General features: G+C 36.6%; 2 protein-coding genes and 1 long non-coding RNA gene across 6 annotated transcripts; 1 reads left to right on the top strand and 2 right to left on the bottom strand.

Annotated features, from left to right (window-relative positions):
- Positions 1-31,953: 31,953 nt before the first annotated feature.
- Positions 31,954-33,241, top strand: LOC127085976 (uncharacterized). Its single transcript, XR_007789361.1, has 3 exons — positions 31,954-32,076; positions 32,316-32,394; positions 32,711-33,241. It is a non-coding gene; the product is annotated as an uncharacterized LOC127085976 (long non-coding RNA).
- Positions 33,242-33,870: 629 nt separating this feature from the next.
- LOC127085975 (uncharacterized) lies at positions 33,871-37,925 on the bottom strand. The gene is made up of 4 exons (XM_051026581.1): positions 37,674-37,925; positions 36,263-36,356; positions 36,055-36,159; positions 33,871-34,374 (listed from the first exon to the last, which is right to left on the bottom strand). Exons 1-4 carry the CDS (start codon positions 37,814-37,816, stop codon positions 34,105-34,107), a joined length of 612 nt encoding a protein of 203 aa, XP_050882538.1. The 5' UTR covers positions 37,817-37,925; the 3' UTR covers positions 33,871-34,104.
- Positions 37,926-41,296: 3,371 nt separating this feature from the next.
- On the bottom strand, positions 41,297-45,014 carry LOC127085974 (pentatricopeptide repeat-containing protein At3g24000, mitochondrial). 4 transcript variants are annotated; one of them, XM_051026577.1, is made up of 4 exons: positions 44,303-45,014; positions 42,515-43,705; positions 42,303-42,377; positions 41,297-41,789 (listed from the first exon to the last, which is right to left on the bottom strand). In XM_051026577.1, exons 1-2 carry the CDS (start codon positions 44,797-44,799, stop codon positions 42,685-42,687), a joined length of 1,518 nt encoding a protein of 505 aa, XP_050882534.1. In that variant the 5' UTR covers positions 44,800-45,014; the 3' UTR covers positions 41,297-41,789; positions 42,303-42,377; positions 42,515-42,684. The 4 variants fall into 4 exon arrangements, with proteins under 4 accessions (XP_050882534.1, XP_050882533.1, XP_050882537.1 ...); XM_051026576.1 differs by having other exon boundaries at positions 42,303-42,374; XM_051026580.1 differs by having other exon boundaries at positions 42,633-43,705.
- Positions 45,015-72,089: the final 27,075 nt, after the last annotated feature.

Below are 72,089 nucleotides of genomic sequence, written 5' to 3'. Positions count from 1 at the left end.
TGGAAACAAACACAGGTGGGAAAGAGAGGAACGGACTCGCTAGGATATCGCATCCTATGCCTACGTATCTCATCTGGAATGAGAATCAGAGCTACCGTAGTTCGGCTCACGCACGCCGAAACAAAACACACGCACATACGCTGAGACGTCAAAACAAACACACGAACAGGCAAACATGGAAACCGAATGCCAATCGCTGGACTTACATCAGACTCCGAACCAAACACCAATAGGATACGGAATGCCAATCGCTGGTCTTACATCCATATCCTAACACACAAGAAGGAAATCAAACAAACAGGTTACTAAGGAGTCTGGCACTCGAGCCTAGTAACTGTCAAGCAAACACACACAAAAAGAAAAAGGGTGCCCGGAGAGATCTCGCACGATCTCCTGCCTACGTACCTCATCTGGTATGAGGATCAGGGCAACGTAGTTCCCCTAAACAGGGGAGAAACTTTCTCCTAACCAGAGACTGGGAAATGACCAACTAGAAGGGAGACTGACTCGAGCCTAATAGTTATCATGTATTCCACAATGGTCCTAGGTTGAGTTTTCTATCTAACTTGCACAGGCAGCAAGCTAATCCTAAACGGGCAAAGCAAAGCATGCAAGCATAATCAAAACAAAGCAAACATACACAATTAGCACACACTATATACAAACAAAGTGGGCTCACACAAGGGTTAGGCTGTGAAACACAAGCCAACTGTATCAGGTGATGTTAGCTCTTAACCCTAACATTGAGAGTTAGGGTGAAGCAGATGAAATAGGAAGTGAGGGGTGTGCCTCACAGCTCTTATCCCTGGCCAGGGAGAGCTTCAGACAAAGGAAGTGTGGGTTCAGAAAGTGGGAACCCTTCTACACTTATGACCGACTCAACATGGATCTTGGGTTAATATCCACAATACATCAACACCAGTTGTGTGAGCAAAGGGATGACTCAACTGAATAGCAGGAGATGGATTGCACATCTCTTTTATCTGCCAATTGCCTTATCAAAGGTCTTTTTCTGCTTGGCACAAAGATAAACATTCACAAGCATTGCCTCTTAAGGAGGGCTTCAGACAGGTGCCTGACCAAATAACAGGCCAGGTCTTCCAGACTACATGAAGTCAGTGAGTTATACCTCAATTGGTTAAGCAACCAAGCAACAGCAAAAGCAAGTTCAAAAGAACTATAGCAACTAATGTACCTGAAAACAATCTAACTCAGTCAGTTTACAATTCAAAAAGTCAAACAGACAATTAATAGTCAACAGTTAACTGTACAAACAGCAAACAGACAAGCAAGCTATGCATCAAGGCAAAGCTCAAGCTCAACTCAAATGACTTAGAAGCCACCTACAAAACAAACTCAAGATTAGTTCAACATTGACCAATTAGTCAACTCAAGCAAGTGAATCATTTCCCTCATAGCCATATGCTTCTTTGTCCTGAAAACACAACTCAAACATAAGCAAACCCCTAGGACAAGGCCTAGGGTCAAAGAGGGAGAAATAATTCAAAACAGAACATGAAAATTGACAATAATCAATTTCAATCAAATTAAAACATCATCCAAAAGGTCCCATGTTCATATCATGCACCAAAATTATTTCACAATCCAAATATGGTAAAGCATGCAAGTTCAAAACTCATTGGACCAAACAGAATGAATCAATCCAAACTAACTCAAAAATAATTCAATAAATCTCCAGAAAAATCATGGCTAAACAGCACACATCACATGATCATCATACCAAAATTCAAGTCATTTGGACAAGTGGAAGCAAGGCAATTAAATTCTATATGGCAAGGTAATCACAAACAAGCTCAATTAGGGCACAATTTCATGCATCAACTTCACACAAGCCTAAAACAGAATCTACACATGATAAATGTCTCAAACCAAATCCAAGATAAACTTCAAAGTGTCTAGAACACTTGTGCAAAATTTCAGGTTCATATGATAAACATCCAGAATTTCATAAATCATCTAAATCCATGACTCTCAAAAAGTCCAAACATGACAAGCCAGCAAGGAAAATCCCAAACAAATAGGAAATGGATCCAAACATTCTACAAAAATTCATGACCAAACCTAATATCCAGAAGTATCATCATGAAAAAATTCAGATCGTTTGGCATTCAATTGGCATGGTAAATAAATTCCTCATATCAAGCAAGCAAAGGTGTGACACACATTGTCACACCTCCATTAATCATCTCATAACTCATCAACCAGAAATGAGAAAAATACAAATTCTATACCAAAATGTCCATTAAGGTGTCTATTTTAAGCATGCAAAATTTCAAGAGTGTTGGATAAAATCTCATCATTTCACAATCAAAATGGCAAGGCATGTCAAGAAAACACATGTACACACAATCCCTAGACAAAATAAAAATCCAACAGTGCAAAATTTCTGGAAAAATCATCAAAAAATAGAAGACATCATGAGGAACAAAGTGCAAAAAATCCCAGGCCAATTGGATCATTAATCATGGAGTTATGAATTTTTGAAGTTTGGAAAACAACATTAAAATAAAATGGACAATGCATATGGAAATTGGAGGGAAAGATTAAATGGATTTAAGTTTGAAAATATGCTGCAGGTGATACGCGTATGGCACACAGTGATACGCGTATGGAGCGCCTGGTGCCCAGTGATACGCGTATGGCGCACAGTGATACGCGTATGGCCAGTGGTGGTTTCCAACATCTTCTTCGCGAAGACGGCGGAGCTACAATGCATGCGTTCAGAAAATTTCCAGAATTTTGCCAAAAAATTATATCAACAGAAAGCTCTTCCAATGGAGATTACAGATCAATTAAGATCTAATCCTAATTCATCAAGATCAAAGAGAAACGAGCAAAAACATTTTGACATGTCAAACTTTAATCAAGCATAACTCATTCATTTCTCATCCATTTCACACGAATTTTATATCAGATTAATCAGCGTGAAAAGCTCTACCTAAACATGGCAATGGATTGAAGAATTAAGAGATTCGAGTTTTTACCTCTTGAAGAGCAGAACAATAAAACCAGCGATTCAAGCTCCTAAAGTGTCCAGATCCACTCCTATATTGATGACTTGAAGCTTTATGACGAAATTGGAGCTCGTAATGGCTTAGATCTTGATTAATTTTCCACTTCCATCTTCATGAATTTGCTTGGAGTGTGCTTGATTTTTGCTCGAATTCAATGATCCAATGCTTGATTCTTCATCCACTACACTCAATAAACCAGAATATGGAAGAAAAATGCTATGCTATGTGGAGAATTTTCAAGTTTTGATTGAGAGAAAATTTTGGAGGGAGAAAGTTTCAAGATCCAAAAATGGTGAAAAAGTGATTAACCTCCTCAATTCTGTTATGATTAGAGTATATATATGCTCTACTAATCACTCTCTAATCACACTTAAGCCAAATGCTAATGAAATTAACCAATTTGAGGTGCAAATGCAAAATTTGGATTTTCACCCTATGCATGAAAATGCATGGTGAATAGTGCACGAATTTCCACTTAATTTCCCTCAAAAATCTCTTTTGGAGCCAATGGAAATGGTGTAATGTTCAAATAATGCACAAATTTCAAATTCCATATTTTCCCTCCAAAAATGCAAGAATTTGCAAATGATTATGTGATGACAACTTGTGCAATGCAATGCATGCTTTGGAAACTAGAGGTTAAAATAAGAATTTTAGCAAAAAGAACCACTTGATTTGGAGCTATGAATCAAAAGTTATGCTCATTTGAAATCCCATGTATATTTGGCAATGATTTGATCATATCTCTTCAACCACAAATTAGAAATTGATGTTCTTGGATATTTTGGAAAGGTGAGAGCAAGATCTTCAACTTTCATGTTCAACAAAATTTCATTTGAAGCATTTTTGGTGATGTAATCTTAAGGAGAAGACCTTTCCATTTTTGGCAAATTTGAATTACAAGTCACTTTCTATTTTTGGAAAGTTTTCATCTGACTTTATTTTCTTCATTGTTGATGTTTGAAATGTCAAATGAAACTTGTTTGGACATGAATGAAGTCTATCCAACCCTCTCCCACCTCCAAATCCATCAGTTGACTTGTGGTTGACTTTTGTTGACTGATAGATGAATTGGCCATGCACAACTGAACTTGAGCCTCAATCTCCTGACGAACTGGCTCCAAGATGAAACCCTAGCTTGCATAAGCTCCTTAAAACCATATGATGATCCCCACCTCAATGAAGACCTCATCTCCTTGACAAGCCCTGATTGGCACAATTCAACTGATTAGGGTTGACCAGAGGTCAAAACCCTAATCCCAAGGAATCTGATCAAGCATAATGAAGCTCTTGGTGATGACAAGACCATGATGATGATGATGTACCATTTCAACCAAGATGATGATCAACCCCCTTGAGGAACCAAGAAACCCTAATTTGAAGCACAAACCCTCAGATGATTAGTGATCAATCCATGAAACCCTCAGGCTTGAATATCTTAACCTCTTTATCTTCTGAGCAAGACTTAGGAGGATGACTTGTTCAATGTAGCCACATGATATGCAAAGATGCAATGACTAATGTCCTAAAAAATGATATGCAATATGCTAAGCTAGTCCCAAGAGAGGAGGGCAAATTTTGAGGTGTTACACCGGCCGCCGGAGAGCCGCCTCATTAACGCCGCGAATAGCCCGATCGCTCCGATGTGCTCAAGTGCCGCCTACAAGCCGCCACTAGCGCCTATACGCCCACGCCCCCGGTCCCGGTCCCGGAGCCGGTGGCAACACCGACGAGGGTCCATTGGTTGTGTCAAGTGGCATAATGCTTGGGACCACCACATGTCCATGTGGCACCTTATTCTCTTTGTTCCTTTGGTGACTTAAAGTTCCAAAGCATTTATAAATGCTTTAAAGGATGTCTCCACTTTCTATGTGGGACTTAAAGCAAAGCATTAAATATTATTTAACTCTTTTGTCATTTTGGAACTAATATTGCAAAACAATTTCCAACACTTGAATTATGAAAATATTCTTAACACACCATCTTAGTTCAAGTGCTTCAAGTCTTATATGCCCACGTTCATCTTCAACCTCTTGAACACATCATTTGTGACTCCTTTAGTCAAAAAATCAGTCACTTTGTCTTCACTTCTACAATATCGCAATCTTAACTTTCCTTCACTAATAAGTTATCTAAAGTAGTAAAACCTCATCTTAATGTATTTGCTCCTCCCATGTGTAATTTAGTTCTTAGCAAGATTAATCACATAAATGTTATCAACCAAGAGTATAACAGCCTCACCCTCATTGCTGCCCAACTCCTTCAATAGATTCATAAGCCACACGACTTGGCACACACATAACGAAGCGACAATGTACTCAGCCTCACAAGATGAGAGTGCGACTACCGGTTTCTTCTTTGAACACCATGAGATTGGTGTTCCACCGAACATAAAGATGTATCCAACTGTATACTTTTCGCTCATCTTTATCTTTGCACCAATTGGAATCGATAAAATCAAGCAAATTGCACTTTCTGCTTGTATCCACTACGTGAAAGAGAATTTCGCTGCCAATAGATCCTTTGACATATCTTAGGATCCTCTTGACTGCTGCCAAGTGAGACACCTTCGGTCTCTCCATGAATCTACTCACAACACCGACACTAAACGTCAAGTCCGACCATGTATTGCACAAATAATGCAAGGATTTAATCAACCTCCTATATTGAGTTCGATAAACATATTGCTCATCCTCATTCTTCGACAACTATAGCCTCGATTTAGCCGGAGTAATGGCAGTATTACAATGCTCCATTTCAAACTTCTTCAATATATCAAATGCATACCTTCTTTGGTGCATGAGCAGTCTCCTTTTGGGCTTGTGGAACTCAGTGCCAAGAAAGTATGTCATGAGGTCAATGCCAGTAATCTCAAATTCTTTCATAAGTTCATTCTTGAACATAGAAATGCACTTTATGTTGTTTCCCATTATCAACAAGTCGTCTACATATAAACAAAGGATAATCACTAATCACTTGTATCCATCTTCACATACATGCCATGCTCGGATACACATTTCGTGAAGCCAACCTCCTTTAGGAAACTATCAATTATCTTTTCCAAGCTCTTGGAGCTTGCTTCAAACCGTACAACACTTTCTTCAACTTGTAGAACTTTAGTTCTTGGTTTCTCGCAACAAAACCAGGGGTTGTTCTACATACACATCTTCTTCAAGTGGTCCGTTCAAAAATTTAGGTTTGAGTCCATTTGGTAGAAGAGCCCATTGTTGTTATTCGCAATACCAACAACTAGCCTAATGGTCTCATTCCTAGAAACTGGTGCAAATACCTCTTCAAAGTATATACCTTCTCTTTGCACGAATCCCTTTGCAACTAATCGAGTCTTATGCTTGATTATTTCACCCTTGAGATTTACCTTCACTTTGAGCACCCATATCACACCAATTGACTTATTTTTGTCCGGTAAATCAACCAACTCCCAAGTATTATTCTTCTCAATAGATTCCAGCTCCTCCTTCATAGCACAAATCCATTTTGGATCACTTAAAGTCTCTTCCATTTTAACGGGTTCGGATCCATCCATAAGTGCAAAATGGACGAAATCACCATCATCATTGACTCTGTTGTCTCGGAATAACTCATAATCTTGGATTCTTTGAGGCAAAACTTTTTTGCCTTGTTGATCTTCTCACATTCTCTTCAATTAGGACTTTGGCAATGGGCGTTTCTGCACTTTCCGTATCTGCTGAATCTGAATTTTCAAAGTTGTAATTCGTTACAACTTTTACGTAACCGATTACAGGTTGTTGGGGTGACTTCATCTCATCAAAAAAGACATCTCAACTAATCACAAGCCTCTTGTTTGTTGCATCAAACAACTTGTAACCACAGGTAGAGTGATACCCTAGAAGTATCGACATTTCTCCCTTATCATCCAACTTCTTTCTAAGCTGCCCCGAAACATGTTGATATGCTATGGAACCCAAAACTCTCAAATTGTTCATATTCGGTTTGAATCCTGAAAATGATTCCTCTGGTGTTACTTTGTTAAGCTTCTTTGTTGGACACCTATTTAACAAATAGGTAGATGTGGATACTGCTTCTTCTCATAACCCTTTTGGCAAGTTCACGATTGATGGATTCTTCCTTTCGCAAACATCGTTTTGTTGTGGTGTATAAGGTGGTACTACCTCATGTACTATCCCCTCTTGATCACAAAACCTCTCAAAGTATTTTGAGACATATTCGCCTCCACCATTTGTTTTGAGCACTTAGAGCTTGTGATCGCTTTGCCTCTTAACCATGGACTTGAACTTCTTAAACACTTAAAATACCTCATCTTTTCTCTTGATTAGATATTTCCATTTCTTTCTTTTACAAGTCTTTGAGATCTCAGGAGTTGAAATGCCCAAGACGTAGTGTCATATCCACTCTTCTCGACTTGCCACTATAGCAAGACAACTATGCTCAATAACCTTCAGTTCAACCTTGAAAGTTCTATTGGAAGCCATATGAGCTTTAAGGACCAAAACCCTGTTTGCATCCATAATGTGCATCCCCTTATTTTCCATGTGAATCTTGTAACCCTTCTCATGATAAAAAATTCACTTATCTCATCGGTCGCTAGAGTGGTGTTATCCGCGAACTTCACTTTGTTCTTGATGGCACAATTGATTGTAACAAACCAATCCTTAACCTTCCCATCATATGAGTATAACACCCCGATCCCAAATACCATTTTTTGATGCACTAGACTTCTTCTCTCATAGTTACCACATAACATTTTCTTTTGCATGTAACCTGTTACAACTTTCACATAACCGATTACTACCTATTTTTGCAGCATTCCAAGAATTAGTTGGATTCATTCTTTTTTATTTACGTTAATTTTAATTGACAAATGTATGACATTGATTTTTATTTTTTTCAGAAGCGTGGTTCGCAAAAGCTTATTAACCACAGGCGGAAGATTACTGACTTGCCTCAGCCGAATTAGGATTGGTTTCAGGTAGTTTTGTTCTTATCTAGTCTGAAGGACTTGTGCATGACCGATTATACTATGGTCAACCACAATTGTATGTGGAAAACGAAGCAAGTCACATGCAGCGTCACACTACTGACGATAATAATTATTGGTCTTTTAAAGTTTCTTTGTCATGCACTTCAGAGTGTATCTTGATCGTTTGGTTGCCGAGGACGTGCACTTCAACAACTATGTTGATCACCGTGAGATGTGGCCATTTAACGAGATAATGTTATACTCTGGATGGTTATCCTGCAGATCATGTCTCACTGCTCCTTAACTGCCCAAGCACGTCATGCGATAGTTTGGATACGCTCAGACCATTCCCAGACACCTTGTTGTCTCTGCTCCTCCTGCTTTGACACGTAAATAGATAGATGACATATTTGATGATTATGAGAGTCATATGGTATTGGATGAGGCACAAAAGTATCATAGTCATGAGCAAATAGAGCTACGTCAAAGGGTATATCAAATGGTTCTTTAGGGTGTCACATTCGTACATGGTGCATACTGCTCTAGGAGATCCATTGAGGCCAACTCATCAGGAGATACTAGAGGAGAAACATGCATAGTTAGATCATGTTGAGGATGTATTGTCTAGATGTCATTGCATTGTGGAGATTGTGTTGACAGACATTGACAGAAGTATCTTTTCTGATGGGTCTGATGTGAGGTAGGTCCTAGATACCATCATGCTGGAGGCACATGGGGCATTGATGTATCGGAGATAGTGCCGGAGGACGGTGGGAAAAGGTGTCAGAACTCGTGGTAAAAATAGTGGATGATCAAAGTGTGCATGCATATGCTATTAAGTGTATGGAGGAAAGAGATCAACAAGGGAGAATATAGAAGGAGGAAAAAAATAGTGGTGTACCATAAATATCATATCCTACAATATTCAAGGGAGTAACAATCCTATCAAGAGGAAGAGCCTTAACCAATGAATTAGGAAGGGATGATTTGATGTTTTCCTTTTGCAATAGACGAAATTACAGAGGGTTGATGATGAATTGGTTTTTTTCTTTTAGCGGCAACAAAGAAGTGGAATGTACATACAAAGTTGCTCATGGTAGATCAGGTGGTTTGCTAACAATGTGGAAGTCATGCTTGTTTGTTCTTAGATTCAACTTTATTGGTGAGGATTTTATGGGGATTCATGTTGTTTGACAGGGTATTGATTTTTCATAGTAAATGTTTACTCGTCCTATCTCATTCAAAATAAGAGGAAATTCTAGAAAGAGTTGTGTGATATTAAGTCCAAGTTTCATAGAAGTGAATGGTGTGTTGCTAGAAACTTCAATGCTATTAAGAATGAGGTTGAGAGAAAAGGGAAAGTTATCCAAGTAAATAGAGGGGAGCTATTAGAATTGGTGAATCACCCTATCTTTGGCAATAAATTCACTAGGTGTAAACTAAATAGAAGTGCAATGAGTCGACTTGACAAATTTCTACACTCAGAAAGTTTGATTATAAAATGGAGGGTTAAGGGTCGATTAGTATGTAGGAAGCATATAGTTGTTTGACCATTGTCCAGTTTGGATTAGCGGAAATGTTATAATTTGGGGTCCCAAGCCTTTCAGATTCTTCAATTTCTAGTTTGAACAACAAGACTTTTTACAATTTGTTAAGCATATATGGGATTCTACTAAGATAAAAGGAAATGCAGTTTTGTGATCAAGGAAAAATTAAAAAAATTCAAAGAATAAATTGAGAAATTGGAATATAGAAGATTTTGAAATTCTAAATTTGGAGGAGGATGAAGCATTTAAGAAGCTCAATGCTTTGGATTCCTTGGTGGCAGAATGTCCAGTTGTAGGTAGTGTGAATGTGGTGGTATACTGGTGGGGGAGATCCAAGGATGAAGGATACATGGATCCCTATATTTTTTAAGCTTAAAAGAAGAATATCATTGTGAAAAGTGCATATGATGAATGCAGTGCTAACAAGTACTCCAATCTACTATTCTTCATTCTTTTAAGCTCCTAAAGCAATCATTCAAGAAATTGTGAATATTCAATGCACTTTTTCGTGGGGTGGCTAGGATGAGAATAAGAAGATCGACTAGTCCATTTGGTCCAATGTGTGTAAGGAAAAGAAAGAAGTAGGATTAGGTGTAAAACATTGTGAAAAAATTAACTTAGATATATTAAGCAAGTGGAAGTGGAGAATGTTGTATGAACAAAACTCTATTTGGTCTGGATTAATTTCTTGTAGGTATAGGGACGTTCAAGCAAAAGTCCTTGACATTGCAACACCAGTTAATGGCAAAATAGACTCCCTGTGATAGAAGGACTTGAGAGCAATTGTCATGGTTGCTGGGGAAGATTAAAATAGGTTTGCAAACTCCATATCAGGAAAATTAGGGAATGGTAGAAACATAAAATTTTGGAAGTACAAGTGGTTGGTTTCAATTCCTTTAGGTCAATAGTTTCCAAACCTCCACTCAGGCTCATAATCGTCTGATTCCAAAATCATTGAGATAGGGATGTGGATTAACAACTCTTGATCCTGGGACTTTGGTGTGCATGTGTCTGACCTGTCTGATGAAGAACATGGTAAGTTGAAGGAGTTGTTGGTGATTTTGTAGGATGTGCAACCTTTAATTGATGTCAAGGTTGAGTTTGTTTTGTGAAGGACCAACAAGGAATTTTCTATCAAAAGCAATTATGCAAGATATAATAATCGGCTGAATGATGTAGGCCTTAGAGCTTTGGATTCTTTATGGAAGAGAAAGGTCCGAAGTAAAATGTATATTTTTTGCCTGGAGACTTTTGATCAATTGATTACCAACCAAAATGAAACATGCAAGGAGATATGTCATTCAAGAAAGCTACAACTCGACATTTTTTTTCGTTTCAATGCATAATAAACCTTAACTCATTTGTATCTTAACTATTTTGTGAGAATTCAAGTTTGGAGGAAGGTTTTTGATTGACTTTTCTTAGAGGAGTTAGATAAATCAAGCTCAATTATTGAGCGCTCAAAGTAATGGCGGGCTCAATTTAATAGGAGTTATCATGAGAATATCCATTGTTTCTTTTGGCTTGGAGTTTGTTAGATAGTTTGGTTGGGAACAATACTTTATTTAACAGATGTATCTTTGAGGACATTTTGGGTATGGTTAAAGTTGTAATATGGGAATAGTTTGTTTCTCTTTACAAAGTACAAAGCACCATCTTTTTTGTAGATTCACTACTACAAATAGACCTTTCGTAACACCCATTTTACAACGGTCTTCCTGTTAACCGTGGTAATAATTTTTTTGGGGCATTTTTTTTGGTATTTACTAAAAGACATTTCACAACGGTCATAGGTAACAACCGTGGCGAAAAATGACGGATGGTCATGCGTTCGAATCCTAGCACCTACAATTTTTTTATTTTTTTATTTTTAAGCCATTTTTCACCACAGTTGGAACTTCCAACCGTGGTGAAAAGTGGCGTATGGTCATGAGTTTGAATCCTAGCACCTACGGTTTTGTTTTTATTTATTTATTAAAAGACATACAACAACGGTTGTTTAAAGTAACCGTTGTGATAAGTTGAGACATACAACAACAGTTGTTTAAAGTACCTGTTGTGATAGGTTGGAACCTACAATTTTGTTTTTATTTATTTTTAAGTCAATTTTCACCACGGTTGGAACTTCTGATCGTGGTTAAAAGTCACTTAGGGTCATGGGGAAATATAAGTGTGTTTATTGAGTTTCTTCACCGTTCTTAAACAAATATTTGTTGTCCATTTAATGAGTATCAACGCTCAAGACACTATCATTAGTGATCCGCATGAAACTTAAAACTTAGATGAACTTCCAACTTAGACGAATTTCATCTTCTACCTCCAAACATCTTCTTTCAATTACGACACTTTATTTCTCCACTAAACCAAACTCGAAAACATCATTTCTTCCATAAACAAAACTCAAAAACATGATTTATTATTAACAAATTTCAGAACTCCATCACCTCTTTTCCAACTTGAACGAGACAAGGAAACATGGATTCAAGTTAGTAATGATAGTTGTTGTTGTTCTTGTTGTTCTTTTTGTTCTTGTTGTTGTTCTTCTTCTTCTTCTTCTTCTTCTTCTTGTTATTCTTGTTGTTCTTGTTGTTATTCTTATTGTTGTTCTTCTTGTTTTTGTTATTGTTGTTGTTGTTGTTGTTGTTCTTTTTCTTCTTCTTCTTCTTGTAGTTCTTGTTCTTGTTTTGTTCTTGTCGTTGTTGTTGTTGTTCTCCTGCTGCATTTTTTTATTTTATTAAAAGACATATAACATCGATTGTTTACAGTAACCGTTTTGATATGTTGAGGCATGCATACAACAACGATTGTTTAAAGTAATAGTTGTGGTAGGTAGCGTGTCACTTGACTTATAATCATGACCGCACGACCGTGGTGAAAATCATCATACATACAATCAAATCTTACCTCACAACGGTTGGTCCAGTGTGATGGTATCCATTTTTCAACCATTATAATAGGTATTTTCCGTAGTAGGTATTTTCCGGATTTATTCATAGACCTTATCTTTAGCTTTTGCTTGGCGACTTCATGTCTTATGTTTGTTTTATATATTGGGTTGAGTACCAAGATTATGGTCTACTTTAATACATTTCATGGCTTATAAAAAAATGTAGGCATGGGGGAGATTGGTAAACCAACCCATGAAAAAAAAAGCTTTACCATAATTTAGAAGTAAAGGAGAAATTTGATTTGAAAGGGTGGACATATATATCAAACAATTGTGATATTGTTCAAGTACTAATACCCTTTTTGAATCGGTTATTTCAAAAACAAATGACATTTTTTTTGAAAGGGTGGGCATATATATCAAAAAATTGTGATATTATTCAAGTCACTAAATTAGAACATGGTAAACAATTTTCCATGAAACTTGCTCAAGTTTGATGCTAATTAAATTAGAACATGGTAAACCACCATCAAGCTGAATGATTCTATTTGAATTTTGACTAAGCCCATCACCAAAATTATGTCCTGATATTACTAAATAGTTTCAATAAATAACCTTATGCAACAGAAACAAAATAGTTATTTAAAACTAATAAATTAGTGCAATACATGCATACTTCATCATAACTAGTGCGAATAATCTATGCCATTGGATAAATATCAGAAGGCTCACATTGTTGACATATCTAAACAAAAGGGTTAAACCAGTGTTTTCTTGAAATTGAAAATATTGTAAATTAGTTTGGACAAAACAATTTATGTTACTTGTATTTATCATTCGCAAACATATGCATTGCATTGCTCAAGTAATAATTAGATTTATAGTCAACAATTGTGTTGTCTATACAGAGTTGGCTACTTAGTTAGTTAGTTTGCTCTAGTGAATTTTCGGTTAGGGCTCCAAGATGCACTGGTTGCTCACGTAATGTGTATATATGTTATTTAATTTTAAAAAAAATTATCTTTTTAAAATTTATTTGGATTTTATTTTATTTTAAAAAAATTAAGTTATTTTTTAAAAAAATTATTTAAAAAAAAATTATATTATTTAAAAATGTTTGTTTTTTCATTTATATTTTGTGAGTGACGAATTTTCTCACACACTGACAACATTTCCCACGTCTATTTCCCTTCTTCTTCCTCCAAGGAATTCACCCCTACATAACCATAATAACCTCTAGGATAAACTCCGATTTGGACGCTACTGAGAGTGACGATTGTTGGTTATTCGTGTGTTGTTTATGGTTGGATAACGATTCTTTGCGTGAAGTAACCTTCTTCCAAGTTGAAATCTTTGGACTTTTTTTGTTTCCTATTTGTTTTGCTCTGTTTGAATTGCTTATGGAAGAACCCTGCAGATGAATGCATTGCCTTATGGAAATATTGAAATGAGATATCATTGTGGTGAACGAATTGGTAGATATGTATGAGAAAGTTAGTGTTAGACGGAGGAGACTTATTTAGAGAGGGGTGAATAGATACCAAGTTAAAAAAATTGCAAAAATTGTTTTAAAAAATTTAACGGCTAGCGGAAGTGGCCCGGATCGAATCGTCTAAATCAAACTGCTATCGAAAAGCTCGGATGTGCGTATCTATAATCAAGTTATGATAATGAGAACAAACTGACCAAAATATTTTTAAGCACAATCACCTGAATGTTACACTAATAGTAACGTTTATTTCCAGTGACAACATACACAAAAACGCAATTGAGACAAATTATCGAACATGTTGTGTGCAAACACTTTCGTTTAGAATTTTGTATGCTTTTATTGATTTGCAAATCCTACCACAATCCAATAGATTATGATCAGCTCAACAAAATAATTTTCAAAAGTTTAACTAAACATATTGATCGCACAATCGATGAGTTCAATAATTTGCAAATGAAAAGTAAAAGAGATAGAGATAGAGAGAGAGATAAAGTACATAAGGATTTGTTTAGCCAATTTCTCAACCGGTCTCGCTATGGGTATATTTTACCTCAATTAAAACTCGAATTGAGATAATCAAATTTAACCTTACTTTGCAAAATCCATTTACAAGAGAAATGTAGCAATACTGAAGGTGAGAAAAACAAGAAAGGGGGGTTTGAATTGTTTTGGAAAATAAGCGCTTTTTCAAAATAAAGACCACACAAGGAATTTATACTGGTTCGCTTATAACACAAAGCTACTCCAGTCCACCCGGCCAAGGTGATTTCGCCTTCAACAAGGACTTAATCCACTAATCTTGAAAGATTGTTTACAACCAACGTCTAAGAGAAAGATCTCTTAGTCCTCTCAAGTATACAGACTGCACAGAGTCACTTGAGGAAATAAAACAATAGATAAAAGACTATGTAATCTAGAGTGCTTCTAAGATAAGCAAATATTACAACAGTAAGAACAAAAGAGTGTTTCACGTTCTAAGCAAAAGCTTTGTGAAATATTGAGAGAGAGAGAGAGAGAGAATGTTTCTGTGTATGCTTGCGCGCCTCTCAATGTTGATTGTTGTCCTTTATATACGGGTGAAAGGACGTTGAAATTGATGGCAGATAATTAGTCTTGAATAGGAATTAATGCCATAACTTCTGTTGTTTCTTGCCAAAACAACTTTGTCTCCTTGAATAACTTCTTTCCAAATATAGTTCCTTTCCATTTGAATTTGAAGTTAACGTTACTCTTTCTGTATTAGGAAATCCATTATCAAAGTCTGCGTGACTCTGGGAATCTTGGAATCTTGTTGTGTTGATTCGGAGCTTCTGATGTTTATCTTAAGGAGTTCTGATGATGTTTTCAGATGACGCTGAGAGCTTCTGGGATGATATACCGTTGTTCAGAGTTAGAACTTCTAGAGTGCACTTCTTCTTCAGATGCTTCTGATATTCTGCTGTTTTGCTCAGAGTTAGAGCTTCTTGAGCGTGTTTCTACTTCAGATGCTTCTGATCTTCTGATAATTTGTGTCTGATATGATTATGTATCTGATGACGTCATCAGATCTCTTCCTTCTTTCCTTAGAACCCTGCACACTTAGAAACATTTCGTTAGGGTGCCATTTTTGGTTTCATCCTTTGTTATCATCAAAATCATGGAATCTGTTGTAGAACAATTTTTGTTCTTACAATCTCCCCCTTTTTGATGATGACAAAACAAACTTAAATAGCAGATGAAACAAAGAAATATCAGATCAGGAGCTCCCCCTGAGATGAGCTAGGGAGTTCAGAAGTTCTTACCAGAGCTTCCAAGCAATGAAGTTTCGATACTTCCTGCGATTTCTTAAGTCCAATGTTAGATGAATTTATTTAAGAAATAGTATGTTGCAGAGTGCTTAAGGTATTAGGCAATATTTCATCAGAGCTATATTTGATTTCTCCCCCTTTTTGTCAGAATCAAAAAGACTTAAACAAAATAATCAAAAAAAGATATTATATTCAGATAGAAGAGCAACAAAGACAATGGCAAGAAAAACAAATAAACATCAGAAACAAGGAAAGCAAGGCAACAAGCAAAAGATCCTAAGTGCCTAAGGGTTGGGAGGAGGAGGCATCCTCTGAAGCAGTTGAGCCAGCATGTTCTGAATGTTGTCGTTGACGGTATCCTGTTTGTCCATTCTGGCTCTGAGTTCCTTCTGGTCTTTCTGAAGTTCTTCAAGTGTCTTGAGAACCATGGGAATGACAGAAGAGGACTCCCCCTGAGTCAGCGCACTATTTTCTTCAGCAGCTCTGGCTTCAGCTTCTGCAGCTGCCTTTGCTTTAGCTTCAGCAGCAGCAGCATCAGCTAGAGCTTTAGCCTCAGCTTCCTTGGCCCTTTGGATTTCTGTTTGTCTAGCTCTTTCTTCTTCTTGTCTTCTTGCTTCTTCTTCAGCTTCTCTAGCAAGTCTTTCCTGTAGTCTTGCCTCAGCATCTCTGATGAAGTCGTTTCTGACTTGCTCAGAGATGTGCTTCAGTTTGAAGGCTTCAGAAGTCATCCAGTCAATGACTTTGTTCCAGTGTGTCCTTACAGAGTCAGGATCATCACTGATGCCAGAGTTAATGGTCAGAGACTTGACCTTTTGTACTGAAGCCCCTGCGAACAACATTATGGCTTCCTCAAGGGTAGGCAGGGACTGTTCAGGTTCAGGTTCAGATGTTTGGGGTGGAGAGTTTGGAGGGCTTAAGTTTAGTGTTTGAGGCTCAGGTTCAGGTTCAGTTTCAGGTTCAGCGGAAGTGTTTGGAGGGATAGTTTCAGAGGTATGAGGGTCAGAGGGTTGAAGTTCAGATGGAATGAGGGTTGGTTGTTATGTGGATGGTGAGGTTACTTCAGGTGGAGGTTGTGTTGGTTGTTGAGTGTTTTGGTTTAGAGAATAGAGGTGGGCTAGAGTGGGAGAAGCGGGGTCAGAAGGTTCTGGGTCAGAGGAGAGGATAAGGTAGGGGTGATTCTGGGTTTGAAGATGAAGAGGTGGTTTGATTGAGTTCTTCAGCTTCGGATAGAGGTAGTGATGTATGGGCAAGATTAAATTTAGGTCGAGGTTGTGAGGTTCTGGTTGTAGAAGGTGGGGTTTCAGAGGATGTGTATAGAGGTGTTGGGAGAGGATTAGAGGAAGCCACAGGAGGTTCATAGGGAATAGAGGGAGCAGACTTACCAGTAGTTACTTGCAGAGGCGTTGGAGATCTTGTTTCAGAAGTTTCTCCTAGCCTTGCTTTCTTTGCCTTTGAAGACTTCTTTTCAGAGGGACCTCTTTTGAACTTGACGAAGTCTTCTTCTGAATCTAGACAATCGTCCAGTCTGAAGTCAGAGATGTCAACTCCTTCATCCTTCAGACGCTGCATATAGTGAAGGATTGCTTCTCTGGGTTCATTCTTGTAGAACCTTGCAAGACCATGTGGCAGCTTCCTCTGATCTTTCAAGGCGTCCCAGGAGGTGTCCAGCGTGGGTTTGAATTGAATCTTCTTCAGAATTCCCATGCTCTTCAGATTTCTGGAGTTCAGAGGCCTTCCAGTATCTATCGCCAGATCTTCCATAAGCTTGTTCTTCTCCAGATGATCTACAAGCCCATTTTCGATGAAAACATCAGACAGAAGTCTTCCCAGAGGGATGTAGGTTCTGGGTTTCATGTTGTTTCTGGTCTCCCGTACAGAGTCTATGAGATACCTGAAGAGTAGTGCTGGGAGGCAGAGCTTCAAACCCTTGTGAATGCAATACAGAATACACTTCTGATCTGTATTGATGTAGTCAGAGGAGTTTGATGCTGGGCGGTGATGAATGGTTCCCAGAATGATCTTGAGCCATACTCTAAGGTTCTGATGAAGTTCTTTGTTCTTTGATGGATTGCCTTCAGTGTTGAGTTTGAAGATGGTGGGATTGATTACCTGAGCAATGTACTTTGATCTGGGGTTGATGTCGTAGCTCCTTCTTCCTCCAGTTTTCTCCATGTTCAGTAAAGAAGCAATTGACTTTTCAATAATCACTATCTTGACCCCCAACACGTAGGAGACGATGAAATGGTCATCAGCGTCAGCAAATCTCCAGAATTCTTTGATGAGGTTTGGGTAAACAGGGCCATAGAGCCTTTGAAAGTAGTTTTCCCAACCTTGTTGACGAAGTTCTTCAGTAAGATCTACTTCGTTTCTCTTAATGTTGTTGAAGTCTACCAGTGATTCACATAAAACTTCCAGTCCCTCAAAGGGATTTGCCAGGTTGATATGAGGCTCACGATCAAGAACTTGGGGTACCTTGTACACTGGAGTAATGGATACGCCTGTAACTGTTGGAGTGGGAATGCTTGTGCTTTGGGCTGTGGTGCTTGATTCCATTTGTTGAGAAAAGTTGAAAACTTGTTGTTGTTGAGCATCCATTGTTGATGAAGATGAGTTGAAGATGAACTTCTTGCAGAAATGCTTCAGAGAATAGGTTTGAGAGTGAGTGAGAGTGAAAAGTGTGTGAAGTGTGAGAGGAGTGTTTAAATACCCTAAACAAAAACACATGCAAAACGACACACAAAACAGCGTTAGCACAAAAACCAAGTTAGCACGCTTGGGGGAAAAATGATTATGGCTCATTAATGAATGTCTAATCCCAACAGTATGCACACTGCTCGAGGAGATCTCAAACGTCTGGCCTTTGAATTTCTTCTGGACAGCTGTCTAGAAGTTCCAAGGTTAGACGCTAAGTGCTCCACGTGGTTTGATGTATCTAATCTTCAGGAATACCAAAGGATTGGTTCCTGGAGATTTCTAACTCAGATATCTTCTTAACTTGGTAGAAGTATCAGAGTCAGAGACAGAAGCTCATTTGTTTATGTCAGAGTCTCATTTTACATCTTCAGAGGCACAATTTATTCAGGGCAATTTTGAATGTTCAGATTTTCTAAGATAAAAAGAAATCTATCTTCAGCTAAAGGCTTAGTAAATATATCTGCCCATTGATGATCTGTATCAATGAACTTCAATGTTACTATCCCTTTCTGAACATAGTCTCTAATAAAATGATGTTTTATTTCAATGTGCTTAGCTCTGGAGTGTAGAATGGGATTCTTACTTAGACAAATGGCAGCAGTGTTATCACAGAAGATAGGAATGTTACTCTCGAAGATTTGCAGATCTTCTAACTGATTCTTCATCCAGAGCATCTGAGTTGTGCATAGTGATGCTGAGATGTATTCTGCTTCTGCAGTAGATAGAGCGATAGTTGACTGTCTCTTGCTGGCCCAGGATATCAGATTGTTTCCTAGGAGCTGGCAATTTCCATATGTGCTTTTTCGTTCTAGTTTATCTCCTGCATAATCTGCATCACAGTAACCCGAAAGTCTATACTCTGATGTTTTCTCATACATCAGGCCCAGGTTAGGAGTTCCTTTCAGATATTTGAGAATTCTCTTGACTGCTATTAAGTGAGTTTCTCTAGGATCTGATTGGAATCTGGCACAGAGACAGGCACTAAAGAGAATATCAGGTCGAGTAGTAGTTAGATAGAGAAGAGAGCCTATCATACCTCGATAGAGCTTCTGACAAACCTTTTTGCTTACTTCTTCTTTTTCAAGAATGCATGTTGGATGCATGGGAGTTTTTGCAGAGTTGCAGTCAGCCATGTCAAATTTCTTCAGAACATCTTTAATGTATTTGCTTTGATGAACGTACGTGACTTCTGAAGTTTGATTAATTTGAATTCCCAAAAAGAACTTTAGTTCTTGCATTAGGCTCATTTCAAATTCTGTCTGCATTAACTCAGAGAATTCTTGGCACACAGAGGCGTTAGCTGAACCAAAAATAATATCATCAACGTATATCTGGCATATCATGAGATCATTGTTAAGGTTCTTACAGAAGAGTGTGGAGTCAACTTTTCCTCTGATAAAATTGTGTTCCAGAAGAAAATTGCTTAAACGTTCATACCAAGCTCTGGGAGCTTGTTTAAGTCCATATAAAGATTTTTTAAGTTTAAAGACATGTTCTGGAAATTTTGGATTTTCAAAACCTGGAGGTTGGTTGACATACACTTCTTCTGATATATAACCATTAAGGAATGCGCTCTTGACATCCATTTGATATAATTTGATAGAGTGGTTTATAGCAAAAGAGACAAGAAGACGAATAGATTCTAACCTTGCGACTGGAGCAAAGGTTTCATTGTAGTCAATACCTTCTTGTTGACTGTAACCTTGAGCTACCAGTCGAGCTTTGTTTCTGACGACTTCTCCTTTCTCATTCAGCTTGTTTCTGAATACCCATCTGGTTCCAATAACGTGAGTGCCTCTGGGCTTTAGAACAAGATCCCAGACATCATTCTTTGTGAATTAATCTAATTCTTCTTGCATGGCTGAAACCCAGTCGTTATCTTGAAGTGCTTCATCACAGGACGTAGGCTCGATCAGAGACACTAGTCCCAGAGGAGTATCTTCAGAGGTCCTGAAGGTAGATCTGATTCTGACAGGTTCGTCATTGTTGCCCAGAATCAAATCTTCAGATACGTTGATACGACTTTTAACTTTCTTTGGAATTTCTGGGAATTTAATTTCCTCAAAGTTCTGAGTGACAGTTGCTTCTGGAGCTTTATCAGATCCTGCAAGAGTGCTTTCTAAATCTGCAAAATTTTCAACTAGCTTTGACTTTTCAGGGTCAAGCTTATCATCAAATCTGACATGAATTGATTCTTTCATAATTTTGGTTTCTGTGTTGTATACTTTGTAGCCTTTAGAGTGTTCTGAGTATCCTAACATAATACCTTTCTGTGCTTTGGAATCAAACTTGTTCAGATGTTCTTTAGTGTTTAAAATAAAACAAGAACATCCAAATGGATGAAAATATGAAATGTTTGGTTTCCTTCCTTTACACAGTTCATAGGGAGTCTTATCCAGAATAGGTCTTATGGAGATTCTATTCTGAATGTAACATGTTGTATTTACAGCTTCGGCCCAAAAGTGTTTTGCCATATTAGTTTCATTGATCATAGTTCTGACCATCTCTTGGAGTGTCCTATTCTTCCTCTCTACAACTCCATTTTGTTGTGGAGTTCTAGGGCAGGAGAAATCATGGGATATTCCATTAGAGTCAAATAATTCCTCAAAGGATTTATTTTTAAATTCCCCACCATGATCACTTCTGACTCTGATAATCTTAGAGTCAAATTCTTTTTGCACTTTGGAGCAGAAACTGGTGAATACAGAGTGAGACTCACTCTTGTGCTTTAGGAATTTCACCCATGTCCAGCGACTGTAATCATCAACAATGACTAGTCCATACTTCTTTCCATTGACTGATGTTGTTTTCACAGGACCAAATAAGTCAGTGTGGAGAAGTTCTAGAGGCTTAGAGGTAGAAACAACATTTTTCTTTTTGAAAGACGTTTTTGAAAATTTTCCTTTCTGACATGCCTCACATAGAGCATCTGAAGAGAACTTCAGTTTAGGTAGGCCTCTGACTAACTCGAGTTTATTTAGCTGAGAAAGTTTCCTCATGCTAATGTGGCCCAAGCGTCTATGCCACACCCATTGCTCTTCGTGAACAGGCATCAGACATTTAACATTTTGTTCTTTTAAATCAGAAAGATTGATTTTATAAATGTTGTTTTTCCTCTTGCCTGTGAATAGGACTGAACCATTGTTTTGATTTATGGTTTTACATGTTTTTTGATTAAAGATCACGTCATAACCGTTATCACTTAATTGACTTATGGATAACAAATTATGCATTAATCCTTCTACGTAAAGAACATCATATATGGAGGGAAGAGTACCATTACCAATAGTTTCGGAGCCTCTGATCCTTCCTTTCTGATCTCCTCCGAAGCCTATGAATCCAGCGTCTTTAAGTTCCAGGCTTTGAAACATAGACTTTCTTCCCGTCATGTGTCGCGAGCATCCAGAGTCCAGGTACCATGACTGGTGTCTGAACTTTGTTGCATAGGATATCTCTTCAGATTCTTCATCTGAGCTGCTCCTGGATGTGGTAGCCATAAATGCCACATTGGCCTGTTCATCAGAGTCAGATTCTGATGAGCCAGATTCACTATCATCCCAGGTAGCCATTAGTCCTTTCTTTGTCCTGAAGGTATTTTTCTTGAAGCTTTCTTTTCTGGGATTGTCTTTCTTTAGCTTGGGGCATTCATTCCTGTAATGACCTGTTTCTTTACATTCATAACAAGTAATATCTTTGTTAGTTTTACCTTTTGAGGTTGATTCTGATCGATCCCCTCTGGGTCTTGGTCTTCTGAAGTTGTTGTTCCTCTTTTTCCAGAGTTGTTTAACTCTTCTGGTCAGGAGGGACAATTCTTCATCATCATCAGAATCTTCTGGTTCAGAGTCATCAGCATCTTCAGTTTCTGCCTGGAATGCTTTGGTTCTGTCAGATTTGCGTCTTTCAGATCTGGACTTTAATGCTACAGACTTGTTCTTTTTCTGAGGCTCATCTTCCTCTAGTTCTATCTCATGGCTTTTGAGGGAACTGACAAGCTCTTCAAGACTGATATTGTTCAGATCCTTTGACAGCTTCAGGGCAGTAGCCATGGGTCTCCACTTCTTTGGCAAACTTCTGACTATCTTTTTGACGTGGTCTGCAGTTGTGTATCCTTTGTCTAGAACCTTGAGACCTGCAATAAGAGTTTGGAATCTAGAGAACATTACCTCTATGGCTTCGTCATCTTCCATTTTGAAAGCTTCATATTTCTTGATAAGCGCCAGAGCCTTTGTCTCTTTGACCTGAGAGTTTCCTTCATGAGTCATCCTCAGAGAGTCAAGGATGTCTTTGGTTGTTTCTCTGTTGGTGATCTTTTCATACTCGTTGTAAGATATAGCATTGAGAAGTATGGTTCTGGCCTTGTGGTGATTTTTAAAGACACGCTTCTGATCTTCTGACATCTTACTTCTGGGAACTTCAACTCCATTTTCTGAGACTGGAGGTGTGTATTCATCTGTGACAATGTCCCAGAGGTCAGCATCATAACCCAGAAAGAAACTTTCAATTCTATCTTTCCAGTAGTCGAATTTCTCTCCATCAAAGACAGGAGGCTTAGCATTGTAGCTGTCTCTTTCATTTGTGTGGGCCATAGTTTTTCTCGTTCTGGATCTCTCTACACTGTTAAGTGTTTGATTAGAAAATCAATAACAGAGCCGAAGCTCTGATCCCAATTGAAGGTGAGAAAAACAAGAAAGGGGGGTTTGAATTGTTTTGGAAAATAAGCACTTTTTCAAAATAAAGACCACACAAGGAATTTATACTGGTTCGCTTATAACACAAAGCTACTCCAGTCCACCCGGCCAAGGTGATTTCGCCTTCAACAAGGACTTAATCCACTAATCTTGAAAGATTGTTTACAACCAACGTCTAAGAGAAAGATCTCTTAGTCCTCTCAAGTATACAGACTGCACAGAGTCACTTGAGGAAATAAAACAATAGATAAAAGACTATGTAATCTAGAGTGCTTCTAAGATAAGCAAATATTACAACAGTAAGAACAAAAGAGTGTTTCACGTTCTAAGCAAAAGCTTTGTGAAATATTGAGAGAGAGAGAGAGAGAATGTTTCTGTGTATGCTTGCGCGCCTCTCAATGTTGATTGCTGTCCTTTATATAGGGGTGAAAGGACGTTGAAATTGATGGCAGATAATTAGTCTTGAATAGGAATTAATGCCATAACTTCTGTTGTTTCTTGCCAAAACAACTTTGTCTCCTTGAATAACTTCTTTCCAAATATAGTTCCTTTCCATTTGAATTTGAAGTTAATGTTACTCTTTCTGTATTAGGAAATCCATTATCAAAGTCTGCGTGACTCTGGGAATCTTGGAATCTTGCTGTGTTGATTCGGAGCTTCTGATGTTTATCTTAAGGAGTTCTGATGATGTTTTCAGATGACGCTGAGAGCTTCTGGGATGATATACCGTTGTTCAGAGTCAGAACTTCTAGAGTGCACTTCTTCTTCAGATGCTTCTGATATTCTGCTGTTTTGCTCAGAGTTAGAGCTTCTTGAGCGTGTTTCTACTTCAGATGCTTCTGATCTTCTGATAATTTGTGTCTGATATGATTATGTATCTGATGACGTCATCAGATCTCTTCCTTCTTTCCTTAGAACCCTGCACACTTAGAAACATTTCGTTAGGGTGCCATTTTTGGTTTCATCCTTTGTTATCATCAAAATCATGGAATCTGTTGTAGAACAATTTTTGTTCTTACAAATACAACCCAACAAACCATATGTATGATATTAATTCTAACATTTTCTCTTCCCTTGATCTGAGCTTGATCAAGTCACTCAACAATACCAATTTGATCCACCGTCTCACATTACTCCTTTGCAAGAAATCATCGTTCTTCAAAGCTTTCACTCAATCGAATCCAACTTGCATAATTTTGTCTAAAACCTTCAAATCCCTAATTGATCTTGAAGGAAATTCCCAGTTTGGTTTTCTTATTTGAAACCTCCTAAAGTTCCTCAACCTAATTTACAATTCAACAACCTAAATTGGACGTTATCAACACTGATTCTAGATGGCACCCAAACAAAAAATGATTATGTATAGTTTGTTTGTGTGTATGTATATAACGTAGGTTGAAGATGAAGATAACTCTTTGATATTCCTGGTTCTGTTAGTTGCAATGATGAATGTATGAAGAATATACATGTGTAAAAGTTGGAGGCAAAAAGGAACGCAAGAGGTTTAGAAAAAATGCAAAAAAAAATTATATTTTTAATGCATGTGTCGACCTATGTAAAGTCATGTGTCAGCTCATTCGATGCACGTGTCGACTCATACAGGCGGTACATCAAACAAAAGTTACATGCTTTAAAAATGACTTACATATGTCGACTCATAGAAGAATTTTTCTTCTATGTGTCGGCCTGAAATGCTCTATGTGCCGACATATCAAACATAAGCTACATCCTTTAAAAATGATCTAGGTGTGTCGACTCATAGCATGTATGTATCGAAACATAGACCTGTTTTTCACCTAAAAACATGTTTTTAATGCTTGAAACATTTCCTAAACCATGTCCAACCATGTCTAAAATGTTTTTATGCTTCCTAATTCTAAGATGCACATTAAGACTCAGAGGATACTTTCCAATATACATAAACACTAAAGTATCCTAGTTTTGACATCATATAAAACACATCTAACAGGAAGTTGCGCTTACATCTTTTCATGAAGGCTCCCCCTCAATGTATACATTCAAACTTCATTTTGCATATGTTTTTCTCCTTTTGACAACATCAAAAAGAGACAAAGCAATTCATGATGTTAGACGATGGTACCGATCTAGAAGGGGGGTTGAATATATCAGTTTTAAACTTTAGCGCTTTTTAAAAATGTTTTTAACGGTTGCGGAAGCATCATAGATTGTAATCGTCTAAGCGATTCGTTAATGGAAAGATCAGATATATGTGAAACCGAATGGAATTACTTAAGATAGATAATATCAACCCCTATCTAAATCAATCGATTAACCATTATGATCCTTGATATCGTTACTTCTAATAATGCTTAACACATTAAGAGATCAAGGAAAATATTACTAAGTTTGTGTGAGATTAATTTTATCGAACACTTAGTGTGCACTTCGCACCAAGTTTCAATTTCACTCAAATTGAATGTGCAGGATTTTACTTAGTTGCAATCAAAGTGATTGCAACAATTTATCGAACAGCTGCTATGCACACGAACCAAGCGATATTGATTTTACGATTAATTTCATACAAAACGTAATTAATGCAGAATTTAAAGAGTTAAGAGATAGAGAGAACAAGACCGAATTTGTTGAGGAAGTTCCCCTATCATCCTCGCTTAGGGTACGTCTGCCCTCAATTCTAAATCTAGAATTGAGATGTTTTTATTAACATTCGCAAAGTCAATACAAGAGAACAAATGATCACCACCAATCAACCCCTAGAGTTGTTGCAGATCCTATTCTATTCTCTCCCTTGATTCGAGTTGAACCAAGTTCTTCAAGCACTTCGAACAAGCCTCCGGTTACCGCTACCTTATTACTAAGTTTATGTGAGATTAATTTTATCGAACACTTAGTGTGAACTTCACACCAAGTTTCAATTTCACTCAAATTGAATGTGCAGAATTTTACTTAGTTGCAATCAAAGTGATTGCAACAATTTATCGAACAGCTGCTATGCACACGAACCAAGTGATATTGATTTTACGATTAATTTCATACAAAACGTAATTAATGCAGAATTTAAAGAGTTAAGAGATAGAGAGAACAAGACCGAATTTGTTGAGGAAGTTCCCCTATCATCCTCGCTTAGGGTACGTCTGCCCTCAATTCTAAATCTAGAATTGAGATGTTTTTATTAATATTCGCAAAGTCAATACAAGAGAACAAATGATCACCACCAATCAACCCCTAGAGTTGTTGCAGATCCTATTCTATTCTCTCCCTTGATTTGAGTTAAACCAAGTTCTTCAAGCACTTCGAACAAGCCTCCGGTTACCGCTACCTTATTGCAAGAACACCATGTTCTCTAAAACTTCAGCTCGGCTGATTTCGAACGCAAGTCGCTTGAACCCTAAGCTTTCTTCATAATCCTCAGTTTACCGCTACTTGTTTGATCGAACCTTCCGTTCTTCAAACTTTTCACTCAGATGAATCTGCGAAGCAAAGGTTAGTGCAAAACCCCCTCATTCTTGGAGGACAAAACCTCAAGGGTTTTATTCAAGAAAAACCCACATAAAGTCTCAACCCAAACTAAGATAATCCAATCTTATTTGAACGTTATCACAGTTGCAATGCACAATGCTCAACAAAGATTATTATGTGTGATTATTGAGAAATGCAATGAAGAATGAAGATGATGAGCACTTTGGTGTATATCTTTCACTTTTCTTGTTCGGTTGCTGAAGAAGAGACATTTGAATATTTATATGATGCATGGACCAAATAACAAACATAACAGAAATATTTTGCAAAGTTACACAGCAGAAAATTAAGTAAAATAGGCGATGAGTCGACTCACACAGGGGATGAGTCGACTCAAACATAGTTGAGTTGACTGATGACTCGACCTATTCAGACCCGTGGCAACATGGTTCAAATGAAACAACCAATGAGTCGAATCAAACATCCAATGAGTCGACTCAATCAGGGGATGAGCCAACTCAAACAGGTTTTTCCAGAGTTGAGTCGACTCATAACTTGACCTGTTCAGACTCATGAGTCAACTCAAAATTCTTAAACTGTCAAAAATGAGTTTTTTGATATTTTGGTCAATTCAAACCATTTTCTTATGAATCTAAGGTACCAATGATGATCAAACGCATTATTCACATCTATGAAATGCTCATATATGCATGGACTCATTTCACTTATACTTTGAGCATGTTAGAGGATGAATGCATTCTATGATATGATGACGCCGTCCAAAGCACATATTTGAGTAGCAAAAAAATGTTTGACATCATTAAAATAAGGACAAGGGATCTTTGCCCTCACACATGAGAAATATCTTATATCACACATATACTAATATAACACACAAAGACATTTGCAAAGATAAAGCCATCAATAAAACAACACTCATAGAATGATGTAAATATTGAAAATGCCTAAACATAAATAAAAGCAATTTCAGTAACAATGTAATATAGTTGCCACAAATCATGCCAAATAATAAATACAATAAAATAAAAGATGAAGGATACAATGCAATAAAAAAAACTCTTGAGTTGCTTCAAAAGCGACACATATACTTAAATACGACATCCCATTTTTCAACATGGTCACGTAGAAAGTGGTGACGTATCTCAATATGTATAGTGTGAGAGTGTAACACTAGATTTTGGGTTAGATTAGCATCACTAGTGTTGTCGCACATGATAGAAATATGTTGTAGGTTAATATCAAAATCAAGTACTTGTTGTTTGAGCCACATATTTGAGCACATCAACTACCAGCTGCGATGTATCCAGCCTCGGTAGTTGACAAAGCAACGAAAACATGTTTCTTGCTATGCCAACTTACTAAGGAATTTGAAAACATGTGACAAGTTTCACTAGTACTTTTCCTATTCAATTTGTAGCCGACAAAATTGGAATCATTATAACCAACCAAATTACAATCGCATCCCTTGGAATACTAAAGCTCATACTTATATGTACCACGAAGATATATGAGGATGCACTTTACGAGTTTTAAATGTGATTCCTTATGAGCCGATTGCTAATGAGAGCACATACACACGCTAAACATAATTTTCGGCCTAGATACAGTAAGATATATAAGAGATCCAATCATACCTCTATACTTCTTGACATCAACATCCTTACCATTTTCATATTTTTCCAAGTTTCCATTTGTATACATTGGAGTGTCAATTGATTTTGTATCTTCCATACCAAATTTCTTTAGCAATTCATTGCAATATTTTATTTGACACACAAACGCCCCTTCATTGAGTTGCTTGATTTGAAGACCGAGAAAGTAGTTCAACTCCCCCATGAGACATAAATGTCCCTTTGTATGAGGCCAAACATAACGTACAAAGTGAGCGTTATAAGCAGGTATATGTCCAATCCTAGGAACACACATTGACAAGCATTAAAGTGGATCATAAAAGGTACATAAACGGGTCTTTGAGCAGAGTCCTGATTTATTGTGGAGCCTATGATGATGATAGCAAAGTCGAAACCGAAGGATTTATCGAATTTGATTATGTTGGTTGTATGGATTCTAGAAAATCTATTTCTGAATATGTGTTCACTATGTTTGGCACAACAATCAGTTGGAAAGCAACACTTCAGAAGGTTGTTGCCTTATCAACCACTGAAGCGGAGTATATTACTCTCACTGAAGTTATGAAAGAAGCATTGTGGCTTGAAGGTTTTGCTAAGGAGTTGAAACTTTAAGGTTGAGCCATCACTGTTAAATGTGATAGTTAAAGTGCAATACATGTGTCAAAGAATTCATCCTATCATGAGCGAATCAAACACGTCGATGTAAGGTTGCATCTTGTCAGAGAGATAATCAAGCATGGAGAAGTCCAAGTGTTGAAGCTTTCGACTGATGACAGTGTTGTTGATATGATCACCAAGACATTGTTGAGTAGAAAATTCTTTCACTGTATACAGTTGATAAAGTTGCATGATGAAAGCTAGTTTGTTCTCTTGTTAGTGCAGAGTTTGTTCCAAGATGGAGATTTGTGGTATTTGGATCTAACTCTAGTCTCGACAAGGTTAACTCCATGGTTTGACAAGTAGTCAAAGATGTGCATGACGTAGTCGAAGTCTCTTCTTGCATGCAAAAATATATTTATTTGTTGTTTAAGTTAGCATGTTGAATTGAGTCAGTCTGTTGGGCCAATTGTTTAGTATGTTAGTTGAAATATAGGCTTTAGTTTTCTTATAAATAACATACTAGTTCTCACTTCTCCATCAATCCCTGGTAATTCTAATTAGTGGGAAAAAATGGTGTGGTTGAGATTCAATTGTAAACATTTTTCCCTAATGTGTAATTGAATCAAGAATCTAGTTTTTAACCACTTTGAATTGTCTTTCTTTTCTCTTCTCTCTTTTCTTTTACTTTATAATTTTCTTGTTAATCAAAAAACCGATCATACTTTGTTTTCTTGGGCATCATTTTACATCACTAATAATAATAGATATTCAATAGTACTTTGCATACAAAATTCAGACGAGGAATCACTTCATATGCGCAACAAATATCATACTACTCTATAATGGTTTATAAACAAACAAAAAAGTAATATTTTACACTTATTAAAAAAATTTAAATTTTTATATTTTTTGGAAATATGATTTATGGGAAAGATATAAAAACTTTTTTGTTTGATTGTTGTTTATGTAAAAAACAAAAGACAAATCAAATTATATGCAATTTACATTTAATTTTACTTTTGAAAAAGATGCATTTTTAAAAAAAATGAAATAAAATTGATAGTTTTTACTTAAAATTTGTTATGAGAAAAATAAGTGCTTTTTTTTTCTTCTGAAGGAGTAAACCCTCAGGTTACTTGATGTTCCAATAGGCCTTGAAACATGATAGACCCTCTGGTTATTTTATGTGTTAGTGCATTCATTCCTCTCTAGGTCATGTTACTTAGCATTAATCCTTATTAGTACTTAAAAATTTTATAAGAAAATTTAGCAAACACATTATAGAAATTTTTATGTTTTGTGAAACTCTTTGGCTGTCACACCAAATCCAAATTATAAACCTTTAAAAAGAACCGTGTGTAAGATAAAACATGATTTCTAACTTATTGTGAAATATGATATGGAATAAAATTGCTTAGATTACTTAACATCGGATGGAAACCACATCATATATTTCCTTTTGATTTGGGCAGAATAGAGATTGTCTTCTGGTGTCTTATAATTTATAAACAGGTGGAATAAAATCAACATTCCACTTCACTCAAGATAACATTGGATCATCAACAATGGTGAGCAAACAATCAACCAACGAAAATAACCAACATCAACAACAATTATTTTAACCTCATATGGCATCTCCTATATAAAAAAAGTATTCAACTTTGACCAATGAGTTTATGGACTCTCAATGGAGTGCAGTCCTATAAAAAATAAAGCATAAACCATCAGTTACTTTCAATTAGTGATTAATAAATAAAAAATAACTTACATTAAAATATTTAAAACTCTCCCTGCCATAATTTAAAGGCCACAAAATTGACATATCCGGTGAGCAAGGTAGGGTTAGAGGGTCCCCCATGGAACCCCACAACATGAATCAGCTTGAACATGGACCTTTGTCTCTGTCTGAATTGTCACCTCCTTATCATCCTGAACAATCACCTCTAGCTCATAATCATAATTAACGGCATCATCTTACTCATCATCATGATCTTTAGACCGGCCGACTCTACCTCCTCAACACTGAAGAGTATGTGATCCATGAGACTGCTCGATCCTCCTATGGTGACTGGTAGAAACTACTTTATCCGCCCTAGTATGCAGATGACTGTCTCGATCACCTCTAATGTCTCCTTCAAAGTTGTCTATAACAGGTCTCTCGATCAATCTAGGTATGATTTTGTCATCTCTTCCTCTTATCCTCATCGAACACAAAATAAAATAAAAAACACTATTGACCTACCGGATTTTTTAAAAATCCGATCACACCCCTATGGATATTCGGTAAAAACTCATAGGATTTATACAATTTTTAAAAAAATAAGTGGTAAAAATGCATCCAAAAAATTAGTCTATTATAGTTATTTCTGAAATTCCAGTATAATCCCATAAATTTGATACCGACTATTTCAAAAAACTGATAAAATGCATTGTTCATATGAAAAATCCGATATTATAGCGAAAGATTCGGTAAAAACACATATGTTGAATGGAAAATTTGTTATTTTTTTGTAAAAATCAAGTATTTTCCAACAAATCTCCAAGGCAAAACATCATGTTTAGAAGAAATTCGAAATATATGGTTTTGATAGCGAAAAATTAAACTTTTTGATTTAAAAATATTATGGTCAAATTGTTAGTTACGCGGGGATACCATATTCACATTCAGGTGAGGGGTTATTGGTTATGTGGGGATGTCAGGTGAATTTTGGAAGACATATACACATATATAGGTTACTCAATCAAAAGTAAAAGAGCATGATCGTTGAACGGGTCGGGAAGTGAACCAAAGGAGAACAAATATGATCTCAAAATAAAGGGTGAAATGGGGGTCTTAATAAGCTCTCTGTATAAAGAAAATGATGTAAAACTATGAGATTTAACTCACTATTTACCTAAGCCCTACATACTTTAGACCTTAATCATGATATATCATAGGCTTAATGTATATTTTGGTCCCTTAACTTAATTTCAGGTTTCAGTTTAGTCTCTTTTTTAATAAACGTTTGTTTTAAGTCCCTTAAGTGTACTTCTCTTAGCCACTTGGATCATATCCGTTAAATTTTGTGAACTTCTGTTAGTTTGTGCATGCATGACACTCCAGCTAGGCATTTATTAGATGATATAGAATTATTATATTACATATTGATTTATATTTGGAAAATTAAAAAGAACGCAACTTGAAACGTTTCATTATTTCATTTACACTTTGCTAGTTTTCATTTTCACTCTCTCTTCTTAGAAGAAATCCTAAAACTTGAGCGCTGAAGAAGATACCTAAAACCAAGGTGAAACAGGTAATCCGACTCTTCTATTCGTACAATTTCTTATATATATTTTGTTTTCTTTTTTTTAAGAACAACACAAATCAATTCTTAAAGTTCTTATGTTGATTCCTTTCTTTAACAAATCATTGTTCCTGACTTTGTTGATTCCATTTGCTTTCCTCTTGATTCCATAATCATAATAAATATTTATTTTCTTCACTATGTTTTTAGAGCATCTCTTCATCTCATTTTGTTGTTTTGTGAATTAGGTGGAAGTGTCTCTAGCTCCTTCTAGGTGGAAGTGTATCTTGCTCCTTCTCACTTGTTAAGAGACTCAAGGAAGAAAAGGTATTGTTGTTATTGATTTTTTGTATGATTTTTTGATTTTGTTTTGTTTGGTCATTGGGTTAGGGTTTAGAAAAAAATTACGAGATATTGTTTCTTGAGGTACAATTTGTTGTTTTTTGGATGGAGATTGTTCAATTTTTTTATCTGTTTGGAATATTAAATCTATAGAAGTATAGTGAAAAAAAATATTAAATATGTAGTGATTCTGTTATTCAAAATGATTTATAATTGTGGTCATTTAAGATTGTTTCTGGAATTGATGACAACCCCGTGATTGTTGCTAATTTCAAAAATGAAGAAAAGTGTTTTGTTGCAGAGAAAATTTCAGCGATGATTCTTACGAAGATGAAGGAGATAGAAGATAAATTTTTGGAATCAAAGGTTAAAGACACCGTGCTTGTTTATTTCAATGATTCTTAGAGAAAAGCCACTAAAGACGTTGGTGTCATTGTCGAACTCAATGTCATTCCAAAAGTGATGTAGCTACTGCAAGACTTTTTCAATGGAAATGATCTATGTTTGAGCATCAATCCTAATGAGGTTGTTGCTTATGATGCAACTGTCGAGGCTACATTGTTAACTGACGACATAAAGTTTATTCCAGACTTAGTGATGTGAGATATTATACCATTGTCACTTGGTATAATGGTAAAAAGAGATGTCATGAATGTATTGATTCCAAGAAATTCTACGATTCCTATAAAGAAGAAACAAGTATACCACACACGTGAAGATGACCAATCCGGGGTCTCCACTGATGTCTTTATGAAGTTCAAACTTTTTATGCATAATTTTGAAGAATTATTTTGTTGTTTAGTTTGATTGCATACTTCTCTACGATTATGGTATTTTGGACTTATTTCTTTTGCTTTTTTATTTCGTGTTTGCAGATTTAAGATTGAGCTTAGAATACATAATAAGTTTATAAAAATTTATTGTTAGTGATATAGAATTAAAACACTAAACTATGATTATTGTCAGGGAAATGTGTATGTGTATATTTTATGTCACATTAGAACATGTTTAATGTCATTTTAATTTAATGACTTTGGTTTGAATCAAAGAATGTAACAAAATTCTAATTTAATGCCGTTAAATTTAAGATTATACTAATATAAAATTCTGGTATATTAAATAGTTCTGGTAACTTTAATCACAATTTGTTTATTGTCCAAGTCCGATCTCTTATCTAGCTATAAGATTTCAATTTAATCCCGACTATTTTAATTTTTGTCATGCTCTCATGTCACATCATTCCAATTTAAGATTTTTTTCCTAACATTTAACAGAAATAATTAATTTAACTAACATAATAGTATAAAATCTAAAATTAAGTTAATGGACTTCGGGTCTAATTAAGTCTATATCATATTATCATATAGGCAAGTTTTTCTTTTTAACAAGGATGGAATCATAACAAAAGGGCAAAGTGCAAAGAACATGAGTTACCCTACTCTTTTTCATAAAAACAAAATAGAAACGGCCAAAAGTTAAGAGGTTCGAATTAGAGTACTCATCTGAATAATCATCCACTTCCATCAAGTAACAAAGTTTAAAACACATGTAAATAAATTTTCTTGATATTCTTTTGTCTATTTTAATATAAATAAATTCATGAGCTGCATTTTAGGGTGCCTATGTACATTTCATTGGTTGTAGACACATCCCAATATTTGTTACTAAGCATTTCAGTAATGAATCAGCAAAGTATCACTCTGCTTCAAGTGCTGCAATCTCATATCTGACTTCTTCAAGATGTTCATTGATGACCATTACAGCATCCTGGACACCTCTAATAGCTTCGTTGAGAGCATTATCAAACTCGGCATCCGCTTCTGCTTCTTCAGTCCCAGAAGCTTCAGTGATTTCCTTGACATGAACACATTCATGCTCGGTGTGCTTTGTAAATTTGCAATTCTCATGGCTCACGAGTCTTTCAGATGGTCGACCGGCTTTCTTTAACAGCTGAATGGTAGCTGTCTTTAAAGTGAAGTGATTGTCAGCAAAATACCAAACACTTGAATAGAGAGTTAAGTGCAGTATAAAAGCATGAAGAGTTCAAAAACATTAAGGCAATTCAGAGCAAGAAGAACAACCATGGTTGTCAAAATCGGGATCTCGATAAAGATCGTTAGGGTACAGAAAAAACTTAAATCGTAGGATTGTAAGATCCTAGCAGATAGACAAAATTATAACTAGGAAAAATAACTTTTAACATAAAATTCTCATTAATTTAATCATCAATAGCAAATATTTTATCAAAAAAAACATAACAGAAGGTGAATCAATACAGAATTCTCAAAGTTCCAATGGCTATTGTCTGCGGGTGCAATTCTCAAAAGCTCATTTAAACCATTGCAAGTCCCAAAACCCTAAAATATGTGCACAGCCGTCAGTAGAGATGTTTGCGGTGCGGTTTGGATCGGTTTTGAGGCAAATAATCATCCGATCCAAAGATAAATTTACTTGCGGTTTGGTTTGGCTTTAGATGATTGGTTTAAATAATCAAATCAAATCCAATCCAATTTCATGCGGTTTGATTTGGATCGGTTTTAGATATCCAAATTACAAATTACATTTTTTATTAATATTATAAAAATTCTAATAAATAATAAGTGTGATATAATATATATAACATACACTATATTAAAAGTTAATATTACAAAATGATAATGATCGCTTATGGTTGAAACAAATGAAATAATAAAACTAAATAGATTAAATCGAACTAGTAAATAGTATTTATGAAAATAAGTATCATCTAATAATAAATTAACACAACATATCATACTAATAAAAAATAAATAAGTATATATATATATATATATATATATATATATATATTATATATATATATATATATATATATATATATATATATATATATATATATATATATATATATATATATATATATATATATATATATATATATATGCGCGGTTCGGTTCGGTTCGGTTCGGATTGGTTTTGAAAAATCAATCCGAAATCCGATCTGAGCGATTTTTATAGAATGACATCCAAACACATCCCAATAATATTCAGTTTTTTGCGGTTTTCGGTTTTTTTGGATCAATTTGCGATTTTTATTTGGATCGGTTTGGATTTGAATACCCCTAGCCTTCAGGGTTAATTGTGGGTCAATTTATGGGCCGAGCCCAATTGTTTAATGACCTGATCGAAACGGGTCTGAAGCTGGTAAAAACAAAAAATGGATGGTTGGGACCTCAAGATCCCACAATTTAAATATCTTTCTCTAGGAGTTCAACGCTCCAACCAAATCCACAATCTCTGTGCCACTTATATCGGTGGCCGATTACCGGAGCGCGAGATCGGACGATTTCAGGAGTTAGAGCAAGATCCAGATAACGATGAGAACAACTAACTGGTATCTGTTCTTTTAGCTTTACAAAATAGATTTTTCCTTTGTATTTTCAGAAATGATTTATGTTAAAAAAACTGGCTCTGAAGCACTGATATGCTTGAATGGCCAACGATGTTCCAATAATACACAATTAAAAAAATCATAAACATACACGGTAGCATGTTTAAGTTTGAACATTGGCATTACACAGAAAAAAGAACACTTCATGTGCATCAATACAAACAGGTGAAGTTTGTTTTTTAGTAAAAAGATATGTACTTAAACTAGAGGCATACCAGATGCAGTTTCTGCTTTTCCTGATCTTGAACAGCTCTAAGGATTTGTGCTAGATCACTGCGGCTATAGTCAGGACTCTGAAACAGTGACTCCATTTCGAGGACCTATGCTAAATCAGAAAAGAAAATAAATGTTAAAGAAATGCGGTAAAATTAAACTTTTTTTTTATATATTAGAAGAAGATAATGTTAGGATCATGTGTCAAACTTGTTTTGAGCAATCATTAAACTCTTTCGTGATTCCACTGCAAAGCTGCTGGTAAGCCAATTCCCCTCCAGAAGTCATGTAGTCAGAAAATCCACTGCCAATAGTAAAATTCCAATGTAATCAGGAAATATTTGGCAGGTAATATTGGCTCACTATCAGAGATCCAATTGCCCTACTGCGACACTCTGATATGGACTATGAATTTTCATAGTAGAACAAAGGGAACGTTTCTTTATATTTTTGGATTTTAATTACATAATACGAAAGCATACTATAGCGGCATAACGTAGTAGAGCTGCCTTTGGCCGCTATAGGACACACTAGCAGAGAAATTTAGTATAGCAGATAATGCAGCAGCCAAAATAGCACACTTCACAAGGGCTTTCAGTTGGGGTGTTAGAATTTCACAATTAAAATACACCATAACAGACAGCCACCGGGCTTCTCCTATCTCTCAGTATCTCATTACTTTTATCATTTTTCACCGATACTCACATCCAGTTTTTGAGTTTTATGCATTACTATAGTACACTATTGTCAGATAGAGGCAGTAGTGTTTGAACAAGTTGTTATTGTTCCACCATACGTTATGCAGTTCAACCTGTTGTCAAATAAAAGCAGATGCAGTGGCCACAATAGCGGCATCCACAACCACTATGGTACTGCACCTCAAAATGAAGTAAAAATTCCAAAAAAGCCCTAAAAAATCAAATGTCGGGGCTTTTCAGTTGGGGTGTTCCAGGAATTTTGCAATTAAAATATACCATAACAAACAGTTAGGTTTCTCCTCTCACGTTGTCTCACTCCTACTATCATTTTTGCCAAAAGTCGCATCCAGTTGTTGAGTTTTTATGAAATGTGGCACAATGTTGTCGAATTGCAGCTATAGCTTAGCATGATTAGAACAAATTGTTATTGTTCGTAATAGGCAATTTAGCATAAACTGTTGCCAAATAACAGCGGTAACACGCTGTGGCACATAAGCACCTATGAAACAGACACCAAAAATCCGACATTCACACTTGTTAACACGGATAATAACTTTAAAAAATAATAAATTAAACATAATTATAAGTGTCGGTACCGGGGTTTTAGACACGACACTTACGCCTTTTTTAGTGGTGTTGGTGCTACAAAGAGAAGCACAAGTCGCTATTTTCCGCCATCAACTATAGCAGTATAACAACTTCGATATATAATAGTTGTGATATTTTCAAGTTTTTTTTGTTGCTTCGTCCTTAAACACAAACCCTTAATCACTAGATTCACTATCACAGATGTTAATGAAACTCGCAGAAAATAGATATAATCATTAAGGAAAATTGAAAATTAAAAAAAAAAAAAGTTGTTTATTATGCAATTTCGTGAATCCAAACAAAACCTTGCATTTGAGCAAAAACTAGTAACGAACCTTTTGAGTTTGGAATATGCTTGGGCTCTGCGTTGTTGTATATCGAGAAAATCACGAAGCAGAAGAACGGTTTTGGTTGGATCAATCACTTCCATTGTGTCGTTTATCGAAACCTTCTTCCCAAAATCCAAATCTTCTTCCATCGATTCGATTTTTTCACCTATTCTTTCGGTTTGTTTTGGTTTTTTTTTTTTTAATCAAAACGGCATTTTATGAGATCTAACTGGTGTCGTTTTTATGAGGTAAACGACTTGGTTGTGAATCGTGTTAAGAGAAGTTTAGAACTATTATGGAAACTACGCCGTTTTAGAGCTAATTTCTAAATTAATTAGGCGTGTATTTTTCAGTTTTTCTTACAAAGGATTTTATAATATTATATATTATTGTTTAAAAAAATATACAGAACTAAAAAAAAAACGTCAAATAAAATTATGTTTAAATATCTTTTCTTCAAAATATTACGTTGTATTTTATTTTTTTATTATAACTTTTTTCAAATATTAAAATTTTAAAAAATTATTTAAATTTAATATAAAAATTATTTTTGAAAGTTTTATAATTTCAACTATATTTTAATATTCAATGTATATTTATTTTACATTATATCAAAATTATTCTTTCAACTTATAAAAAATAAATTTAAAAAACTTTTAATATTTTAAATATATATATATATATATATATATATATATATATATATATATATATATATATATATATATATATATATATATATATATATATATATATATATATATATATATATATATATATATATATATATATAAATTTTTTTTTAAAAATAACCAGATTTTTCAAAAAAGTACGACCATAGACCATTCATGTTAATTTGTTTCATCATATATTTAATATATCGTGTATAATTACAGTAGATTAATAAATTATTAAAACTTAGTTGAAATTTTTTTCACTTAGTTTTAAAATAATGTATAATTACATTAGATTAATTTGTTTCATCTCTATATATTTGTCTTAATTATTTTCACTTAGAACTTGTATACCTATTTTAAAATTTTAAATTAACTAAATATATATTTAATTTTATTTTATCATTATTTTAAAATATATAAATTAAAAATATTATTTAATATTTGTATTTTAATTTCTTAAGAGTACAATCGCAATTTTATATTATAACATTAAATATAAAATATAGATAATATTCATTCGACATATCAAATATGAACGTAGATAGTTAAAATATTGTTTATTTAAAATTCATTATAATAAAATTATATAAAATATATATATTTTATTTTATAAAAAGAATTGTTTAATAAAAAAATATTGTATAAAAGAATATTTTAATTTTATGAAAATAAACATTAAATAAAATAATGGATGAAAAATAATGGATGAAACATAGTGTAAAATAAAATTAAATATTTTAACTAATTATGTTTCACTTCATAACTGACATGACAGAAATCCAGCATCCAAATGAATTTCATTCTTCAAACTGATAACATAACCTCTCAAAAAGAACCATGCCGACATAACCATTTTTCCGTTTTTTCACCAAACTCAAACCAACTGCCAAATGTAACCTCCTATCTAACTTCAAAATGGCACAACAAAAATAATCGAAAAATGCTAACGGAGTAACAACCCTTCATCAATCAACTCTCCATTCCAACCCCTTCACATAACATAATTTTGTTTTCCACCCTCCAACTTCCATAAAAACCTCCAAACCACTATCATTAGAAAAGGGAAAAAAACTCTCTCACGAGAACTTCTTCAACCAACTATAATCTCCCTAACTGAATAACAAAATCTCACAGAGCCAAATTCAACATTGATTCACAGAAGGAGCCTAAAAGAAAATTCTAACAAAGAATTGAAGACTAAACTTCAACCGAGAGAACCTTCCCTTTGGCAACCATTGTGAACTCCCATCACATTACAGAATCCAACTCTGAAAACTCCCTTACAAATCACGCTTCAAAAGCCCTTTCACAACTACACAAGATGCACAAGAGAGAATCCATAGCAGAAAGGGAAAAGAAGCATAGACCAAGGGGAAATCAGTGACAAAAAATTGTAAGAAGAAACTCATGTTTCAAGAAGTTTCGTCAGCTCAAAGAACGTAAGGCACAAATCCAGCTCCTTCATCCTTAATCGACAATGAACCATCTTTATTCTTCAACGATAACGCCACGCCCGCGCACAGATCCTGATCAACCAAGAGCTGAAAAATAATGGATGAAACATAGTGTAAAATAAAATTAAATATTTTAACTAATTATTTTTCATCCATTATTTTATTTTATGTTTATTTTTATAAAATTAAAATATTCTTTTATACAATACTTTTTTTTATTAAACAATTCTTTTTATAAAATAAAAAATATATATTTTATTTAATTTTATTATAATGAATTTTAAGTAAACATAAATATTTTAACTATATACGTTCATATTTGATATGTCGAATGGATATTATCTATATTTTATATTTAATGTTATAATATAAAATTATGATTGTACTCTTAAGAAATTAAAATGCAAATATTAAATAATATTCTTAACTTATATATTTTAAAACAATGATAAAATAAAATTAAATATATATTTAGTTAATTTAAAATTTTAAAATAGGTATAAAAGTTCTAAGTGAAAATAATTAAGACAAATATATAGAGATGAAACAAATTAATCTAATGTAATTATACATTATTTTAAAATTAAGTGAAAAAATTTCAACTAAGTTTTAGTAATTTATTAATCTACTGTAATTATACACGATATATTAAATATATTATGAAACAAATTAACATGAATGGTCTGTGGTACAGTGGTAACATGTTTGACTCTTGATCAAAAGGTTGTGTGTTCAATTTTTGTTGGCGGCAAAATTAAATGACTCATGAAGAGGCGCCTTTTTCGTATTTTTTTTTTTAAAACCTGATTATTTTAAAATATACACATATATATATATATATATATATATATATATATATATATATATATATATATATATATATATATATATATATATATATATATATATATATATATATATATATATATATATATATATATATATATATATATATATATATATATATATATATATATATATATATATATATATTTCTTAAAGATAATACAAACTACTATTAATGGTTTACTAAAATAAGAGCAACTTTTGAAAATGTAAATTATAATATTAGTCTATTCCTTTTTACCGAAATCATAAGATGTAGTATTTTATACGAATTAAAATGTATAATTAGAAAACATAATTAAGTTTACATAAAAATAATATTATTTTTTATTAATTTATATGAAACAGAATTTAAAAAATTGAAAGAGAAAATAATAAACAATAGAGGTTCTTAAAAAATTATTAATGTTGTATTAAAATTATAAAATAATTCATAATATGAAACAAATAGTTTTTGTAAAATAAAATTATAATTTTGGATAATGGCAATATTAATCTGACGAAAGATTAAAATTATTCTTGACTACACACTAAATTTTTTTATTGCAATATTACACTTTTTGAAATAAAAAATAAAAAAATAAAAAAAAAGAGAAATGCATTATATATTGCAATATTGATAGATGAATTTCTTCATTTCAATGTGAAAAAGGTAAATATTCAAAGTACAGATAGCGAAGCTTCAATTAACTAACTTCTTCTAAGTAGAAAAAATACTTTCTTCTAAGTAGAAAAATAACTAACTTTCAGTATTCATCAATCACAGAAAGATGAAGCGGCCGCTCAGATAACAAGCTATGAAAACAACATGACTAAGTTGAGCTGAAGAAGATGAAGACCCGGAGTGCAGTTTTCTCAAACCAAGTGACAATCAAATTCAATATGCTTGGTGTCCTTATGAAAACTTTGATTTTGGAAAACTTATATTACAGACTTCTTGTTACAGTAGAGGCTCGAGATCCACTTATAATTAGAGAAGCAACTGGATTTCACACAAAGTGTCAGCAGGGATACTGTGGTTTGCTTTTTTGACTTCCAGTATATTAGGGAGGAGCCCAAAAGAATGGATAAACCAGACTCGGTCTGAATCAGTAGCATCCTCTGGTTTCGATCTGGCTTGGCCAGAAACAAAGCATCCGAGGTCACTGAAGAGAATCAGAGAGACATTAATACCAAGTTAGCAAAGAGTTTTAACAATAGGATCCATTGAATACAGAATCCGTTTTGGCAATAAAGCATAAGTATGAAAGAGAGAAGATTCTATGGTGCATAATTGGATATAAGTAACCATAATTGTTTATGGGTCATTCTTGTTCCGTGTGACTCGAGGATTTTGACGAGGCTTCCGCGTGCCTCGAGGATTTTGATATGAGACAGCATGTTCAAAACAGAAGGTAAGTAAAAGACAAATGATATAAAAATGGAAGGGATCTAGTCATGGCAAAGACACCATGAAAATAAAAAAGATAAATATTATAACTAATTTTGTAATAATTAAAGGGGCGACTTATTTTTTCATTGAAGAACAAAAAGCAAAAATTGATAACTGACCTAAACAAAAATTGACACCATGAAAATAAACAAGTATATTTTACTAGAGAAGGAGAAAAAAAAACGCTATAAAAATATAATAGACAAGGCATAAGTTGATAACTGACCTAAGCAATGGCCATTTCAGCTGAAATCAGTTATGGGCTTTGAGATGGTAGAACTGCTTGATAGTTGACACCCTGCTTTAAGACGAAAGGAATCCTATAAGATTTATTAATATACTGATTGATCTATCATTTTAGCCCATATTTTTAAAGAACATTACAGGAAGACATAGTTTAGACAGCAGATATTCAAAAGCATAAAAAAGAGAACTAACATTTAGCATACTCCACAAAAGATTATGTCAGACATAAAGCTTTGTGCATAATATTGGTCGACACTTGTAACCCAAAAGAATCATAGCATAAAACCATAACATTTAGCAAACACATTACTTTAATGCTGATCTATTCTTGATTCTGCTCAGATGAACATGGCTGCAGTGTTTTACAGAGCCATGACAAAGGTATCATCCTCGTGTAGCGAATATCCTACTCCCAAATCATTGGTTGATAACCGAGTATTGCTAATTTCATATAGTATCTGGAAAATCATATAAGAAAATGGATGAGAAAGGTCTCCTTGGTAAAATTTATGTTCTCTTCCTGCAATATTTATCCAGCTACAGCCAGGAGTTTTAACCAAACCTAAACCCTTCATCTTTGCTTTAACTGTTGAAACATCATGAGCCATACCACGAGACTGATAAATTCCACACAAAGCTACATAGTTGCTAGTATTATTTGGCTCTAATTGAAAGAGATGATGTGCTGCAATTTCTCCAATTTCGATATTCTTGTGCATGGCACAACCAGCAAGAAGAGCACCCCACATGCTTCCTGTCAATGACGAAGACTTCATTCTTTCCAACAGCCGAAGAGCTTCCTCAAGATACCCACATCGGCTAAAAAGATCCACCATACAGGCATAATGCTCAGCAGTGGGCTCAAATCCATAATCTGAAATCATTGAGTCAAAAATCTTCTTGCCTTGATCCAACAATCCAGAGTGGCTACAACTAGCTAAAATAGCTGTGAGAGTGACAGCATTTGGTCTAAACCCCTCATTTATCATCTCCTCAAACAGAAAAACTGATTCCTCCCCCTTTCCATGCATCCCATAACAGGATATCATAGTTGTCCATGTCACCAAATTTGCACAGCACACGGTTTTGAAGATATTTTCTGAATCTTTCAAGCTACCACATTTTCCATAATTATCGATCAATGCATTCCCAATGGGAACATGAGCATCAAAACCAAAGTTCCTAACAGTAAAGCCATGCACTTCCTTCACTTTCAACAAATCCCCTTCCTTCCCAGAAGCACTCAAAATGCTAGGGAGTGTCATGTAATCCAACTCAATCCCATCTTGATGCTTCAACATTTCTCTAAAACAATGGACAGCATCAGAATACATGCCAGCCCTTCCAAACCCAGAAATCATCAAATTCCATGTCACTGAATCCCTACAAAATATATTGTAAAACAAGTTATTCTATTTACATTGAGACAAATTGCATAAACATGTGAAGAGAGACACTAAGTAGGGTAATCAAACAATGTCCTTTTTGTCCTGTCATATAATTTTAACCATTGAATTCACTAAATGGTACAATCAAAATCATATGCAACAGTTGTCTACATGTTTGGGCATGCAACAAACATGCATCAAAGCAAATTAGACACAAGGCCACAACAATAAATTGTTGTTGTGTCGTTGCTTTCAAATGTGTCCATCATGTTCGATACGTGCACAAATACAACCTCTGGCTATTGGAGCATTGGTGCACCACTAAGGGAGTGTTCGGATACACAATTTAACTAAGCACTTATTATAATAACTTATGTAGAAGTTGTTTCTACAATTAAAGAGTAAATAAGAGCTTATGAAAATAAGCTATCTGGCAAAGCTTTTCAAACCAACTTTAAAACAATTCATAGACATGTCTCATAAGCTATTTTAAAATCTTTTCAATATTTTTTGTCATAAGATAAGTCCAAATGAGACCCTCAGTGTGTGTGACTATATCGTTGATACATAAATTATAAATTATTTTGCGTACCGAGGAGCATTATGATTGTTGAACACAGATAAAGCCTGAGACATGGTGCCACATTTGACATAAAACTCAAGGACAGAGTTAGTTACAACAACAACTTCCCCATACCCAAGCTTTATAACCAAACAATGACACATCCATCCAAACCAAGAATCACCTATTCCAATAGCAATTTTAAACAAAGGAGGCAAGGTGTAACGATCAGGCAACGACCCACTTCGTTTAAAGGCTTCAAAAACTGTTAAAGCATCGAAATACATTGAACTGTGAGTGTAAGAAGCAATCAAGATGTTCCAAGAATGCATATTTCTTTGTGGCATTCTGTCAAACAGCTTGCGAGCATGGTTCACTAGGCCTAATTTTGTGTAGGATAATAAGAGGTCTGTTTCGAGAATGACGTTTGGAAGTAGAGATTGGAGGAGGGTTTGGGCGTGGCATTGTGAGGTAGTGGAGTGTGATGTGCAAGTTCGAAGTAGTGATGATAAGAATTTTCTTGACATTGTTATTGATCGTGTTGTGGAATTGGTTCAGTGAAGGTAGCCCTGATGATGGTAATGTCGCGAATTTGAATTTACCAAAGTAGAATTTACTTTGATTGCCGGTTTTGTGGGACAGTGTGGTTGCAATGGCATTTGGTGTTTTGGAGCGGGAAAGGCATCAAAACGATCTAGAGCAAGCGACATGTTAATTATTTATTTTTAAAATTAAAAGTTAAAAACACTATTTTATCGATCAGGATCTAGTTTGTCGAGCCGAGAACTGAAGGGTATAGTGAATTAGAAAGATAAAAAAATGGAAATGTAATTGATTCGGCAAAAACACGGGTGATTTAATCGGATCATCTGCCAAATCAATTAGTCAATGAGTTTGCTTGAACTAACATATTGTATTTTTTATTTTTTGGTATTAAATATTTTGGGAGTGAAAAAAATTTAAAATAGTATGATAGTGATAATGATGAGATTATAAAGGATGTCTTTGTAACCTTCAAACTTCAAAAAAAATGGAAGACTACAGATGAAAAGTAGGGACTTATTTTGCTACAAATGATGACTTTAAGGAGGCTATAAGAACCCATGTTATACATTCAGGAAGAAACTTGAAATTTAAGAAAAATGACAAAAGGAGGATGAGAGTGAAGTGTAAGGATGGTTGTCCATGGGAGGCATATTGTGCAAATATAAAAGGGCAAGAAACTTGGCAATTGAAGACAATAGTGGGCAGACATACATGTAGCGGGGATTATAAGGTTAGGTTCCTAAATTTCAAGTGGTTAGGCAAAAAGATTCAAAACAATGTTAGAGAGGACCCGAATTTGAAGTTGAGTGATATTATGGAGAAGACACATGAAAAGTGGAATGTAGGCATCAACAAGACACTAGCATATAAAGCAAAGACACTTTTTGTTGACATTGTGGATGGTTCATTTAGGGAGCAATATAGAAGAATCCATTATTATGGCCATGAACTGTTAAGGGCAAATCCATGATCAATTGTTAAAATTACAAGTCAGTCATTTCAAGGAGAAGAGGAAAATAGTGAACACCCTGAGAGGCAAATGAATTCTCACTTCCAAAGGATGTATATATGCCTCAAAGCTTGCAAGGAAATTTTCTTCAAATGCAAACCTATTATAGGATTGAGTGGGTGTTTCTTAAATAGATATTATGGTGGACAAATGTTAGAACAAGATTTTGGTTCTGCAATATATCTTTAAGTTTTTATGATAATAAAGAATGAAACAATTTGGTACCGTATTAATTTTCTCTAAGTGTGCAGGTTTCTAAGGAAAAATAAATCTGATAAGAACAGTATCTGACAACTAGCAAAGTCCCGAACTGTTAATCCAACGCTGAAGAGATCCTATCTGACTAGGACAAAGAACTCCTCTGAATAAATCATCTACAGAATCAGTCACTCAATCTCACATCTGGAGACCTTGAATATGTGTACATCAAAAGACTCTAGATAACGTACACCTGAAGATTTTGAAGACTTGCACACCCGAAGGCTCTAAAGACTTTATATCTTAATATCAGTCAAAGCTAACATTGAAGATTATTTATCAAACAACTATCTGAAGAATACAAGCTCTATTCAAAGACTCTGAACTCCGCTCACTCTGATTCACGCTCATCAGATCATCTGACTTAGAAAAAGCATAAACTTAATCAAGAAGTATTCTAAGTATGGTATGATTTTATATATGGATAGTATTGACTATGTTCCAAAACTGCTATGGAAAGGGACAAGAAAATTAATATCATTAAGCCACATTATTGGCAAGATATCACCATCAATATTCTCTCCAACGGTATCATCTCCAAGCACTATAAAAAGGTTTCATTATCATCATACCAACAAACGAAGCTATCACACAAGAATTCTATTATACACCTTGAATCATATACTAAATTCTTGTCATTGTATAATTCAGTTGTCACGCACGAGTTGCTCCTCATAGTGTGATCATTGATCGTCTGTTTTAATTGTGTTCATTTTGCTTATCTAGAAGCACAAAACACACTCTTGTAATTCTCAATAGTTGTTGTAACTCCTCAAGTGACTTGTGAAGTCTGTAGACTTTAGATGGCTAAGAGATTGTTGAACTCTTAGATGATTGTTGTTATCTTTCTAGATTATTGGATTAAGTCCTTATTAAAGGCGAAATCACATTGGCCGGGTGCACTATAGTAGCTTTAATTTTCAAGTGAACCATGATAAACTTCTTTGTTGTTTGTTATTATCTTTGTGTGTGTAGCGTTGCTAAAAGTTTTTTTATTTTCATATTCAAACCCCCATTTCTTGTTTTTCTCTACCTTCAACAAATACTAGTTGCCATTGGGAGGGATTAAAATGACCAAATGCTTCCAATTGCATATGCGGTTGTTAAGGGTGAGACTAAAGATTCATGGAGTTGGTTTTTAGAATTATTGACAGCTAGTTTGGGAGGGGTCAGATTGTGCAAAACATATACCTTCATAAGAGAACAAAAGGTTAAATCTAACTTTGAATTTTACCTATTTCATATATATCACCAAATATTTTAACACCTTGAAAATTTCTAATAGCAGGGCTTGTTACTAGCTATTGAGGAGTTACTTGGTAATGTTGACCAGAGGTTTTGTGTCAGACATTTATATAGCAGCTTCAAGAAGAAGTTTCCTGGTCTAAAACTGAAGGAATTGATGTGGAGGGTGCCCCTATTCAATCAACTGGGAACATGAACGGATGAGAGCAACGGCTGTCAGACTTTCAGGGTAAGCAGGGATTGAATACCGAAGAACCGTAGAAATTTGCACCCTGCGGGGATCCAAGAGTAACTTCAACTGGATCTGATGTTTGTCACTGAACAAAGAAACCACATCCAGACATCGAAGGACGATGAATGGGAATAGAAATCACCACTAGACGCCAACGGACGACTAGGAAAAACTCGACGTTTATCGAAACCAACGGAGAGGTAAACAGACATCAACGGATGACCTGTGGGGATAATACAACTAAACGTCAACGGACGCATAGGAAAAACTCAACATTTACCGAAACCAACGAAGAGGTAACCAGACATTAATGAATGACTGGGAAGAAATAAATACATCTAGATGTCAACGGACAACTAGGAAAACTCGACGTTTATCGACACCAACGGAGAGGTGACTCACTAGGGATCAAGATCACGACAGGGAGCAAACAGGAAGGAACACCAAGGATACCAGGTTGTAGGCACAAAACAGGTGGCCGACCAAAGCGTGAATTGGTTTGTACTCCAAAACACTCATCATCCTGAAGAGGGCTAGAAAAGCAATCTTGTTAAAGGATGGACATTCGATTCCACAAGGAATACAAATCTTACTCAACCGGGGAAACAAACAAAGGGTTCAACCAAAGAGCGCATGAGATATATTATCTATAGCCGTCAAAACGTAGATAATATACTCGCATGAAAGATTATCCATAACCGGTTTGTAGGTTGTTAAATGGATAGATCGATCGAAAAGAAAGGCATCGGGATACCGAGACTAGGTATGCAAAGATGACCAATCAAAAGGGGAAACCACAAACATTACCGGCAAACGGTGAATGAAAGAGGACCCGCTGGGGATAAAGTTGCTTAATCAAAGCAAATATCCGAAAGGTGAAAGGAATATCAATACCGAACCTGGATAATGATAACCACGAAGAGGAGATTACATCTACCGGTTAGTAGGTAGAAAACCACGGAACAGTAACCGTCATCAACTAGGATGAGCACAAGGGTTGACTCCACAACAGGGGAGAACAGAGGATTCACATCTACCGGTTAGTAGGTAGAAGACCACAAAGATAGGACTTACAACTACCGGGTAGTAGGTAGAAGCCAACAAATTCCGCTGAGGATAAGATGAATGAGTGCCGGTTAATGAGCAACTGTTCATTTATACCACAGGGAAACACAAGAGACAGCCACAAGGAAACCAGTTTAGGATCAATCCAAAAAGGCATACTGAATCAAGACTCATCCTAATGAGGAAAGAACTCAATAGGGAAAACCCACCCCATTATGTGTGTAGGGGGGAAACGGAAACAACCGTCATCCACGAGGATATAACTCAGTGGGGAGTGCAGAAGGAAATGACAGACACTTTATGCCTAAGGGGTCGACTCTATATGGAGAGATCAGACACACCCACATCCGCTAGGGGAATAGATCCAAGTTGGCAAGATGCTACCAATTGTGGGGGTAGCATTGCTGGGGATACCCACTCAACTAAGGAGTCACTTGTTGGGAAAACACCTCTCTACCCTACTGGGGAACCCAATTCTGAGATCGATCCAATGTCGTGATGCTAAACTCCTTCCGACAACCCATTCTCGGATGGTCACCGCGGCCTAGGGCTAATGGATATGTTCGCAATGCTGATGCATGAGTTTTTTTTTTAAACGCAATGCCCCATGATCATGGAAATGCTACGCACTAAATGATGCAATATGCTATGCTTATCTAAATGATGAATGCATAAAAACACATCTCCTCCAGAGACAACACCGGGGAGCTCCAGGAACTATGCTGAGGATTTCAATACCACGTCAATTTCCACCCTGCTGGGGAAAGACAACCCTTGCTGAGGATGAACTCCATCGAACCCGAACTGCTTGGGGATTACCCTGCTAGGGGAAAACACCAATGATTATCTCTACTGGGGATAATTTCACCGGACCCGATCCGCTTGAGGACCTTGCTGGGGGAAAAGCTATCAACGCACACCTCTTCTATGGAGATCCACTAGGGGAAAACACTCCACACCCTGATGAGGAAACGCATAACTCTGTTAGGGAAAGGCCTACACCACTCTGCTGAGGAAATAATATACTAGGCCACACTGGGGATAGACGTCCACAACCCTGCCGGGGACAAGCGTTCACGACCACATCGGGGATACATCCTCAACCCTTAGGAACAATCTACCCATTGACGCTTCCACTAGGGATATGGCAACCTTCAGGCTTGCTGAGGAGACACCGATCTCGAATCTGCTAGGGAGATAACACTCTCAAACCCACTAGGGAGATACGGCTTATTCGACACGGAACACCTGTCGACTCGTCGAACACTGGCATTCACCATCCCACCACAGTGTTGACTTTCCACTTTTGAGAATTCCCAGACTCGTCTGGACTTTTCTGATTCATCACCTCGTATTCCCGACTCCTCCGTACTCCACGGAGATCGAACTTCTGGGATTCATACAACTTTCCAGTCCTCAGACTTTGAAGAGTCTTCTTGGTTGCCCTCTAGGATCGTCGTCTCAATTTTCATCTCTTCACCGTTCTTCTATCCCTGGCCCCTGATCGGACTCTACAGGGATCTCTTTTGTCAAAAGGCTTCACATCACAATCTGTCGGTGAATGAAGATATCTAACCGTACCTGCAAAAGAGATTGTTAGATAAAAGCGTGCCCCAGGCGTGCCAACATTTTAACACCTAGGTCTCTCAAACTTCCGAATAAGATCTCCAGATTTCAATCTTATAAGCATGCATCGGAAGGGACCTCTATGTTTCAAAATGCAAATATTCTTTATCAAACTAAACGGATGTTTTCGCAATCAAAGCGGTAATGAAGACAAAAACAAAATTATTTGACTGAACATGCATTTTATTGACAGAAACAAAAAGGTAGCTCACAACCGAGCAACACAGGAAACAATCCCTGAAAAGAGGTGATCGCGCACAAAAGGGAAACTTTATCCTAATGGCAATGTGAAACTGTGATCTCATCGGGTTCCAACTCGGTTACACCCCATATGTCTTCAAGACTTTTCGCACTTTCTGTCTTCTGAACAAGACGCTTCCGATCAATCTCTGTCGGAGATTATCCATGATGTGTTAACCAAAATATCAACGATTATGCTGGACGCAGTCGTTCGTTCAATCCCTCTTTTGTCTGGACCACCCTTTCGGGTTTTCAGTCCACCAGGATGCCCTTTTTTGCCCAAGTCGCCCTTACGGGGTTTTCGACTTGCCGGGTGTACAAATTATTTTCATTCTTAATTTTTGCCCGAATCTTTTCTCTCTTTTTGGTTCGCTGGGATGCCCATTTTTGCCTGGACTATTTTATTCTTTTCGTCCAGCGGGTCTCTTTTTACGAAGTATCTTCTAATTGCGTCCGCACTCACAGGGGATGGAAAATCCTCACCATCCATGGTCGTCGACAACAAGGCTTTGTCAGAGAAAACCTTCTTGACCACGAATGGGATCCATAACTGTATATCCACTTGCCCCACGATCGTTGAGGAGGAAGGATCCTTTTCAAAACTAGCTCTCCCACGTGGTACGTACGAGGTCGCACTTTTCGGTCAACAACACGCTTCATTCACTGGGCACAACTGCCCCATGACAAGTAACTGTCAGCCTCTTTTCCTCAGTCAGGCTCAATGCGTCATACCGAGTCCTTATCCACTCAGCCTTTTCCAATCAGGACCTCAAATGGTAGCACCGATTCCGTCTCATACACCTGCGAGGAAGGCGTTGCCCCAGTAAATGCACGCACCGAAGATCGATACCCAGGATACAAGCTTCGTACTCAGCCACCATTTTTGGTGCATTCAAATGTTATCCGGGCAACAAAAGGAATGTGGGATCTTTTTGGCGTAACCAAAACGACACTAACTCATCCACATTAACCTCCCCCCATCAGACATCAGAATCCGTTCAGATTCAGGGTCAGGCCCCTCCTCCGGGATCGGTTCCTCACAATCTTTCGATTTGAGCACCTCGAGATGTCCTCATCAGGGAACTCAAATTTCCTTGGTTGATAATCCTCAATGGGTTGCGGGGCGATGTAATCAGACAATACACTCCCCTCGATTTCTTTCTGAGAGGTGTACCGTATATCACAAATCAGTCAGACTCACCTTTTTTACCATCTCGCAACCCGTCCAGTCAATGCTAGCTTTTCAAACACATACTTGATCGGATCCATCTTGGAAATCCACAAAGTGGTATGAACCAGCATATACTGTCTCAGTCGGCGAGCAGCCTATGCCAAAGTACGGCAAGTTTTCTCGAGCAGTGAGTGTATTGTTTCACAGTCGATAAACTTTTTGCTAAGGTAAATTGCATGCTCTTTTCGACAAGACTCGTCATGCTTACCCAGTACGCACCTCATAGACCCCTCGAGGGCTGTCAAGTACCAGATTAACAGTTGTTCCTTCCATGGGAGGCATCAGAATCAGAGGTTCCTGTAACTTATTCTTTTATCTTTCAATGCCCCTTGGCAATCATTATCCACCTGACCGTTTAATCTCTTTTTGTTTTCGGTTCAGGCATTTCTTGCATTGCTTCTTTTCTTTTCTTTTCTTTTCTTTCTTTCTTTCTTTCTTTTTTTTAGCAGGATCGACCTCGATTCCTCTTATCCGCTCACAATAAACCTCAGCAGTTTACCGGATAGCACTCCACAAGTGCACTGATTCGGGCTCAACCTCAGTCTGAGTTGTCTCAACCCGGTCAAACAACTTGCCCCGGTCTACCGGATGCCCTTTTTCTGTTTGGGACTTTGCTATCATGTCATCAACATAGCATTCGATTTCATGATGAATCATATCATGAAACAAAGTCACTCTGATACGTGGCACCGGTGTTCTGCTTCACCAGAGGACGGTCTTCTCTCAATGGTAGCTTGTGCACAACGACATCAGTATCCGGCACTGGCCTATCCTGATACAACCAGACAAAAGTATTCACATGCTCATTCAACAGGGCTACCATTCTGCGCTCGACTCGCCTCTGAAGCGGCCCCAATTTTCACTTCCTTTCTGACCTCTGCGGTGCTTGGAATAACAATCTTGAATTGCTCCTCGTGCGGTTGAATCACCTTATCCTCTTATTTCAACAACCTGGCTAATTCCAGCAGATCACAATCTTCTTCGCCTTATTCTTCGGCATGATAGATCGGATTGTCGAAGTCATACAGAGGTGTAACCGAATTGTTATCAATGAGATCAGGAGGATAGTCACTTTTGAGGTCGGAACAAGACGAATCAAAAGGAAAGAAAAATGAAAATAAACATTGCCATTTTTATTTTTAAACTGCAACAATAAATGAAAAACAGGGAACACCGCTTTTAATCACAAAAACATTCATTTATTACTGATGCAAACTGTTGCACAATGAAACACATGAGATGGCCCTTACAATGGACCATTACGTTTCGGGCAAAACGTATGGCTTTCATGCAAACAGAATTTAAAAACATAAATACTACTCTTCAGGATGAGTGACAGTGGCGATCTTTGAGGCCTTCCAGTTCCCTGGTACGCACGATTCTATCCACAACTCAAGCTCGCGGTCATTGTCGATCTCTTCACCCACTGTACAGGCGTGACCTGGATCCAGCATTCCGGCACTAACGAATGTGAACGGTGGACGACGTCCTCCGCTTTGTCTAGACGAGTCTTGGTCTGGTTGATAGCCAACCCCAAACATATCCGCTTTCACCATAATGTCTATGATCTTCCCCCAGCCTAGGGCTTCTCCGTTCTTCACCACTTCCATGGCCTGTTTGTAAGAAGAAATGGACAGCTTCTTCTCTTTCTTAGCAAGGATGGCGTTCTCTACCTTGATGGTTTCAACTGCCTGACCTAGTGTTTCACATTTTACACCACCCACTTCTACCTCCATCATCCTCTGAATCTCTTCCCCTATCACTGCACACCCATTGGTAGCGGTAGCCGCACCATAATTGTCAATACTAGGGAAAGCTCCATCCTGCATCAGATGTTTTGAGACCACAGACACTGAAGTTTTTAACTGATTCCCCTCAGTCACCTTTATTCCTCCTTTGTCCTTTGACATCACCTTCACTTTTACAGGACCATGTGCCAAACTGATGGCCTTGGAATCCACCATGTCCTGGACGACATGCTTAAAAGCTCTACAACCCTCAATATTGTGTCCGGGTGTCTCAGAATGGAACTCGCACCTGGCATTCTCATCGTAGTTTGCAGGCCTCCGATGCGGTTCTACAGGAATCAATATCCTTGGCCGAACTAACCCAAGATCCTTCAACCTTTTGAACAGAAGGGTATAAGTCACAGGTGGCTTATCAAAATGACGATCCGTCCCCTTCTTCACTTGGCTCTTAGCTTTTGGTGCTTTCTGTTGAGGTGGCGGCTGCTGCTGTGGTACAGGTGGATTACCAACAGAAGTGGTTACAGTGGCAGCATAAGGGTGGTAACGATCCTTACCGTGCTCTTTTCGGGCAGGCACACCACTTGACTCAACCTCTTTCTTGAGCTGACCACTGCCAGAGGGTTTCTTTGCTACAGTGCCAGAGGATTTGTTTACTTCAGATGACGGAGCCTCTCCCTGAACTTTCTCCTTGATCATCCAACCTTCAATCCTTTCCAATCTCTCCGCCATTGCTTTCTGTCCCAAGGGAAGCCCTTGCACAACACTGAACAACTCCCTCATCATCTCTTTCAATTCGAGAATGTCGGCATTGGGCGGATCCATTAGTTTGAGATATCTGAACGGAAGAGCCATGCGCACTGGTTAGACACTGACACCTACAAAACAACAAACAGGTTAATATGACTCACACATGCAATGTCTATCCGTATGAGGCATGTCCTTTGATTCTAGTTTCATTGAGACGGATGATATTTTAACAATAACATTCTGTCATCAGGATATCTCTCGACCAGAACCTCAATAAAAAAAAGGACCCTGAGTACTGATAGACATGGGTTAAATGCATATGAATGCGAAATGGGAATGATGCAAATGCATGAATGCAGGTCACTGTGCCATCTTCCAAGTCATCTGAAGACCCATTAAATCTCTGAACCAGTCACAGTCATCTGAGGGTTCCAAGTCATCTGAAGACCCATTAAATCTCTGAACCAGTCACAGTCGTCTGAGGGACTAAGTCATCATAAATCCAACTTGGGGAGTTCCGAAATAAACGGAACCGGAGGTTACATCACTATCATCACAGGAACATCCACTGAACGAACGACAACCAGATCCTCTAAACAAGTACTCTCAAATTCAACCCGGGGATCCGAAATAAACGGAACCCGCTGATAGATATCACGAACAGAATTCCGACGTGACAGAAGTAAGTACCCATAAGTTCATCTGAACCAAAGTCACCATCTGTACCTGCAAATGATTCATTCCCTCCCCACTCGCGGGTGTCATCTAGGCTAGGGTAAGGTCGAGAGAAACGCAGCATAAATAACCCTTTCATAGAATATCATCATATACACACCCGAAGTATGTAATGATAATATCCCATCAGAGTCTGAACTGCTCGTGATATCAATGTTCCGCTAAGTGGCGCAATACCACCCGCTTCCCATGAATCACTCTATTCCTAGGTGTCCTAGATTTCACTCATAGCCTGGGTATTGGGCCTTTTACCTCATGTGACTCCCACCCCAACAGAGAGACAAACACAGCACAGCCAGATGAACAGATGAATATGAATGAATGCAAACATAAATGCAAACATAAATGCAAACAAATAATAAATGAATGCAATAAATGAAACAACAAAAGCAACCAAACCCTGACCTAGAGAGCGCTAGGAGAGACTCGCTTAGGGAAGATGGACCAGCAAGAGGTCAACTTCTCTATTTCCCCAGCAGAGTCGCCAGCTGTCGCATTACGCGAAAAAACGGCGGGAAAACAAGACAACAAAGCCGCCACCGTGCGTTATTTATCCCAAAAGAGGGAAAGGAAACGCTCGAAGTAAACCTGGAAAATACATGGTCTCGCGACCAAAGAGAGATGGGATCGGGAGTCGGTTATGCGAAGGGAAGGTATTAGCACCCCTACGCATCCGTCGTACTCGACGGGATCCACGCACAAAAGGAAGGATAAAGGTTGCTAAACATTGTTCACAAACATCACACACTGGCTGAAAGAGACACAGAGAACAAAAGAAACTAACTCGGCAGGATATCGCATCCTGGGCCTACGTAGTCTGTCAAGCACAGACATCAGAGTCGACGTAGTTCGGGACAGGGGGAAACGTGCTCGCTAGGACGTCGCATCCTATGCATACGTATCTTCTCGGACTAAAGAAGAATCAGAGCACTCGTAGCTCGGCTAACGCACGCCAAACAAAACCACACAGGAAACCGACTGCCAATCGCTGGACTTACGTCAGACTCCACACAAACAGGCAAACATGGAAACCGAATGCCAATCGCTGGACTTACATCAGACTCTGAACCAACAAACACACACAGGAAATCGACTACCAATCGCTGGACTTATGTCGGACTCCAACAAAACAAACCAGACACAGGAAACCAACTGCCAATCGCTGGACTTACGTCAGACTCCAACAAAGAAACTGAAAACCGAATTCCAATCGATGGACTTACATCGGACTCCAACCAGAAAAGGAGAAACAACTCACACAAACAAAACAAAAAGGGCGAAAAGAAACAGGGCGCCCGGAGAGATCAACTCATCTCCTGCCTATGTACCTCATCTGGTATGAGGATCAGGGCGACGTAGTTCCCCTACGCAGGGAAAGAACTTCTAACCTAACCAGAGACTGGGAAATGACAAACTAGAAGGGAGACTAACTCGAGCCTAATAGTTATCATGTAAATTCACCATGGTCCTAGGTTGAAGTTTCTATCTAACTTGCACAGGGAGCAAGCTTATCCTAATCAGCACAGGCAAAGCAATCAATCACACAAATAGCACACACTATATACAAACAAAGCGGGCTCACACAAGGTTAGGCTGTGAAACACAAGCCGACTGGAATCGGGTGATGTTAGCTCTTAACCCTAACATTGAGAGTTAGGGTGAAGCAGATGAAATGGGAAGTGAGGATAAGACCTCACGGCTCTTATCCCTGGCCTGGGAGAGCTTCAGACAAATGAAAGTGTGGGAGTTCAAAAAGTTGGAACTCTTCTCCACATATGACTGACACAACAATGATCTTGGGTTAATATCCACAATGCATCAACACAAGGTGTGTGAGCAAGGTGGATGACTCACTGAATAGCAGGAGATGGATTGCACATCTCTTTTATCTGCCAATTGCCTCATAGAGGTTTTTTCCTACTTGGCACAAAAGATAAACAAACACAAGCATTGCCTCTTAAGGAGGGCTTCAGACAGGTGTCTGCCCAAGTAACAGGACAGGTCTTCCAGACTACATGAAGTCAGAGAGTTATACCTCAAATGGTTAAGCAACCAAGCAACAGCAAAAGCAAGTTCAAAAGAACTTAAGCAACTAATGTACCTGAAAACAATCTAACTTAATCAGTATACAACTCAAAAAGTCAAACAAACAGCCAATAGTCAACAGTCAACTGTACACAGTCAAACAAGCAATGCAACAATGTGCAAGGCACAAGCTCAAACTCAAATGAGCTAAAATACACCTACAAAACAACTCAAGATTAGTCAACATTAACCAATTAGTCAACTCAAGCAAGTGAATCAATCCAATCATGGCCATGTGCTTCTTAACCTGAAAACAAAACTCAAACATAAGCAACAAACCACTAGGGCAAGGCCTAGGGTCAAATATGGAGAAATAATCCAAAACAGAACATGAAATTCAACATGAATCAACCTTAATCAATTAAGAACACAATCCAAAAGGTCTCATGTCAATAGCATTCACCAAATTCATTTCATAAACCAATCATGGCAAGGCATGCAAATTGAAAGTATATTGAAGCAACAAAATGAACAAATGCACATTAATTCCAAAATGATTCAATTAATCTCGACAAAAATCATGGCTAGACAGAGCACACCACATGATCATCACACAAAAAATTAGGGCATTTGGACATGATTAAGAATGGCAATAAAATTCCATAAGGCAAGGCAATCAAAACAAGCTCAAATGTGACACAATTTGATACATCAACTTAGCACAAGCCTAAAACAGAAATGGTAGATGGTAAAAACCTCCAATCAAAGCCAAAACAAACTTCAACATGTCTAGAAACAATGTGCAAAATTTCACATTCATAGGATAAAGCACAAGCATTTCACAAATCATTGAAGTTCAAGACCATTCAAAAGCTCACAAATGACAATCCAGAAAGAAAAATCTCAAACAAATCATAAATGAATCCAAAAATTCCAAGAAAATTCATGATCAATCACAACATGCATAGGAATCATCATACAAAAAATAACATCATTTGGAGTTTATTTGACATGGCAAAGAAATTCAACAATTTGGACATCACAAGGTGTGACACACATTGTCACACCTACATTCACAAGATCATATCTCAGCAATGGAACATGATAAAATTGCAAACTCAACACCAACATGTCCAACAATATGTCTAGTTTAAGTATGTCAAATTTCATAATCATTGGATTAAAACTCATCATTTCACAAAGCATATGGTAAGCAAGGTTCAAAAAGCATACATGTGCACAATCCCTAAGACAAATTAATTTTCATCCGTGCACAATTTCTGGAAAAATAACCTAAAAATACTAGACACAACAACGAGAACAATGCAAAAATCCGCATATTATTTGGATGATTATTCATTTAGCTATGATTTTTTAAAGTGAAAGGAAAATTAAAAAAACATGAATGAAGCATAGCATGAATGGATGAAGAAAAGGAAATAATATGAAAATGCAATTTGGAAAAGATGCATCAGCCGGATTCGAAGGGTGTAAACATTTAAACTGAGCGCGCTTCACTTAATCTACGTGGCCAGGCAAATCAATTAGAACCAATCAATATGCCATGCAAGCTACAGCTGGACCAATACATGTCCATAAACATCCAAACACATGCAAACAAGCGCTGGAAAGATCAAATGAGTTATGGAAACGCAAACCCTAACAATCTTCATCGTGTTCATCATGGATGATGAAAAAATTTCTCAGAATCATAAAACAAGCACATCATTAGGTTCATCTTCCAACATACATCAAGGATCCATGCCTAATTTGTTCTAATTCCACACATATTCAAAGATTCGAAGCCATGAAGTTTCACATGTCAAACTTAAATCTAGCATAACTAACTCAATACTTCATAAAAATCATTGATCTAAAGCTCAGCTTGCTCAGTGTTCAAAGATCTACCATAATCATCTAACAATTTCATGAATTAAGACATTCGAATTCTGACCTTGTTGAAGATGCAGAAGTGGAATTGCTCGATTCAGGCCTTGCTAAGCATAAACAGATGATCCAATGCTCTTGTATGATTGAATGGATGAATGTTTGAAGGTTAATTGTGCTTGATCTGTCCAGAATTTCCAACTGCCATGGATGAATGCAAGCTTCGAGCTGCTTCAAATCTGAATGAATTATGATGGTTCTTGCTTCAAACATGCGCCATAATCCTTCCAGATGATGATTTGATCAATGGATGATGAATTGGTTTGAAGAAAATTGCAAAAGTTTGAGAGAAAAAGTGTGAATAAAAATTTCAGATATGAAAATGTGATGATGTCCATGCAGTTTTCTGTTATGATTAGCTATATATATGAGCTCCTAATCATGTTGTTAATCACAATTAAGCCAATTGCCAATGGATTAGTGAAAAGAGAGTGTAGATGCAAAATTTGCAAATGCACCTTATGCATGGAAAGGCAATGTAACAGTACACGAGTTCCCTTGGAAATTGTCGCATCTCGAAATATACGATTCCTCGCGATGGTCGCGGGAAAATTAGTTCGAACAGAGTCGCCACCAAACTTTATTTATTCCAATGAAGGAATAGGAAAATATCGACAAAACCTTTTAGAAAATAGAATAATGGTCGTTGCAACCATATTCGGGTTCGGGAGTCGATTACGCAAGGGGAAGGTATTAGCACCCCTCACGTCCGTTGTACTCAACGGGAACCTTTTAGTCCAATTTGCTATTTGAATGTTAGTTTACTGTTATTTTTTCTTTGAGTGATAAAAAGGATAAAAATATAGATGGATGGAAACCTCAGAAGGGAGAAAAGGGAGGTTTTTTATTAGTGTGCTCGCCAAGATTTCGCAATCTCGTGCCTACGTATCCTTATGGTGCAATAAGGAAATCAGAGCATTCGTAGTTCGGGCAACTACGGATATTTGGTGTGTTTTGTTTGATGAACGACTGTGTAGGTCGGCGTTCTAACGGCTAAACGCTGGCTTGTCTACTCTCGGCGGAGGCTTAAGCACTGGTTTGTTGTGCGCATTAGAAAGGATTGACAATGCTCTTTCTAAAAGGATTTTGGTCACGCGGGGTGACAAGTTGGATTGATGTGTCGAATGTTTTGTTTGGTTTGTTTCGATCGCTCGGGGGCGAGAAGTTAGGTTTGATTTGTTTGAGATGTTTTTTGGAGAACGACGAAAGATTGAGCAATGTGGTGTTCACCAATCGTCCAATTCTTTCGAGGAGTAATAAGGCGTCCGCCTTCTACTCCTTTTTCGTTCGAATTATTTTGAAAGTTTGTTTGTGGATGTTGAATATGCACGGTAGTGAGGCGTACGCCTCCTACTTTCTTATTCAAGGAATAATGAGACGTACGCCACTTATTCCCTTATCCAAGTTTATTTAACGTGTTTTAGTCGGAAGTCGATAATTTGTGCAATATGGCGTACGCCAATTATTTAAATAATCGAGAGAGGGTGAGGCGTACGCCTCCCCTCTTTTATCATCCGAAGTTTAATTTAAGAAATATATGTTTTTAGATGTTGTATTTGATATAAAAGATGATTTGAGTTTATTCGATTGCGGTTTAATTATTGATGACGAAGATTCGAGCAATGTGGCGTACGCCAATTATTCGAATGATCGAAAGATAGCGAGGCGTACGCCTCCCATCCTCTTTTCATCTGAGATATGAAAAAAAAAGATTTGGAATTTGTAGAAATGATTTAGAAGATGTGATTTGAATATGTACGATTAAGGTTTAATCGGGTGACAAGAACTCGCGCAATATGGCGTACGCCAATTATTCGAGTAATTGAGAAATAGGGAGGCGTACGCTTCCTATCTCCTTTTCATCCCAAATTTATGTTAAGAGAAAATCCTTTAAAAGTTAAATGGTTTGAAAATTGATTTGAATTTCTATTATGTTTTGATTTTGAAAAGTGATTTGAATATTGTGTGATTTAAGATTTAATCGGGTGACAAGAACTCGCGCAATATGGCGTACGTCAATTATTCAAATGCTTGAGAAATAGTGAAGCGTACGCTTCCTATCTCCTTTTCATCCCAAGTTTATGTTTGAAAGAGAAAATTCTTTTGAAATTGAATGATTTAGAAAAATGATTTGAATTTGTGTTATAAATGAAATGAATTTATTTTTTAGTGTATTATTTCATCTACTCGATTAATCAATAATCAAATAGGTTTCATTGTAAGGAAGCCCAAGAGTAAGGTATGTGAGGTTGATGGCGATGCGAAGAGCAATCGACTTACAAGGGTGTTTTAAAATGGGCTCGATATTAAATCGAGAATTGTATGATTTGTGCTTTCTTTGAAATTGGTTCGGATGGATAATGAATTTGAAACTGAAATTTGAATATGGTTTATGAAATGATGAGAAATTGTGAGAGTGAGAAAAGTTAATCGATTTCTTTTTAACAAAATTAACTTATTAAAATTTGATTTAATCAGTTAATTAAATTAATTAAAATTAATTACCAAAATTATTTAATTAAATTAAATAATTAAGTTAATTAAGATTGATTAATAGAAATTAAACTAATTAAAAAAATTAATCAATTAATTGAATCAAAAGAGAAAGAGAGTGGATACTAATGTTGATTCATTTGTTTGAATCGAGTCGGTAACAATGCGCTTAAAACCGGTTAAGGCGAAATGACAATATGGTTAATGTCATCCGCGAGATCGTAACGCGGTGATAATACTCTCTTGATGTGTTGAAAATTAGGCGGCATTACAACATAGAATTGTTGAATCCACATATTTAATCGACTAAAAAAATGCACTAATATTATTTACAATAACTATATCAACAATACAATTTGCAGTATTCTAAGCACTATTGATGTATTCAGATTAATATTGTCTATAAACATCATACTAATAATTTAAAAAAAACACAAAGTAATAAACCAAATTAACCTTAACTTCCTGCAATAAAATATCAAAACTAACAGTAATGCACCACAAATCTAAATCCAGAACAATGAGTAAACACTTTAAGAATCATAATACCAATAGTCATCATTCTTAACACTACTTAAAACATCCTTATCTATTGGTGGACTGTAAACAGCAATGCCATAAATGTCAATTTTGTGTCCCAAAGACCACGGCAGAATCATAACTCCACACAGCATGATGAAATATAACAAGCAAATAACTCCACACAGCATGATGAAATATAACAAACAAGTCTACATTTGTTCTAAAGGATCCAAAACCCTCACACTGTGACGTGGTCAGAATAATATGCTCACCTGCAATGTTTAAAAAAACTATAGAATCCATACACACGATTCGCAAGTTCTGGAAACCGAAAACATAAACAAACCAAAAGTTTACTAGCCAAAATCAGGGAATGTACAAGCAGCACAATTTTTACTTTACATCATCAACATTTTGAACAGAAATAAAAATTGACAATCGGGAACTTAAGGATGTAATCGAAACAAGCTTTATGACTGAAATTATGATACATAAAGGCTACGAATAATAAACCACACAAATCATCATCAATTTAGAAATTAAGAACATAGAAATTGATACAATAATCTTAGAATGTCAAGCTAGCAACTATGCCCAAACCGAGCCCACAAATAACCATAAATTGATGACGCATTTAAAATCGAAATGAAATACACACCTTCCTGAAATCAAACGCTAACCACGTCAAAATGACTAGAGAGAAACAAATACAGGGATGCATTTCAAGCCCCTCATATCGAGATAAAGCAAAGTAAAGTACTCGCAATAACAGTCGCAATCGAACAATCTTTTAAGAGACGAATACTTGTTCTAATCAATCTATTACCATAACAGCATATTGAGTAACAGAAAACAGATACTATCCAAATTTATCAATGTATTCTAATCAACCAGCAATATCGAATAAATAAAAATGAAAAGGCAGGGAAGGTGAGTATCTACTTTAACAGCACCTAAGCAAAGAACAATCACTTTACCAAACGAAACGACGATGAATCCGGCGAGTTACGCAATGGCCGTTGGTTGCGAGCTCTTGGTCCTGTAAGGAAACTTGTGGTGATTGGCGTCATCATTGTTGTTGAGGTGCACTATTATGAAGGCATCGTGAAGTTGGGCATGAGTTTTTTGCTTCGAAACTCTATCTAAACAGGGTTCACCATGTGGACACCGTTGTCGTATGGTCACTGTGATGACGTGAGCGGCATCACGGAGTCAATGAGTAGTAAGACCATGAACCACGGATGTGCGTTTTTTCCGACACTTTGATGCTGCGTTTCTGTGGTTGGCTGTTGTTGCCTGAGCGACGGAGGAAGATCGCGGGTTACGGAGGGACGGCGACGGCGTGGTGATTCGTCGGTAGATTTGAGAATGAATGTGAGGGCGTGTATGAAACGGAGTGAAGGTTTTGGTGTCGGAGGGTTTGAAGCGGCGAAGGTTGTGGATTCGTGGGTTTTGGGGTTTCGTGGCGTGTGGACGGCGATTGAGAGTTGTTGAGTGAGGGTTTTGGGATGGTGACGAGAAGAAGCGGCGATGGAGGTAGCGGTGAGGCGTAGCGATGAAGGAGGTTTTGAAGGCGTTGTGTCGGTAGATGGAGTTTGTGTGGTGACGGCGGCTAGGGTTTTTTGATAGTGAGAGTGTGTGGGAGGCGAAAAGGGATTGAAGAGGGTTTTGAGATATTTTGGATGTAGTGAGAGAGTCTGTGAATTTGTGGTGTGGGGAGAGATAAGGAGTGAGGGTGAGGAGTGTGGTCTGTGTACCGAGAGAGAAAAGAGAGTGATAGTCCATTTAATGAGTGGAGTGAGGTGAGTTTGTGTAGCAGACCGTTGGGAGGAATTCTGTTGTGAGGGTATTATGGGAACGCGTGGCAATGATGAGAGGAATTTGAGCTTGTTATGAGTGGGTCGGATTTGTGAGGGATATCCTTTTTCTTTTTGTTTTTTATGTGAGGAGGGAATCCAATGCACATAAATTTTTTATAATTATTATTTATTTAAAGAACAAATCATAAAAAGACTAACTAATATTTAATTCAAACACATTCTAATTTATTTTAATTAAATATCTAACCAAAAATATTGACCCATTAAAAATAGAAATCGAGTACAAATTTGTTCGAAAAATTAAACCGGTCACACTAAAATTGTCAGGAAAAAATATAGTTATTAAAAAAATACAGTCTTTCCTCAAATTTTAACGATTCAACCGATTTTTCTGTATTCTCAAATAAATTCATTCTGACTGACATTTTAGGTGTTATTCATGATGCAATGTATGTCATGTTATGTATATGATGCAAAAAATAAAAAAATGAAATCAATTCTATGAAATTTAAATATGTCTGGACAAAATTGGGATATGACAGAAATCACTTGAAAAACCAATTTGGAGCCAAATGCAAGTGATGAAATGTGAAACCAATGCTTAATTTTCAAATTTGAACTTTCCCTCCAAAATTCAAATGAAAAACCAAATATTTTTGTGATGGAAATGCATGGCATATGATGCATGTTTTGGATAGTGCATGTCAAGACATGAATGTTGCAAAAAGAACCACTTCATTTGGCCTTATGGTTAAAAAGTTATGCATGTTTGAAGTCCAAGTTCACTTGGCCATGATTGATCCATATCTTTTCAACCATACATGAGAAATTCATGATCTTGGACTTTTTGGAAAGGGGAGAGAAAGATCTTCAACTTTCATGTTGGACAAAATTTCATTTGAATCTTGTTTGATGATGTAATCTTGAGGAGAAAACCTTTCCATTTTTGGCAATTTCAAATTACAGGTCAGTTACTATTTTTGGAAACTTTTCATCTGACCTCAAATTCTTCAATGTTGATGTTTGAAATGTCAAATGAGACTTGTATGGACATGAATGAGGCCTCTCTAACCATCTCCCACCTTCAAATCCATGATTGAATTGACAGTCGACTTTTGTTGACTTTCTAGGGTTTCAGATGACTTGCATCTTGACTGATGAGCTTTGAACATCCAACCTTTGCCCAAACCACTTCAAAATGATCCTTGAATCATATTAACTCATTGAACCAACCCTAGGGCTTTGCTTCCATAGGAAATTCACTTGCTTGCTTGCACAACTGAACCTCCTAACCAGTCTTGACTGATCTTGCCTGATGTTGACTATGCAAATGATAATGCAATGAGCTATGCCATGGTCAATGCAATGTTAATGACAAAAAAATGAAAATGTATGTGCAAAATGGGAGGTGCAAATTTGAGGTGCTACAGAGGGCTGTAACTGTAAGTCATGTGAATGCTTGGAAGAAAATAATGCTTGAAATAAAGGAAGTCAATAAAGAGGCATTCAAACATCTCATCAAAATTCCATCAAGATTTTGGAGCAAATCAAGGTTCAGGACAAGTACAAGTTGTGATACTTTGGTGAATAATATGTCTAATTCAACTCTGTCTTTGTAGCTACTAGAGTCAAGCCAATTGTGACAATGCTTAAAGAAATTAGAGTGTATTATAATGGTGGGAAGCCTGTTTTAAGTCAACCTTGATGTTTCTATGATGTTTGTTATGCCTTATAATGAATTTTTGCAATGTTATTTTAGTACCTTATAATGGCTTATTGATAATGGCCTATAATATCTTTTTGTAATGTTATTTTATTATCTTATAATGGCTTTTTGACAATGGCTTATAATAGATTTTTGTAATGTTATTTTAGTACCTTATAATGGCTTATTGACAATGGCTTACAATGACTTGTAATACCTATTTGTAATGTTATTAATATTCCTTGTAATGTCTTGATGACAATGGCTTATATGACATTTTTGTATCACTTTTTGGAATGTTATAGATATGCATTATAATAGGTTATATTTTGTTCAAGCTTTTATATCAGTTATGTATCAGTGTAAAAACAGATGAATAATGCACAAACACAACACTTTATTAAAACAGACACTAACATTCTTCATTAAATAAATAGAAGATTACATTCATATTGTGAAAAAAAACATTAAATTACCCTAATCCTAATTGAAATACTTTGTTACAAATACAAGGTTCAACCCTAAACTCAACATCCTAACCACAATGGATATTTTTAACCATCTGTTAGTGTGGATAACCTCATTCTTCAATTTGTTAATTTTCTTCTTTTGTCTTTCAAGCTTCAACTTCCTTTCATCAATAAATTCATCCCCTAACCACTTGAAGAAATTACACCTCGTGTCCATGTGATTTTTGTAATTTCTACAATCCAAAATTTTCTCCCATAGTTGACATTGTTCACATCAGTAACAATACGAAGAACATTATCATCTTGGCAAAAACACTCAATTATGTTATTTCTATGAAGCACGAATCCAGATGTAGCAAAGCTTATGATTGAGACATTGCTTGTATTCTTAGACATTGAAGCATTGATTGAGGAATACGGATGCACGATGGAAGATGGAAGATGGATGTATGAACATACGAATGCACGATGGAAGATGGATGTATGAATAGTGAAAAATGAAGGACGAAGATGAAGGATTAGGAAAACACGAACCCTAAATGGTTTATAACACAACAATTGAGTCTTAACTTGAATGGTTGCATACCTAACATGCCACCTCAACAATACTTAACATTTTCTCACCCTAACTAACGAAATGGACCAAATACTTTAACGAAAGAGAAATCAAGGTATCAATACATAACGTTTTTTAGATAGGGGACCAACAAGAAACTTCACTTAAAACTAAGAGACATAATGACTAATTAGGCATATATATATATATATATATATATATATATATATACACACACATCAACTCACAAGTTAATTGCAAATTTACAATGTTTAATACTTTTTAGCAACGTTCAAATTATATATTTCAAGATGAATTTTGAAATAATGTTGATAACTTCTAAGTTAGTGAAAGGTCGGTTCAAGGATTTTTTTTTAAATAAACAACTTTTTCAAAAAAATAAATTCCAAAAATAACCACATTTAAAAGAGGATGCGCCAGATGAATTGACGCATCCATTAAACATCAAGAGGAGGCATCCAAGGCATTGACACCTGCATTAGGCCCCTCAAGAGGAGACGTTAATGTCTCTAACGCTTACATGGTGCATGTTGTGTGCGCCAGATGAATTGGCGTATACACCACATGCACCATGCAGGCGCCAAAGGCATTGACGCCTCCTCATGAGGACCAATGCATGCACCAAGGACATTGACACCTCCTCATGAGGGGCCCGATGCAGGCGTCAATGTCTTGGGTGCCTCCTCTTGATGTTTAAGGGATGCGTCAGTTCATCTGACGCATCCTCTTTTAAATGTGGTTATTTTGGGAAAAAATTGAAAAATTGTTATTTTGGAATTATTTTTGAAAAAGTTGGTTATTTTTAAAAAATACACTTCAAGTCAGAAGAAATTGATTTTTTTTAAATAACAATTTAAAAAAAAATCGAAAATAACAAATAATTCAAAAAAAACAAAATAACCACTTTTAAAAGAGGATGCGTCAGATTAATTGGCGCATCCCCTAAGCAAGAAGAGGAGGCGCCAATAGCATTGGCGCATGCATTGACCCTCATGAGGAGGCGCCAATGTCCCTAGCGCCTTAGAGTTGTTTGTGGTGTGGGCGCCAATGCCTTTGGCGCCTGCACCCCTTGTATTTTTTTTTTAATTTTAATTTTGTTTATTTATTAAGTAAAAAAAAATAATGTAACAAAAAAATTTATTCATGTGGTAATAATTAGTTACATTGGACTGATAATAAACCAATGACCAGCCCGATCATAACGTCCCCATGTTCCACATCCAGGTGTGTTAGTTTACCTCTGAGGTCTCTCACGATTTTCTTGAGGTGTTTGAGGTCTTTGCGTGCTGACCTGATCAAACGATGGCTGGTGGGAAGGTCCAGCGGAAGTTCCAGCGGTATTTGACAAATGTGTCATCATTTGTTCCCAATATTTGGAGGGGCTCTGGTCAACGACGCTTCCGTAATGGAGTTCGGTGCCCATGTCATCGTAGTTAGGTCGTTGGGGTTGGGTGGATTGGGGACGGTATAGTTTCCCAAATTGGGTCATTGAATCGTTTTGGAAACGAAACAATGGTTTCTGGGGCGTACTATAGTTAAACAATGATTGGGTATTATGGTGATGAGATGTTTGGGTGGTCATTGGCGGGGGCCTACGATGAAGTGACCCATATGAATCATTTGGGCTATAGACAGTTGTGGTTGCGAGATTTGATTTTTGGTTTTGTGTTTGGGTGGGTGGTATGAATGGATTGTGACATTGGATGGTTGATTGTTGGGTGGATGACATGAACGGGTTGCGAGGTTAGGTGTTTGGTTGTTGTGTGTATGTGGTAGGTTGATATTGTGAGGTTGGTTGTTGAGTTTGGGTGGGTTGACATTGGTGTTGGGTGGGGAATTGTTGTGGGGCGTACGATGACGAAGTAAGTTGGCGAGGATCCATCAAATACCGCGACTCATATACAAATTTTTGAGTTGTTACCGACCTAAACCATACCATATATTGTTGAGTGGGTCTTGCACCATGGGTGACTGGTTCGTTTAAGATGTGTTGTCGTTGATTCCTCCATTGACGACACATCTCTTTTGCAAAGTCTCTCAAGTCAGAATAATCTCATTGTGCATCAAATATTTTTTGATGCCAATTCCCCAAGTAAATGGGAGGTTCTGGAATTTGTTTTAGCATGCCGAACTGCAGTTTTACCCGGTCACTTTGATACATTTCCACCGTAGTGAATCGGATAATCGGTGTCTTTGTTTTCCAAACGGAAACATCGTCATGGTTCACATCATGATAAAGACCCAAATATGGCCTCTAGATAAACTGTAAAACAATACGAAACAATTAGATGAAAAATAATTTGATAAATATTTTTAAATTAAAATATAGTTGTGTAGGAGTATTACATCGTCATGTCCAATGTGGTCCAATAGATTGCGATAAACTATAATAGTGTGTTTGGGACACCTATTGTAGTTCATCCCCCTTACTGACCACCTTAGATAAAAAAAAGTGAAAATTATTATTTACTGTTAATTATAATATAAAATATAATTAACTAAATGGTAAAGTGTTAGACTTACTTAGTTGCAAACGGGAACACGAATGAGTTCTCGTTTATCGGGGCGAGCGACGACATTTTTGACCAACCCTAAGCTTGTAGCAAATACGCACATGAAAAAAAGTACATGTATTCTTTTTTGAAGTTTTACACATTGCACTATATAGATGTACCAACACAGCTGAACTCCAACTATATATGCTTACCTTATTAATGTTGCGTAACAAAGGTAAATACATAATATTTACTGAATTACCTGTACTTTCTGGAAATAAAAAACTACCAAATAAAATCATAATATAAGACTGAGCTTTAATTATTTTCTCGTACTCAGTTGAATCTTCAGACAATACTATACTGGCATAATATTGTTTAAGGTATTTTAAATTTATACCTTGCCCCCTTGCTTGACCGGATGACTCTCCCTCAGTTTTGTCGTCTAACAAAGGGGCACCCAATAATTCATTGCAGATAGAGTTGTCTTGGTTAACTCTACCATTCACGTCCTTTCAATCTATACGGAGAGCCAACAACATATACACGTCCTCAAGTGTGACGGTACACTCACCAATCGGAAGGTGAAATGTGTGGGTCTCGAGTCTCCATCGCTCCAACAAAGTAAGAATGAACCTGTAGTCCACCGAGTACGAAACAATGTTGAGGAGATTTCCAAATTTACATCCTCTAATATATGGTTCTATTAAAGGAACGTGGGATACATATTCATGTACATGGCATCTAAATTGCTTCGGATCCTAATAACAAATAAGTAAGAAATGCAATAAGAAGAAGAAATATATAATACAAACATAGATAACAAAGGTATACGACTTAAAAACGGAATAAGTAAAAAAAGAGTGATAACATACAAATGCCGAGATATTCTCGAGTGTTCCTCTGTGTTCATCACCCATAGTTAACAGAGACATAATTTGATGTTGCAGAGCTTGAGTGTGGTAGAGAAATAATGTGGCAAAGAAAGATTATAGATGAGTAGTGTTGGAGATGGTTTGATATTGTGATATGAAAGGCTATTTATAGATGAATGAGATAGTAGGTTTACAACCTACGAAGCATGGGATTGGTTGCATGCAATGACAAGTAGACTAGATTAGGTAGAGTAGCCTTTGTCTTAGGCGTATGCATGTGAAGAATCACATGCAACGAAGAGGCGCCCTTCCTCTTGGTGCCTAGGTGTAAGTCAATGGAAGGGGCGCCCTTCCTCTTAGCACCTTGGTGTATTTGAATTGAAGGGGCGCCCTTCCTCTTAGCGTCCATGTTGCTTTATAGAGCCTAGGGAATGGGCACCTGTTAGGAATATTAGGGCACAAAGATTCTTTGTTCAGAGATTCCCTGGGCACATGTGTGTTCTTGTCATTCTTGTCACTGCATGTGGATTCTTTTCACTGCATGCATGGTCAAGTATGTACAGACGAACCAAGTGATCAATGTGTTCAATCTTTACGCTATTTAGGTTGTGTAGATCAACAACTTAGCAATGCATTCAATTTCTGTAAAGAAAAGAAAGTTAGATTTTTCAAAAATGTCTTCCACACAACATTACATAATCAGTGCCCATATCGAAGGTGAAATATTTGATCATCAGTTATTCGGTTTTTGTTTTCGAAACACAGAGGTAACTCGGTTTACAATAAATCGACGATCAAATTTTTCACATCTGAAACAAAGAATAGAAAAGAAATTGCAATGCAGTAATTTGGGCAAAATCATCTATAAAAATCCGGTTTGGTTTGCAGAAAACCAGGTGAAGTTTTATCAAAAGAAGATTCGAGATGATGACGATGTTCAACATATGTTTGTCAGTCACGAACAATCCGCTTATAACGATATAGAGTTGTATATATTACCACATCAACAACAAGTGTCTTAGTTCATTGATCAGTCACAAGTGTTTTGTGAGACTAATGACGAACAAACTGAGGTGAATGTTCACAATGATGAAGAAGAAGACGTCGAGATCATGGTTGATTCAATGGTGAATGCTGATGAGGAAGAGGAGCCAATACCAGTAAGTCATGTATACTGTTCACCCTAACACACGACAAGGTTGAATTTGGGTTCCGATGAACCTTCATCAGATATATGGTACAATTCTTATGTGCAAATGCAAGGATCTTTGAAACAAGGAGACACATTTCGCACAAAAGAATAATGTCTAAAAGCCATTAAGAAATTACACATGCAACTATCAACTGATTTCAGAGTTGTCAGAACTAACGGATTGAGGTATAAAATTTATTATCCGAATGAGCACTGCCTTTTTAAGTTGTCAGCTTCGTACCGGAAGAGGAACGAGTCTTGGGAGATTGGATCAATGGGTCCAAATCACACATGCATGTTGACAAACCCAATGCAGGATCATCGTAAATTAAGGTCTCAGCTAATATACGATGAAATATTGCCTGTCATTGGCGACAATTTGTCGTTAAAGGTGAGTATAATAATCTCGCATATTATGGTAGAGTACGAGTACACTCCATCATATAGGAAGACATGGATAGCTAGGACAAAGGCTGTTAAAAAAGTGTTTGGAAATTGGGAGAAGTCTTACAAACAACTTCCAAAATACATGTTGGCTCTAAAACAATATGCTCCCGGGACTATTGTCAAGTTGGAAACATTGTCCGCGTATACACCAGACGGGACGTGTGCTATTGGAAATGGAATATTCCACCGTCTCTTCTGAGCGTATCAACCATGCATCATAGATTTTTCTTTTTGTAAACCAATTATACAAATTGATGGTACATGGTTGTACGAGAAATACAAAGGAACGTTACTGATGGCAGTGGCACAAGATGGGAACAACAACATTTTTCCAATCGCATTTGCCCTAGTTGAAGGGGAGACTGCAGAGGGATGAAGTTTTTTCCTAAGAAATCTCAGATTGCACGTTGCACCTCATCCTAACTTATGTTTGATCTCCGAAAGACACCCTTCAATCATCAGTGCATATAATAACATTGATAATGGTTGGAAAAATCCTCCTTCGACGCATGTGTTATGTATTAGACATATTGCTCAGAATTTCATGCGGGAAATCAAAGATAAGAC

This window comes from Lathyrus oleraceus, chromosome 5, assembly GCF_024323335.1.
Source record: "Lathyrus oleraceus cultivar Zhongwan6 chromosome 5, CAAS_Psat_ZW6_1.0, whole genome shotgun sequence".
NCBI classification, from domain to species: Eukaryota; Viridiplantae; Streptophyta; class Magnoliopsida; order Fabales; family Fabaceae; genus Lathyrus; species Lathyrus oleraceus.
The sequence above is the reverse complement of the archived record's forward strand: the minus strand, read 5'-3'. Positions and strand labels throughout refer to the sequence as shown.

Coding starts and splice junctions, on each gene's coding strand:
- LOC127085975 (XM_051026581.1), bottom strand. CDS start 37,816: ATGGAAGAAGATTTGGATTTTGGGAAGAAGGTTTCGATAAACGACACA. Junction 36,160..36,262: donor TTAATGATTGCTCAAAACAA/GTTTGACACATG, acceptor GATTTAGCATAG/GTCCTCGAAATGGAGTCACT. Junction 34,375..36,054: donor AAAAGCAGAAACTGCATCTG/GTATGCCTCTAG, acceptor TTCACTTTAAAG/ACAGCTACCATTCAGCTGTT.
- LOC127085974 (XM_051026577.1), bottom strand. CDS start 44,799: ATGTCAAGAAAATTCTTATCATCACTACTTCGAACTTGCACATCACAC. Junction 43,706..44,302: donor AACAATCATAATGCTCCTCG/GTACGCAAAATA, acceptor TATATTTTGTAG/GGATTCAGTGACATGGAATT.